The sequence below is a fragment of the Coenobita brevimanus genome, chromosome 18, assembly GCF_032717465.1.
Source record: "Coenobita brevimanus isolate Jiangsu-jjx chromosome 18, ASM3271746v2, whole genome shotgun sequence".
Lineage (NCBI taxonomy): Eukaryota > Metazoa > Arthropoda > Malacostraca > Decapoda > Coenobitidae > Coenobita > Coenobita brevimanus.
The window spans coordinates 4,727,018-4,799,106 of NC_136971.1; positions in this window are offsets into that span (position 1 = coordinate 4,727,018).

Genomic DNA, 72,089 nt, shown 5'->3' on the forward strand with positions numbered 1-72,089 from the left:
GAATGGTAGGGTCGAGGGGATAAGTTGTGGTAGTAGGATTCGGTGGTGCAGAAATGTGGAGGCAGTGCGAGATACAAGAAGGTGTGGTTGTGTGTTGCATGTGGTGTAATACAGTGTTGTAATGTGTTGAGCTGAGGTGTGATAGTGCAGTAAAGTATGGTAATATGACAGGGTGCGGTGATGTGGTTAAATTGTGGTTGTCTGTATGTTGTGCGTTGTGGCTGAGTATGCAAGTGTGACAGGGTGTGATAGGATATGGTATTGTGTAGCAAAATCGCAGCCTTTGGTACTTTAAGGTTTATGGTAGGGTATGATAGGGTGGAGGTGTGTGGCAATGTAGCAAGGTGTGGTACTATACCAAACGTGGTAGTGAAGTAAGGTGTGGAGGTATAATGGTGTGTGGTAGGGGGTGGTAGTACAGTGGTGTGTGGTAGGGTATTGTGGTGTGGTAGTGTGTGGTAGGGTGTGGTATTGTATGTTACTGTGGCTGTAAACGCGGCGAAGCAGTAAGGGGAACAAGTGAGGATGCGTGGTGCGTGTGTGTGTGCGTTTGTGTCTAGGCAAGGTGGGATGGGGTGTGGTGAGGGGGGAGGCGGTGAGGGGAGCGGTATGGGAGCCAGGTGGGGCGGGGCGTGGCAAGAGGGAGTAGTTCAGACTGAGGTGTGGTGGCGCTGTGTGGTGGAAGGGGGGCGTGGCAAAGTGAAGTGGTTGGTGGGGGCGTGGTGGTTAATTCTGGTGTGGTAAGCAGTGCGGTAAGATGTGGTAGGGTGTGGTGAGGTTCAGTGAGGTGGCAGGGACGAAAAGGTAAGAGAGAAATTGAGTGTGTTCAAGCTGGAGGAAGAGGGACTGGTGAAAGGGGCGTGGTAGTATTGACATGTAGTAGGGGGCGTGTCGATACGGGGGGGGGAGCAGGTACAGGGGAGAGTGGTGACGGGGGATAGGGGAGAGAGGAGGGAGAGAAGGGGAGGTGGAGGGGCAGATGGGGTAGTATGGGGTGTGGTGGGGTGCAGGGAGTGGTGGACAGCAGAAACAAGGGATGTGATGGTAGACAGGTAGAGGGTAGGTGGAGAGATGAAAAGCGAAAGGGGAGGGGAAAGAGGAGGGGAAAGAGGAGGGGAAAGGGAGGTAGTGTGAAGTGTGGTGGGGTGCTAGGAGTGGAGTGGCGGAGAAGAGAAACAAGGGATCTGATGGTAAAGGGAGAAACTGCATGGTACGAGGACATGGCATGGTATGAGGAAATCCAAAGGGAGGTGGGTGGGGGTAGAAGGAGGGGGAGGGAAGGTCGTGTGGGTAATGGTGGAGTGGATAGGAGTGGAGCAGGGCAGAAAAAAAAGATGTGGTATGGGGGAGTGCGGGGCTATGAGAGGCAGAAGGAAGGGAAAGGGAAGGGGTAGGGTGAAGGATAAAGGAGCTTGTGATAGGGAGAAAGGGTAGGGGAGATACTGTGAGGTATGGTGGAATGGAAGGGTATGGTGGGACGCAGAGGCGGAGGTTTTGGCAGCAAATATGGAAAATATAGGGAGAGACAGCGGAGGAGGAAGGGGATGGAGGTAGGAGAGGTAGTGTGAGGTGTGGTGGGGGTGGCTGGATGTGGTGGGATACATAAACAGGAATTTGGTGGATGCAAGGGTGGAGAGGCAGAGGCACGGTAGTGCGTCGTAACTGGAGCGAAATGGTTAGATGCATGATAATGAGACGAAAGGGTGACAGAAAAGCACAGCAGTGAGGGGTGTGAGAAGAGGACAATGGATGTGACAGGGGAGAATGAGGATGTGAAAGGAGTATGTGGCAGGAAGCAGGGGATCCGACAGAGAGAAAGGGCGTGGCAGGGAACAAGAGTTTGGCAGGGGGCTGGGAACAGGAAAAGTGGAGGGCAGGAAGTATGAAGACGTGGCAGAGAGGGTGATGTCGTGAGAAGAGGGTGACTGACATGAAAGGTGGTGTCATAGGGAGCGGAGGGTGGGAGGTGTAGTGGGGGTTATAATTATGAAACGGAGGGGATGTGGCAGGGAGCAGAGGAGGGGAGGAGAGATGAGGTTTGACAAGGAGGAAGGTATAGGGAGGTGTGACAAGGAGGCTTAGGGAGGCTTGACAGGGAGATTTCAGGAGGTTTATCAGGGAGATTTTGGGTGGTTTGACAGGGAGAATTATGTAGATTTGGCAGGGAGGTAGAAGGGAGGTCATGGGAGTAGGGGGAGGTGTTGCAGGGAGCAGGGTAATGGGGTAAGGGATAGAGAAGGGGGGAGGTCTGTGCGTGTGCCTGGATCGTGTGCCAGTGCGTGTTTTTGTAAGAGCATTTTTGTGGTCGTGTGCACGTATGAGTGTGTGTACGTGCTCGTCTGCCTCTACCTCTACTTACACGCTCCAGTCTGCTTTGTGTGGCTGTGTATGTGATTGTGTTCTTGTTTAACCCCTTCAGTACGATGGGATCTTCATTTTATTACGACTACTCTAAGAGGATTTTACTGAGCTTAATCCTTTCAATCTGGTACCGACTTTTCTGAACTTTTCTTGATATTTCTAGACGACTGATTTCACCTTGGAAATAGCAAGAACGTTACATACAGCATTAATTTACCCCCGTCGTACCAGAGACTCTCCTAGACTGAATAAAATCGTCTGAATGTAACGGGACTAAACTGAGACAACAGATTTATGGGGTTACAAAAGAATCCTCGTGAGTTTAAGTAACTCCCTAACACCCTTCCCTGGAGTTTATATAGTATTCTCCTGTAGGTTGTTAACATCATAGGGACGCACACTACACGTTTTTCCCAAGTCAAATGAAATCGTCTGGAGGGAGGATGAATGAAATGAATACAATGGGTAAATATATATATAAGTAATCGTACTGAAAGAGGTAATATTGACAGTGTATATTAATAACAGAGATGATGATATTAACGTGTCATATGTAGAAATATATTCTGTATGGGAAAAGAGCCCGAGAGTTGCCTAAGCCCAAGAGAATACGTACCTAAATGTCCGTCATGGAGAATAATCGTTAGGTATAATACGGGTGGCTCTGCGTGTGTACCTTTTTGGCTTGTGTATATTACCCCGTGTGTGTGTGTGTGTGTGTGTGTGTGTGTGTGTGTGTGTGTGTGTGTGTGTGTGTGTGTGTGTGTGTGTGTGTGTGTGTGTGTGTGTGTGTGATGCGCACGTCTTTGTCACCAATCTATCACTCCTCTTTACCCTATTGGCTCAAACGACTTTCATTCTTTCTGAAAAACTGCGTAGTGTCAGCAGTGTCAGCATGAGTAATATACCACTGTGCATGCGTAGCTAGAAGGGAGGGCGTTAATACCTTTACTACGCTGACAACATTCCTTTATTACTCCTTGTACCCTCAGGCAACAGTACTGTCTCAAAAATGGAGGTTATTAAACAAAATGGGTCAGATGTAGCTAAAATCTGCCTTTTCACTGCCACAAGTTTCTCATGAGCTGCGTATATTTTTCCAGAGATAGAAAATATAAAAATCAGTCACTGACCATCGAACTGGGAGATTAATCATGATAGTTTTTTACCCTTCGCCTGCCGTGATTTCCTTCAGCTGCACAAAATCGTCTCACACTAGCCTGGATAAAATATAAGTAGTTCATCGCATACAGTGAAAGGGCTAATACAGGCAGACTTTAACTTTCTGGACGCGGCGAGTTCCCTACAGCTGAATCAAATCGTCTGGCCTCTGTTAGAATAAAAAGCAAGGGTCTTATATCTCGTAAAAAATGCTCATCGAGACAGTTTTACCCTCTGCTGCCGACTTCCCTGGACTACATAATGCCGTCTAACGTCACTCAGTATAAAATGCCACGGTCGTATTTCGCAGTCCATGATTTCGCAGTCCGATTTCTCACAGCTGAAAGAAAAATAAAACAAAGGGGGGGAAGGGGGAGGCTCACAAGGACGAACAGGTTACAGAATGTGCGTTCGGAGCAGCGTGAGGAGAAATCGTTCCACACTAGTCTAAACGGAGTACAAAACTGCTTCAATAACAGTGATGAGATTAATGTAATGTTGTAACCTGCCTGCCATGACATCTCCCAGCTAGATAAATGGCCCTGTGTTAGTGTGAACAAAGTAACAAAGTGTGTCTGAAGTAGATAATATGTTATTTTCATCCAATATAGATAACATACTTTCTTTTTTTACCACAGTAGATTACATATACCTTTATGCTCACTGGATAACATATTTTCTCGTCCACGATAGATAACATTTACTTTTCCGTCCAAAGTAGATGACATACATATTTTTTTTTTCCAAATTTCTGGCCTCCACTGAACTCTTTCAGCTGCACAAAATGGCCCAGTGTTACCCTGAATTAGAAAAAAAAAAAATCTAGGTCCATGGTAACGGCCTAATTTAGCGGCACGTGCCAACCCAATGTCAAAAATGTCTGTATTGTAGCATTTTATAGAGGCTAAATGGAAGCACTGAGCCCTGCATGGTGTGTGTGTGTGTGTGTGTGTGTGTGTGTGTGTGTGTGTGTGTGTGTGTGTGTGTGTGTGTGTGTGTGTGTGTGTGTGTGTGTGTGTGGAGAGAGAGAGAGAGAGAGAGAGAGAGAGAGAGAGAGAGAGAGAGAGAGAGAGAGAGAAATGAACAAAGTGAGAGGGGAGAGGGGAGAAGTGGAGTGAGTGAGGACAGAGAGGGTGATGCGAAGGAAGCCTGGGAGTTAAAAGGAAAGAGGAAATGGAGGCTGCGAGGGACTGAGGGGAGAGAAAGAGGGAAGAGAGGAAAAGGAGGAGAAACTAGAGTGAGAGGGGAAAGAGATAAATGAGAAAGACAGAAGAGAAATGAAAGGTGGGATCAGTCAGAGAAGGAAGGATAAGGATCAAGATGAAGGGGAAGTGAAAGACAGGAAATTGGGTAGAAGAGGACATAGAAAAGGAATGGATTGATAATGACAAGATAAAATATAAAAGAGGAATTAAAAAAGAAGAGCAGAGAGAAATGAAGAGAGGAATATGATAAGAGGGAGAGATGGAATGGAGACAATGGGAATGTAAAACTACAATGAGAAGGGAAAGAATGAAGAAGGGAAAAGATGAAACTGAGAGACAAAGAGGAAATGAATGGAATAATGTAATAAGGAACATATACGAGAGAGAGAGAGAGAGAGAGAGAGAGAGAGAGAGAGAGAGAGAGAGAGAGAGAATATACAAGAGAACAAAACATACTTGAAGACGAAAGCAAAAAATAAATGGGAAAAGAGAAAAAGAAAACGCAAATCGGAAAAAAATATGGCCAAAAAAGATTTAAGAAAGAAATAACTGGGCCAAAAACTACGTGAAAAAATAACAGAAGAAAAACGAAAAGTTAAAGGCTGAAGAGAAGGCATAAAAGCATAATAATAAAAGCCGAATAAGGTCTCTCAGAATTACCAGAAAATCACAAACACCGAACACTGGCGTGGAAAATAAAAGACCAGTGTAAAATGGAAGATGAGAATTAAGGGAGCGGAAGAAGTGGAGCAGTAAGAGGATTTGCAGGGATGGGGTGAAAAAGGGATTGTTCTTCACGGGCAAAAATGAAGATGTGTGCGCGCGCGCGCGCACACGCACACACACACACACACACACACACACACACACACACACACACACACACACAGACTCTCTCCCACCCCCTCTCTCTCTCTCCCTCCACCATAGCATGATCCTGTAATAGGAGCCTTCACAGCTACCTAATTTCCCTCCGATTAGCACCTCAACCAGTTCCCCCCTACCCCCTTTTCTCTCTCTCTCTCTCTTTTACGAGCGTGGGGAGGTGCAGCAGGTAGCGTGTTTAGCACCTGCCATGGGGCGCCTAATTAAACCCTTCAGAGCTACGCCTTCTTTACCCTCCTTCATTGTTGACCATTACTTTATTTTTTTAAAGTCTACTCCACCAACTCAAGGCTAGCTTTTTAAATTTATTCTTGTTATGTTCGAGTAATCTTTTCTGCCTGATTTTTTTTTTTTTTTATAACCTGGGGATGTTAGATATGGCATTCTTTATCTCTTTTGTTTTCACAGAGCCATCCTAAGTTTAATGAAATTCTTTGGTGCATTACGGAGACTAATAATTGTCTCTCAATTTCGAAAAGTCACTCGTAAGCTGAAATAACCTGTCTGGATAGAGAAATCAATCTTGAAATTAAGCTTTATATGCTTTTTTATTTTCTAGCCTCAAAGAAAAATCGTCTGGTTGAGGCGATAATGAAATATACATGATGTTCTCGGGTAAATGCAGCTAACCCTCTCATGGCAGGACCACTCTACTGCTCTATTCCAGCTAACACCAGACGATTTTATTCAGCTGGGATTGAGTCACACCAGCCTGAGTGCTAAATCCCCCGTATTAGGTTCCTGAGTTTGCGGTTTTTGTCTTGAGTTCTCCGTGGTTTTTATGTGTTGAGAAAGACCGTCAATTTTCCTCTGGTTTATTGGGCCAAATTTTACCTCTCGTCATGGAGGTACACCTGCGGATGGTTATTTACTATGCACAACACAAATTTCATCACCCCTCTACTCTACGTGCCTTCCAAACTAGCCCAGTCGTCCGTCGTGCTTGCCACACACACACACACACACACACACACACACACACACACACACACACACACACACACAGGAACATGCAACCTCACATACATGCACTCAGCCAATTATACACATATTTGCGAGTTCTTTATTCATTTATTCACTGACGAATGGAACATCTACTTTACACACACACACACGCATACAAACATACGAGCACACGCACACACAAACATACAAGCAAACGCACACACACAAACATACACATAAAAACACAAGGGCACACCCACCCACACTGCCAAGTCGTTCATTCCTTCCCTCACTGATATACTGCGTGTTTATTTATTCATACACAAACACATTCTCGCACGCACAAACATACAAACACAGACTCTCATTTCCTCTTCTCTCCGACATCCAACGCATTTCTTCACTTGTTTCTTGCTTTGTTCAGACGATTTCATTCAGAGTAGGCAAACTTCTCGTACCAAGAGAGTTTGATACAGCATTCCTTATCCTGATCCCTACAAGAGGTTTTGGCAAAGCTGATTAAAATCGTCAAGAAGTAGCAGGAATGAGCTAAACTATGACGGTAATGCAGTGAGGGGGTTTGTCCTAGAAATGGTGTAAATAAATGGTAGTTTAGTGATGTGGCTGAGGAGGGCCTTTTGGTTGGGTCATGCAAATTATGGCGGGTTACATGCGCTGAACCCAGAGTTACCCGGCTGCCTTATTATGGCGTACTTTTTGCAGGTGCCGCCCGATATTTCCCACTCGCTCCCTCACCCTCAGGCCAGGTAGATGTGGCTAGAAAATTGCCTTAAAGAGGAACGTGCGAGAAGGAGACGTAACCGGAGTCTTCAGTGGCTGGGGGCACAGGCAGGCTCGGTACGTGGGAATTACGAGTTAAAAATTACGCCAATTCTCCGTCGTTCGATGAGGTATGAGACTCACGTGCTGGCCCTCATCATCACCTGGAAATCAATCGAAGTAAATCGACCCCTTCACAACCGTCCGCCTCCACTTCGCGGGCTCATACGGGGGGCTAAAGGGGGTTGGGAGGGTCTGCTTCGGGAGCCCGGGACGCCGGGAGTAACGGCCTGCCTCCCACAATCCATCTGGCCTAATAGCGGAACACGGGTATTATCGTACAGGGGCTACAAAACCAGCTGCTGCCGAGTTGACTCCCACCCCGCAGCACTCGGCAAGCTATACCCATCTTCAGTTTGGCCTCTCTGCCGTCACGTAACCAAAGAAAACGTCTACTCGCGGTCTTAGAGGGCTAACTTATGCAATCCTAATCCGGCCCGCCCCGCCGCTCAGCACCACGCATTTGTCGCAGTGATTTAGTGACCTCTTAGGCTTGACATGAGAGAGAATGTCCCGACAATGAATGGTGAGGAGTGAATGTGTCAAGGCGCGTCCATTCTTCCCATGTTCTCTCCAGCTACAAAGGCCCTCAGACATGCGTTCCTGCTTTATGGCAGTCTATCAATTATTCAAAGCAAGCTGGACCCCGCTATATACTAGCCTCGTATACCTTAGATTAATCCCCCATGCTGTATATTCCTCTTGTGTCTAGTGAGGCATGGGGAGGGGAGGGGGAGGGCCCGCTTCTCCGTCCTCCTCCTGCCTGAATTAAGAATGACGGGGAAGATTTATGTGAGGCAAACACGCGGCCCTTCACATTATTTCTTATTAAATATGAGACTGCCGCTTAATTTTTCATGACTTATTAATTTAGGGACGGGAGAATTTACTGCGGCTATTCAGGCAACTGCGACAACACCATGATTGGCTCTGACACTGACTAAAAACCACACACACATCTAAGAAAGTTATACACCATTAAAGAGATTGTTTCTGACTCATTCTCTTCCCCTGGCCTCCCCTTACTTGAATGGACGTGTCTGAAGGTAGGAATTCAGGCAGGTACTACACTACTCTCGGCCGTGACACTGATTAATATTACACACCTCTATGGCATTGACACACCTTAATAAATATTGTTTTTAACTGGCCTCACTGTGAAAGGTCTTCCCTAAACGGAATAAGAACGTGTGAAGATCTTAAGTATAAAAAAAAAAAAAATGCTATCGTACTGAATGGTTAAACACTATTTTTGTCTTTCTCATCCAAACCATTTTACTCTAATAAATGGAGTCGATGGGGTTTAGAAAGAGGGAAAGGAAAGTGAAAAAAGCAGCAGACTCATCGACCACAAACTGTACACCACTCCATGCAAACAAATAAACACAAACACATGAATAACAGTAAACATACCTGCAAATTCATAAGTGACCTTCTGGGTAAATTACACACCTAAGAGGCCATATTTACAACTAATAAATCTTTCTCTACGTGACATCTTCCTCTGTTCTTTCAATCCCCAGAAAAGGTCACTGAATTCTGAGGAGACTTTTGAGAGTGGAGGGGTTAAAAGCACTCCCCAATAACCCTCTCGGTACGATTATCTCTTCAGTGTAATCTTGCTATGTTTGGACGGTTTAACTGAGCCTACAAAAGGATTATTCTCCGTTATTTCCTGTGGCTAAGAGGCCTTTTTTCTACTTTCTTTCTTTTTATTTAACTTAATCGTGAAACTTCCATAGTTTTTCTTTTTCTTCTAAGACCAAACTACAACAGGATGACCTTTTTTTTTATTTATTGCTTTACCTCCAGCCAATTTTATTCAACTTGGAGAAGACGTGTTATACCGGCGAGGTTAAATATGTTATCCTTAAATTCTTTCAACATTATGATTTTTCCCTCCATATAGTATAGCACTTTACATTTTAGGCAAGACTTCTCGACCTGAGGAACATCAACATGAAGACGCAAAGACGCATTCTGACGCAACAACCACTCCAGTCACTAGGTTTAGAGAGAGAGAGAGAGAGAGAGGGGCATATTAATTATCTTATCTGCATGCTAAATTGCCGTCGTTACTTGCCTATGAATTATTAGCCTCTCAGAATATCAATAGCGATTTAGCTGCGTCAGACAAAATTGCGTTATGAATAGCTAAGCAAGGCCATTAAAGTTTGTCTTCCTCTCGTACACTGAACTTCAGAAACAAAATAAAACAAATATAAAAACTAGTACTATCAACAAACACACTTGGCTATTAAAAACGCACACTGAATTATGAAGAAAACTATAATGGAATACCATAAAAAATATATATATGGCTCTTACGAAATACCCTGGAATATTAACACCCACACACCCACACCCACAGTCAGTTAAACAAGAAAAATTACAAGTGTATCACGAAAATATACACAGTTAAGAAAAACACATTGGACTCTCATATACACACACTAAAGAATTATAAAACATCACACTAAATCATCACAAAACACACACACTGGGGAATCAAGAAAAACACACTGGACAGTCATACAAACACAGGAGCTAATAAAAATCGAGGTATATCTATGACTTAAAACATAAAACACATGCTTACTTGAAATACAATGAACTGTCAAACAAATAATAATAATAATAATATTAATAATAATAATAATAATGAGATAAAAACCGTCAAACAAATATATCAAGAATAACAAATCGCAATAAAATGATGAAAAACATATCACACTGAACTACCACGAAAGACAAATTAAAACAATCACAAATAAATCAACACTAAACTAAAAAAGAAAAGAAAAGCTTGAACACCGAAAGAAATATTACTCTGGTCAATGACAAAAACACAGCACTATCAGAATAAAAACATATCATGGACCACCAAGAAAAAAATATTACTTTCAAAAAATTTTTTACAGCACACTACTAAAGATATGCACAACAAACAATCCACCAAACTATCAAACACACACACACACACACACACACACACACACACACACACACACACACACACACACACACACACAATCTGTCGTAAAAATTCCCACTATATAAACCTTACCACAAAATCACACCACAAGGAAACTATCAAGGTAAGAGAACAGTCAATGAAACAGAACAGGAAAATATACTAAATTAAAAAACAAATAATAGTAGAAGAATTACAGTTACAAACAAACAAACAACATCCGGGAGGGCGTCACACCACCCTCAAAAACATTAAAAAAAAAAAAAAAATTGAAATATATATAGCTACAGGAAGCTGAAAAAATAGGAAAAAAAAATTAAAACAACAGTAAGTACATAACACTGATACAACATCCATCAACATTCCTCTCCAAAAAGAAGTAAGAGATCCTTCAAATAATGCATAAAACAAAAGAAAATCGAGCAACAATCAATAACAACAGGTAAGAAGAAATCCCAGAAGAAAACATCAACAAAACGAAAAGCATTAAAACAAAACAACAAGCAGTATCAAAGAACAACAAGAGGCAAGAAGAACTGAAAGAAAGCACTCAAAAACACTCAACGTCCATCAACAGACGCAAACAACAACAGACGAAGGCAAGAAGAAGAGGTCACACTGCCACCCCCACACACAAGAAGCAACAAGAACATGAACAACAACATCAACAACAAGACAGAGACGCGAGGTATAACTTGGATATATACGTCAGGTTCGTACAAGGCGTTTCTCTCCAATGTCCCCCTCACCCTTCCTCCCTACCTCCTTCCCTCCCTGTTTCTCCCTCTCTCTTCTCCTCACCCTTCCATCCCTTCGTCTCCTCCGACTCCCCCTTCTTCCCTCCCTGTCTCTACCTCCCCCTGTCCCACATCCTTCCCCTCTCCTCTCCTTCTTCCCCCTTCCTCCCTCTTTCCCTCCATCTCTCCCTCCCTCTGGCCCTCCTCCTTCCCTCCTTCCGTCCCTGTCTCTCTTTCCTTCTGCCCCACCCCCTTCCCCTCTCCTTCTCTCCCTCTCCCCCTCCCCCTTCCCCTCTCCTCTCCTTCTCCCCTTTCCTCCTACCTTTCGTCCCTGTCCCTACCTCCCTCTGCCCCGGTCATTCCCCTCTCATCTCCCTCTCCCATTTTCTCCCTCCTTCTCTCCCTGCCTCTCCCTCCCTCTTCCCACATGTCTTTCTCTTTCCCCCCTCCTTCTCCTTCTCACCCTTTCTCTCTCTACGCCCCCTCCCATTCTCCTCCCTACTTAGCCTGTTTCTCGCTCTTCCCCTTCCCACCCCTTCTCTCCATCCCTCTCTTTACATTTTCCCTCCCTCACTCTACCCTTCCCCCATCTCTCCTTGCCTCCCTTTCCACCTCTTTTTCTTGCTCCCTCTGTCCCTCTCCCTCCTTTCATGTGCTTCTCACTCCCCCCACCCCCTCCCTCTTTCCCCACCCCAGCTCCTCTTCTCAAACTCTTACACCTTCCTTCACTCCCTCTCCTGTCATTCTCCCTTCTTTCCTTCTCCATCCATCCTTTCCTCTGTCTACCTATTTCACGTCATACCTTTGCCTGCCTCCTTTCTTTCTCCTATATTCTTCTCTTCCTTCCTCTCCTCCTAAGTTGTCTCAACTTTTCTCCCCCCATCCAATCCGACTCTCCATCTCTCTTTACATACCTCTTATTTATCCTTCTCTCTTCAGCACTCTGTCATCTGATCCCCACCCCCGTCTCTCTCTCTCTCTCCCTCTCTCACTTTTATTACCCATTGTCATGCAAGTATTTCCATCCCTTTCCCTTCATACTTTCTCATTTTCTCTCTCTTCCTTTTCCACCTCTTATTCTCTCCTCCCGTCCCTCTTCTCCCTTTCCTCTCTCCTACCTTCCTTCTCCATTCCACTGTCATTCTTCCCTTAGTTCCTCTACCTCCTTACCTCCCTCCCTCCCTACATACCTCCCTCCCTCCCTCTCTCCTTACTTACGATACCTACCTTCCTCTCTTCCTGCCTACCTACCTCCCTACCTACCTTACTTACCTCCCTCCCTTCTTGCCGACCCACCTCCCTACCTACCTTACCTACCTACCTCCCTTCCTGCCTACCTACCTCCATACCTACCTACCTGCAGCCCCTCCCATCTAAACCACCACCTGACGCACCTCACCACCAACAGTCCGGTTAGTCGACTCACTTTCATCCACCTTCCATCATCCACTCCCGCTCAGCCCCACTCCCCAGTCTCTTCGAGGACCTGAAAATGAGTAAAGAGGACCTATTTTCGAGATACATCAAAGGGCCTGAAGATGCGTCAAGAGGCCTGGCAATGCGTAGAGGAGCCAGAAAAGCGTAGATACGTTGCGTTTAAGCGGAGAGAGGAGTCACATTAGGCAGCCCAGGCGTAAGGAGTAATTGAGAGTGACCCCAGGGAGGAGAGCTGGAGAGCTTCGTTTGCCTTACACATTACGCACTGACGCCTCCTACTCCTTCGTCCCCATCATCATCATCCTCTCCATCCTCGTCCTCGTCTTCGTTGTCGTCGTCCTCCTCCTTTTTCTCATTCTTCGTTGTCGTCGTCGTCCCAGACTACTTCTTCCTCAGACGTCTGTGGCACTACTGCATGACCATTCGCATTACGATCTGTCGCCTCTCTCTCTTCCTCTTCCTCCTGCTGTTCTTCATCTTCCAACATTACCATACCCACCCATCAACTGACAGAACAGTAATTTTCTCTGTTCTCCAACCATTGTCACATCATTCATTCCCATACTATTTTTCTTCCTGATTCATCTATTACCATCACAGCTCCACAATTGTACAGAAAAATATCTTAAATCTGCGTAACCATTATCACGGTATTTCACTTACCTACATACCATTCTCGCTTTCCTCTTCATCCACTATCACATAATTTCATTTGTCTAGAAACTATTTCTCTTTTCATTCTTCCGTTTTAATGATTCCAATTACTTACCTTGTAGTTTCTATTTCATCATCAACCTGTGTCACGTCATTTGACTTTATCAACATAAAATGTTCTCCCCTTTTTTCTTCCCTCCTATGTAACCTTTTCGCTGCAACGAAAACACTTTGTTATTCTAATCAAGATATCAGCCAGACGATTTAGTTCCACCGAGAGAAATCGAAACAATCAAAAGGTTAACCTCATTAATTAAAGAGCTTTCCCTTTCAATTACGATCGTTAGCTGTCGGCAGTAGAGAATATAATATAAACAAACATCACCGTCCTGAGGAGAGTATTTTTTTACCATTCCCTATAACCACTCTGATTCATCCTGTTTAACTTATAATTTATTCTGCTTTACAACTTTATTTTTTTCACCCATTCCAAAGCCACTTTTATCATGACGGTTGTACTGAGTGAAATACAAACAAACATCACCTTCCTTACAAGATTATCTCTGCTTTTCACTATAATCACATTGATTCATCCTCCTCTTACTTATAATTAACCTGCTTTACTTAAAACTGCTTTATTTCTTCCATCCCTTCTAAAGCACCTTTTATCATGACGGTTCAGTATTAAAGACTGATTTACAAGTATACACCACCGTCACGAGGAGATTATTTCCGCGTTTCGCTGTAACAATTCTGATTAATTTTGTTTCACTTAAAACTTATTCTTCGTTTACTTATAACTGCTTTAATTCTACCATCCCTTCTCATGCCCCATTTATCACCACAGTCACCACTCCAGTAACCACTCATTATCATAAATTAGCCACGACACTGCCTTGGCTCTCTCTTAACCCGAACAAAATCGCCTGAGGAGGGCAGGGATAACATTGTGAAAGACGTCCTGGTACCTGAAGGAAATACTGGAGATTCTTTTTAACTATGAATTTCTTCCGTGTTGGTTAAATTCGCCAGTCCGTTGCAAGAATGAGATTTATAAATACATTTGAATACTGTAAGATTTTTTTTTACTGCTTTCTTGGCCACCTCACAACAATGAAAGTTTAATGGGCTAAATAAAAATGGCCTGGAGGTAATAAGGATATAATGCAAAGAGATATCCTGGTAATGGTAAGGATTGTGAAGACTTAATTTCAGTGTTATATCTCTCCTGGGCTGACTAAAATCGTCTGATGGTAGTAGTAGTAGTAGTTGCTGTTGTCCTAGGTTCATTTGAATTGTGAACTCCGTGGACTGTAGGCTGAACCTACCACCATCCTCCTTTGGAGGGATAGGGAGAGTGGTGAGGGACGTTTAGGCCATTTCTTTATACTTACTTTGTCTCTACCTTGTCTTCCTCTTCCCAAAATCCACTTATTACTTACAGTTATTCTACTTTCTCCTCCTTTCCCAAATAGTATTCATTTTTACTTCATTTCAGTACAAATCTTCCTCCCTTTCCAAAACAAATCATTTACATTTCCTTACCTTTTCACACTACCTTTTCCATCCCCTTACTAAGTTCCATTTATCACCGTAGTCTCCACGTACATAATTACTCACTGCCATAAATTGAGTGGCCAAAAATATGCATTCCACTCGTGAGGGTTCAGAGGATGACAAACTGCATCGAATCGTTGTTAATTGAGGCACCAGGTGATTAACTCAAGCCACTTATTCTTATCGTATTAGCAGCTCCGTAATTTATGGCACTCCGGTACAATCCTGCTCTGAATGCCTAATTACAGAGGGTGTATTATTCCATTTGTGGCTTCAGTACTGTCTAACTTATTTATCTCAGCTGAACTATATACCGCTCCTTCCACTACATTTTTACAGGGGAAGTACTGTTTTTATTAAATCATTATTGCCCATCTCTTTGTCTGTAACCATCTCTATTACCACTTTACTGACGGCTATAAATCCACTTAGGTCTTCAACATGAACTATCTTTTCATCTCGTAACAAAAAATATCCGCATTTCCAGTTTACGAAAAGCATATTACCCTAAACACCTAAAGATATCTCTTTCGTTTCTTATCTTTTTTTATCTACAGCCAAACTGCAGACGGTGTGAAGTTCCAACTGGGTCTATATAAAATCCTGAGCTTCATCTCTGACCAAAGCCCTCTCTGTCACGACTAGTAAACAAACTGACAACTTATTCCATTTATTAACAATTCCTAAGCTTGGTCATCTATGTACTCAACCTCTTGCTGGATTACAAAGGCCTATCAGAGTTTCATCATTATCTAATCTCTTTTTCTCAGATTATCTCTATCTACTGCCAGATGCTTAATCTCAAATTAAATCAAGATCGCCACGACATAAATGCCTCCAAGCCTCTTTTCGTAAATCATCACCCCCTTCCACTATTCCAAGCCGCCTTACTTTCAAAACCACAGCTTTGTCCTTCCACCTCATTTCCTTACAACCCTGTCAAACTTTCAATGCCTACAGGTTTGCGTTCCACATATCCATACCACTTCAGCAAATTCCTTCAGCTTACATATATCCATTCCACTTTAAATTCCCTACCATCACATACTGCTCCATTCTGTCGAGATTTGCCGTTGCTTCAGACATTACTCAGTACTGTTTTGTGTTAAATTACGCACGTATTCTACATTTTTTTTGTTTTTGTTTTTTTTAACAGCCTCAACCGATTCCCGTTTCAGCCGGTTGTAGTCGCGACCGTTTTCCGTCTCAACCGCCTTCTTTCATAACCGTTTTTAGACTCAACCGTTTTCCGTCGCAACCGTTTTCAGTCTCAACCGTTGTTAGTCACAATCGTTTTCAGTCCCAACAGTATTCAGCCTCAACCATTTTCAGCTCGTGGTATTTTCGGCCCCTAGTGTTATCATTGGGGTACCAGATCATCCGCACTTTCCCGCGTCACTTTGGTTCCGCAGATGCTATTGATTGTATTCTCTCTCTCTCTCTCTCTCTCTCTCTCTCTCTCTCTCTCTCTCTCCAGAAAGAGGAATACACAACTTAACCTTTAACTGCTGCATATCTAATCATGCACCAGAAACAAACCCTACAACAGGAAAGTAAACAACCCAAATAACAGTAAATAAACAAAAATGAGGAACAAACAAATCCTCCAACAATATCAGACAAAGGCAAACAAATGACGCCCTCTAAGAAAATAAACAAAAAACAGCAGTAAAAAAATCTCCCATTAAAAAAAAAAAAAAAAAAAAAAAAAAAACGATAGCCCTATGTCCTTCCTTTATGACAGCCTACAGCAAGGATAGCTATAAAAGAGAGAGAGAGAGAGAGAGAGAGAGAGAGAGAGAGAGAGAGAGAGAGAGAGAGAGAGAGAGAGAGAGCTATTATATGTTCACTGACTAACTATCCTGGTTCATGGCGAGGTGATGAATGGGTTAATGGGTAGGGAAATGGAAGATAAGTAAGGGGTAGAGAATGGAGATTGGTAATTGGATGGGATAAGGGAATGGAAAGGAAATGGATGGGTAAATGGGCTGATGCGTGGCCATTAGGGAGGGAAATGAGGAGACAGGAAATGGGTAGGGATTTGGAGATAAACTGGTAATGGGAAAAGAAATGGAGATAAAAATGTGGATGAGGTGAGGAGATACAAGTAGGTAATTGGGAGGTATGTAAACGAGGTGATAGGTAAGGGGAAGAAAATATGTCGAAAGAAATTACGGAATGGGGAATGGATAAGATGAGAAAGAATGAGTAATGGGTATGGGGAGATGACCAGTATGGGACGGCAGTGAAATGACTAGGTAAGGGATGTGAAGGAGAGGAGCGGATGAAACGAAAATTAATGGGTAATGGAATACACAATGCTAAGAGGAGCAACAGTGTGGAGCATAAAAAGTGGCTGAGAAAGCACCCTTGTAAGTGATGGGCTGGAGAACTGGGAAACTGAAAAAGGGTGGGTTACTGGTAATGGGACAGAGAAATGGGTAGGTAATGGGAAGGATGAGTAAGTAAGAGGCACGTGGGGAAAGATGGGAGAGAAAGCTAAGGAATGACGCGGTCGAAAATGGGGAGAAGGGGAACGCTTAAGAAATGGGGAGGCAGTAAATGGGAGAATGAAGGGGGGTGGGATGAAAGGAACGAGAGAGAATGGGAAGGTGGAAACAGGTAAATGGGAGATGGTGACGAATGGGAGGAAAGGAAATGGACGAGGAATGAGTGAATGGGATACTGCAGTAAAGGATTATAAAGAAAAAAAAAAACAGTATTGTGGAAATGGGTTAATGGAACGAGAAATGGGATGCTGAGTGAGTAAATGCGACAAAGAATAAGGTAATGAGAAAGGGAGAGTGGTAGACGGAAGTGGTGGTATGCGAGAAAAGGAAAAATGAGGGAAATAAGACACCCTAATGGAGTGAATGTGGACGGAGAGAAAAATGTGTAAGAATAAAAAAATAAATAAATAAATAAATGGGCTAATGGGTCGATCAATGGACGGCGGTGGTGAATAAAGGAATATGGTCAGTAAATAAATGAATAAAGTGGTAGTGACGATAAATGAGGGATGAGGCAAAGAAAGAAAATGTGGTAAAAGAATAAATGGGCTGAGATGTGAAAGGGGGGTTAATGGCCGAGGAATGGTGAAGGTGGCAAATGGGTAAATGGGAGGTGGTGGCTGGGTGGAGGATAATTATAGGTGAGGGAGAGACCAGGTAGGACTAAACAGAGATGATGGTACGGTGTGTGTGTGTGTGTGTGTGTGTGTGTGTGTGTGTGTGTGTGTGTGTGTGTGTGTGTGTGTGTGTGTGTGTGTGTGTGTGTGTGTGTGTGTGTGTGTGTGTGTGTGTGTGTGTGTGTGTGTGTGTGTGACCTACTGCAACGATGTATGGGAGGAAGGAATACAGAAGACAAGACTTACAAATGACCGTCCTTCTGTGGGCTTGGGCGGCTCCCTTTCCATCAACCAAATCATATCTACCTGTGTTACCTTAATAATCTCAGGGGTGTGTGCAATTAAGCCGATATTAAGAAGATGAAAACAGCAAACAAAAGCAACGTATAGGTAAAATGTAAATTAATCCTTTAAGAAGAGGTGTAAAAAAAAAAAAAGAGAGAGAAAAAAAAAACGCTTCGATGCCAGAGAGCAGTAAGAGGCATAATGGAAATGTAAAGCCTCACATAACACAAGCTAATGTAAAAACACTTATGACGGAAAATGTATACACGAGCATAAGATAAAACGCCGCCTATGACTGAAGATGCTAAGTCTGACAGATTCACCACTGATTTCATGAAAACTATTACAGCACTGATGAAATCCTATGCCTAATTAAAGAACTGCTCACCTTACTTACAGAACCGCCTTTTTAATTTTTTTTTACCAAGATAAGGTTTCGGGATACGCATAATTATTATTACATACAAGCAAACATTTAAACTGAATAGCTTACCATTACTGAAGCTGAGAGTCCGTAGATCAACAACAAACAGTCCTCACCTGAAAGCCAGACAAGATATTAGTACGTAGAGTAACAACATACGTCTCATTAACTACCTAACAATAGTGGAAGAAAGACGCCCTTTGTCCATCCCTTTGTGTCCGAGGAAACCCACAATAGCCTTTCTTCACTCCAAGTACTGAGGCTACATTATTAAAGTCAATTATCTCTAATTATTGACGTCTGGGGAAATTAAAGGATATTTTAGAGATACAGGAGGACGTGTGAACGGGGATAGATAAGGTCTGTGACTCCTTGGCACTTCTGTGGCTCCCAATCAATGAAGCAGGAGTCCAACCTATTTGATTCTTACTGAGTAACAAGAGCAGCCTGGCCTAGGGCCCCAATGTTCTTGACGAGACCAAGAAGACTGAGACAGACAGACACACAGATATAGACAGATAGACAGGTCGATAGACAGATAGATAGACGAGGATATCAAGATGTAATTAAATTTTTAAACTGTTTCCAGATATGGCAAAGGAACTGTTGACCGCGATTGTACAAAATATCTACTTACTGTTCTCATAAAAACCTGTCGAAGTATAACATGCTAATTTTTTAAAATTATTATTCTATTGTAGTTTCTTTCTGTATAACTAAGCTATCAATTCTCTGGCATAATCTTCTCACTTTCTCCCTATTTTTTACTTTTTTTCCATCCTCGCTTTCTTAATCTTCTGTTACCTACCTTTGAAATTCTTACATATTTTCTCCTTTTTTCCCTCCTCTCCTATATCTCACATTTTTCGTCAGTCCGCTCTTCCAACTCCCAATTCTCACACGAATGCAACTACTTTCACCTTCCTGTTCTCTCTCTGTCACAAACATTGAAAAAGCATTCATTTTCCTCTCCCCATCGATGCCTTTCATTTCCATCTCCTCCCTTCTTACCCTTCTCCCAGTCTAAATATCTGACCTTTTTCCTCCCGATTTTCACTGCAACCCTACTCCTCTCCGCCCTGCATGAATAACCTGCCTTCTGCATTCCTTTCCTCAATCCTCTTTCCCGGTTAAACTCACTCGTTTTCCTCAGTTTAACTTCTGCTTTGACTTCTTTCCATTAACTGCCACTTTCGGCAATATTACCTACGTACTCCCTCATCTACTCAATTTTTTTGCCTTTTACTACATTTATTCCGCTACTGTGATTCTCTCTCTCTCTCTCTCTCTCATCCCGTTTTTTCCTCCCTGTTTCTCGTAACCTCTATGACCCTTACTCTCAGCTCCCACATCTCCCCCCTCCTCCTCCTCCTCCAATCTCCCTCTTACTTCTCCACCTCCCACACACACGCCACGCCCTCTTATCTTCCTCATTTTTAACCTCCCCTCAATGTTCTACTCCTCCACACTCAACTCCTTCTCCTTTCTCTCACGCTCTCTCTCTCTCTCTCTGCTTCGCCCCTCCCCTTTCTCTCCTATTTATTTCTCCTATTCCCTCCACTCCTTCCTCCACTGGCCTCCCCTTCCTTCTCCCTCTCCTAGCCTTCCTCCTCACCCCTCTTTCTTCTATCTCCCCCTCCCTCTAATCTTCCTCCACCTTCTCCCATCCTCTCTCTTCCCAAGAACTAACATCGCCTGGGGTAAGGAAGTGGGGGTAAGAGGATGGGAGAGAGAGAGAGGGGAGAGGGAGGAGGGGGAGAGGAGAAAGAGATGATGAAGGGGGGTAAGGGAAATGATGGGAGGGGGGGAGATGCTACTACCACTCTACTACGGCGTATACGAATGAGGCAAAAGTGTTCCGAAAATATAACACCCGTTCTCCATCTTGCCCTCGTCTAAGCTAGTTGAAAAAAAAAAAAAGAAAAAAAAAAGACAGAGAACGTCGATTAATTCTGACAAGTTCACGCGTCTTTATCATCCTATTTATTAACCTCGCAGCTCCCGATAGGACAGTAAGGGCTTGATTTTATTTTAGTGTTTATAGGATCAACAACCAGTAGCCTCTCGTAAATGTCTCCGCGGGATGAAGTTATTGCCCAGATCAAGTTATTATGCCCAGATCGAGTAATGACCCACACTTACCCCAGAAGAGAAAACATGCGACGCAGTTTATAATTTACCTGATGGGCAGTTTATTTGGTTATGACCCAGTGTTCCCATGAAAAGAAATCTTGTGACGTGTGGTGCGGGTGTTCGATGCGCAGTTAATAACTTGACGGGCAGTTAATAAATCTCTTACTTGGATGCGCAGTTTATAGATCTCTTCACTTTGAAGGGCTGCTTATAATTTTCTTCGCTTGGGTGCACAATGTGAGAATTTCGTCACCTCTTCACTAAAAAAAAATTTCCTACCGCCAGACGATTTTGTTAATTTTCTTCAATGTGGTGCTCTTACATTTTATTCTTGCTACTTTCAAGCAATGTTACTCAACTTATGATCGAGCCGCTTTCTATGTATGTATCTACTGGATATACTACCGTATATCCATGTATCCATGTTAATGAAATATAACATCGACTACTCATCCGATCTGGACCAAAACTCGTACATACATTTTGTGATCTAGGATGAAGTGACTCGATTTTGGTGCACATCAAGCAAAGGTCAAGGTCATGGGTCAAGGCTCAGGTGCTGCGTTACTGTGCTCTCTGAAAATTCTATTTATTATTCTGGTTAATAATTCATTCAGATTTAGAATGACGTTCTTGGGCTGACTAATTAATGACAACTATAGCAATGCCTATCACTGTTAAAGGAATATACCAAATCAGTCACGCATCCTGAACGTTACAGTTTATTTTCAAGACCCCTGGAACATATACCAGTGTACGCGAAGTAATCATTCTCACCGTCACCGTGCCAACCCAGTTTCCCTCATTCCCTTGCGATGGGGATGTCGAAAGCAAAACACTATTTAGTCAATATCAAAACAGCATTTAGATTCTTTAATACCACTGCTGGAAACGACTGGGCGTGAATGAAGTTATTAAACATGAAATTACAGTATTATTACGACGCACTGATTTAAATTTCCGATATACGAGTGAAAACATACAACTTCCTGGACTACCATAACTGTGCTTGAACAGTGTCATCCACCTACTGCTGATATAAGGGTGAAAAATAATTCAGGAACCTTAAAGAATGCAATTTGTCAATCTTAAACCCTTGCTAACCCCCTAAAGTACACTAAGCCCTACTTCCTCCTCCACAGACAAATAAAACAGTCGTATGGATGGTCCCTTGAAAAAATGTGATTCCTCTAGACTGCCTAACTTGAATTATCCAAATGTAGCTGAGACAGGAATATATGGAAACAACACATTTCCTCCCATAAATAGAACTCCTCTTTACAAATGAATCTTATTTATCCCTTACCCCATTCACTAAGAAGTCTTTAACATTCATTTCTGTTCCTTTTATACGATGCAATTCCGCTATGAAGACACCATTCAAAACAGAGGAATTAGATTCAGCTTTCAATAATTTCTTAATATCCACACACCAGAACATTTTTTTTTTTTTATGCAAGGAAGAAAGAATCAAAAGCCAGGAACCCGCAAATTTTTCCCTCCAAGAAAAAACAAAAGCAAGACAACAAAAAAGGTGGTTTGGAGGTTGAATCAATAACTCTGAATGGTGGTGTAATGCATGAAAATGATTATCCCATTGTACTGAGGTAGTTATATATATATATATATATATATATATATATATATAAATCATTCAAACTCCATTTTCGACATTTAACTTAGGTGTGATTTCTGGGCTCTGACGCGAGAACTTCCTATTAACCCTTTTATTCCCAGAAGGTAACTCTTTGATGTGGAAGCATCTGTTGGAACAACTCATTCGGTCAGTCACATCATAAAGTTTTTAGGATTTAATGTCACTCACTCCCACAGACATTACCAACGCCTCAGTTCACGGTTCTGCATCTATCTTGTATTTTCACATTCGTTTAGTTTATTTTTGCTACCATAAAACAAGTTGCATTCAATTTAGTAGGGACTAACAGGGGTAAAGGTGATACTTACAACTATCTAATCTCACCACCTTGGAAAATTTAGCTTTAAAAAAAATCCCCTGGGAACGTAGGAAGAGATAACAGAGAAAGCTCAAACAAGGAAGTGGGTTAAACTCTAGTACTGAAGACCCAAATCGTATCCGAAATAGAAAATAACACAGGGATTCCACACCTGACCTTTTACGTTTGGCGTGATTTTGGGGGCGAGGGGCGACCATGATTTAAGATCACAAAGAAGGAAAGGTCGCGTGGGAAAAGGTCAAGAAAAGTTTGAAAGCCTGCGTGGGAAAAGGTCAAGAAAAGTTTGAATGCCTGAAGTCTGATGGCTCGTGGAGGTCTGAGACATCTGTGAGATATTAATGAAGAGTGAATATAGGGTAGAAATATACTAAACCATATCCTTGTCTCATATTTCGCAACCCTATTTTTCAACGATTTATTCTGAGACATCTGCACGATATCTGTTAAAGGAGAAGGTTAAAATATATGGATCAGTAACGTTTTTGGCTCAGCAGAGGTCGTAACGCGTCTGCTTCAGGGAATTATTTTACGTACCACAACTTTCTATCCTCCTGTATGCCACTGGTGCAAAGTATACTGATAAAAAAAAAAAAAAAAAATTGACACACAAGGGTATAATCAGGTGTACTGTGGACAATAAATCGCTAAGACACAGGTTTTAGGAAGTCCCCGATGCCCGCGAAAATACGGTCCAGAGGCGCTACAATAACTGGAAATGAGCTAAGTGCTACGAGGAAATGAACCAGCTGCTAGGAGGATGTGGCACGAGAGTTATAACAGCAGATTATCACCAGAATATGATGCTAATCACAGAGAGGTGCTACATAAAGAATGTAGAGCCATATTACCGTCTTTTTTTCTGCCACTGAGTTACATGAAATAGCCACAAAAGGACGAAAATCTAGCCCAAGTTAAAGCTAATTAACTATACCAACATTCATCTTTGTAACTATTCTTACCAATATTCACCTTTATAATTATCATATATCTCCCTACCAAACCTAGCCATCATTATCTATTCACCTCTCCATCCATCGATCTGTCTATCTGTCAGACGCTTAAACCCAGGGACGAACGAGGCGGCCGCTGCGATACTGCCTACAGATTCCTTTTTCACTACACCTATCCACTCCATCCTAAGCCCAGCCGCCACCTCTCGCATACTCCTATAGGTGTGTCTCAGTGGGGAAAAAAAGTTATGCCATAGAAAGGAGTTTTACGCCTTCAGTAAGATTATTATTATTATTATTATTATTATTATTAGCATCTCTGAGGAGGAACAACTCGAATCCTAATGCTCGTTAACACCATACGATTTTAATCAGCTGGGAGGATGGGGTCGAACTGAAGAGGTCTGGCGTAGCCTTCATTAGCTCCTTCTCTATTGGAGGTTTTCCTCAGCGCTGCATACAGATGTCTGACGGAAGCAAGGATAGACGAAAAGACATCATCGTACTGAAGGGATTTAAGGCTAGGCTATGAGTGTGGCAGGAGTTATCCCTTTGTGTACGGTGATGTATTTTCTTGCTGCCTCCACACGATTATATTGTGCTTTGGAGGAACCTCCCAGAAGGAAAGGGAAAATGAAGGCTGCTTGTAATCTCTTCACTATGAGACGTTCCACCTAGACTAATGAAGCAGTCAAACGGTATCTTGAAGACGGTAAAAAGTCCTTGTATTTAACGCGTTAACGAAGTGAGAATTGCCTTCACTGAAAGCCTAATAATCAGAGAAAGTTGCTATACCTTTCTTTCCTTGTTTTTTCTCAGCCGTGGACTTCTATCTCGGTTGCCTCCAAGGATGGGGCCATTAGGGATATTTCTGGTCCACTCGCTTGTCAGTGAAAAGTTTTGTTCTATGCTGCTAAGCTGTACAGATATTGCATAGATAATAATAACGTATCATGTACCCAAATAAATCTATCTATCTATCTATATACCTAGGCTGCTTCCCCCAAGGAAAGGGAGGTAGCCGAGACAGGACGACACACTCTCCATTTACTCATCCATTCAAACACATTCATTCGCATCTTAGCCCCAAAGGGGAGAACGGACAGATCCTCACCGCATCACACCGCACAAGGGTCAACTGCGCAATGCAAGCAGTGACATCCACAGCAGGGCCCGACAGCAGAACTGGTTTACCCCTGCCACATCATAACAGACCCATCCCCTTACCCGCACCTGACCTGACTAGCTGATCAGACCAAATGCGGGAGAATATCCCCTCAGGGCTGCGTCATCACTTATTCATTCACAATTTCTCTCCATTTATTTCTGTCACGCACAGCCACTCTTCCTTGCTCAACAGACATCCCTCTCGCATCCAGCGCTCTCTTCACACTGTCCATCCATCCTATTCGTGGTCTTCCTCTCAGTCTTACACCTCTCACATCAGATCTAGTTATCTTTTTCACCAATCGCTCATTATCCATTCTCTCCATATGCCCAAACCATTGCAACACCCTCTGCTCAACTCTACCAGCCATCTCCCGAACAACTCCAGTTCTCCTTCGCACTTCATCATTTCGCACTCGATCCATACGCGTCACTCCACACATACTCCTCAGACATCTCATCTCCATTACATTCAAACTTTTCCTCTCTGCTACACCCATATTCCATGTTTCAGCCCCATATAACGCAGTCGGTACCACAACACCCTCATACAGCCTTCTCTTTACATCCATTCTAAGCGAACGACATTTAAACACTTTTTCATTCCTCCCAGCACCTTTCCTACTTCATTTATTCTAAACTTCACTTCTGCATCTATTCTTCCATCCACAGCAACATGTGACCCTAGATATTTAAAACAATCTACCTCCTCAAGCAACTCACCATTCAAAACTATATTCATCCCCCTACCATCTATCAACCTCGTACACTTCATCACTTTACTCTTATTCTCATTTACTTTCAATTTCCTCCTTTCACACACCCTTCCAAACTCCTCTACCAACTGTCTCAATTTCTCCTCTGAATCGGTCACCAATGCAGTATCATCTGCAAACAGCAGTTGCTTCAGATTCCACTCTCCTCCATCAACATTTACCAGACTCAGACCACCTAAAACTCTTGCATTCACCTCCCTTACAACACCATCCATGTAAATATTAAACAACCAAGGCGACATCACACATCCCTGTCGCAGCCCCACTCTCACGGGAAACCAATCACTCACAGCATTTCCCACTCTTACACACGCTCTACTATTTACATAAAAACTTTTCACCCCTTTTAGTAACCTACCATCAAGTCCATACAATCTTAAAACAGTCCACAAAGCCTCCCTATCAATTCTATCATACGCTTTCTCTAAATCCATAAATGCCCAAAACACATCCTTGCCTTTCGCTAAATACTTTTCACACACTTGTCTCACAGCAAACACCTGATCAACGCATCCCCTCCCTCTCCTAAAGCCACACTGCTCATCACTAATCACTCCCTCTGTACCCTCTCTAACTCTCATAATTAACACTCTACCATACATTTTACCTACAACACTCAACAGACTTATACCCCTAAAGCTAGTACATTCATACTTATCACCCTTGCCTTTATACAACGGGACCACACAAGCACTTGCCCAGTCAATTGGCACCATACCTTTCTCAAAGCACACATTCAATAATCTTACTAACCAGTCAACAATAGTCACTCCACCACCCTTCAGGCATTCCACAGCACACCCATCCATACCTGCAGCTTTCCCTGTTTTCATCTCCTTTACTGCCTTCTCCACTTCCTCCTTCGTGATCAAAGAATCATTCAACTCTCCCAACACATTTATTCCTTGCACCCTTCTATCTGCCACAATCTCAGCCACGTTTTCCTCCTCTACATTTAACAATCTTTCAAAATACTCTGCCCATCTCTTCCTTACTGCATCCATCTCAATTAACATCCTTCCATCCTCTGCTTTTACTCGTTCTTCCTTCCCAGACTCTCCCTTTCGCGCCCTTTTCACCTCCTTCCAAAACATTTTCTTATTCTGTTGAAAATTCTCTGTCAGCCGCCTACCCCACCTCTCATCTGCTGCCACTTTAGCATCACGCACAGCCCTTCTCGCTCTATTCCTCTTTTCCTTATACCTTTCATATGACATCTCATCCTTCCTCTGCAGCCACACTTCATATGGGTAAGGAATATGTTCTAGCGAAAGCACTAAGTTGATGGGAATAAACACCTATGAGCTGAGGCCCTGGTGGCTCGCGAAAAGGGAGCTCCACCCCTCCCTATCACCAGCTTCCCATCCACCTGGGGCTACCACCCTGTTTGCCTGGTGTTTACGCTCCCCTGTCTGAGATGAGAGTCTGGATAAAGACGAGGATATGAGAGGTGGAGCGGATCCTATCGAAGACTTAAATTATTAATAAACTAAAGTACGGTTTCTTTCCCTGGGTACTATGACGATAATTCCTCCTAATTCCATGCTGTGTGGCAGGTAGTTATAAACAGTTAGTGAAGTGGTCTGTTGTCTGAAGCCGCGTGTGCTCCATCCCAAGCTGGGTCTGGGAACAGTTCGATTTTTTTTTTTTCATTAACACAGATTCTCATAAACTTCCACAATATCCACCGAGATTTCATAAAAACATCCTGCTAATCCCATGACACCACTCCAAAATGAACCAAACATAACACGTATTCAATATGAACTGGGGATTACAATGCCGACGTAGCGATGTGTGAAAGTGCGTGGCACGCAGAAGAGTTCTGGACCTTAGGTAAAGGACTATTAGGAGTATGCCCACAGTCAGGTCATTCACACACACACACACACACACACACACACACATCTATATCTATCTATTTATCTATCTATCTATCTATCTATCTATCTATCTATCTATATCTATCTATTTATCTATCTATCTATCTATCTATCTATCTATCTATCTATATATATATATATATATATATTCCAATTTTGCTCTTCTTATCGGATGAATTTTATCCACCTTGGTGTAAAGTGTTCAAACACGAGGGATTAGATTTAGACCGTAAATAACTCCTTCACACTAAACCGTATCTTCTGAGCTAAAAAAAAAAAAAAAGTGTAGTGGTAGTACGGATACACTACAAGATACTGAACGTAACCGGATTCAGGGACCTGACACATCATCACCCAAGCTCCTTCATTACTACTGCCAGAGGATAACCAAGTGTGTGTGATTTAGAGTTCACTGAACTTTCACTGAGAATGCGGATCCAGGGAGCCAGATCACGTTAATGGTTGTATTCGCACCAAGTATAACCTATGCAAATCCTGAAGCACTTTCGCAAACACCTGTCAGTATCCCGTCTATTTATCATATATGGAAAGCTGGCCGGGTAGGTAAGCTGAAGATTAAAATTATTTCCCCTACATATAGTTTCTCTGCATCTGTACACACACTAACGCATTAGACTCATAAAAAGATCTGTTTGCAAAGCTTAGTTTACGTAATCAATATTAAACTCACTTTACTCTAGTTACTGCCAAACAATTTCAAACAGCTGAGAGAGGCCGCTGTCCACTAAGGGGCTAATGAAACGACAAAGCAGAAATGTTAAAAAGCAATAAAAGAATACAGTGAACAGGACACCTTTAACTCCTCCATGGTCGGACTAACACCAGCATTCTACGTATTCACGCTAACACGAAACGATTATATCCAGCTGATATAACGATTACATCCAGCTGATATAAAGTCATGTATTATTCAGCTAAGAGTCATTCCATTATATTCAGCTGAGAGTCAAGCAGTCTGGAAACGTTAATGCTGTCACCATTAACTCTCTCAAGATCAGGACAGTTCTAGTTTCCATTAAAACTAACGGTGGACAATTTTACGAGCGTCAATCTTAGCAGCCTTCATCTAATTACCGGTACCTCGATTATACTCCCCCATTTCTCTCCTAAGCAGGTGGGAGGTACCGCGCCTGTGCTTTGTCTCCGCTCTATCTATACTCTGTTCACTTTAATTGGACGTAAAATTGGTGAGCTGTAGCAAGACATTAACACTACAATATGATGGAAAGAATACCGAGTCGTTGTATTATCTACTGGTCTTGGTCATGAAAAGGTACTACGGAAAGAATACTGAGTCGTTGTATAACCCGGTATCTTATTCTACCACTGAGCTAGAGGAAATATGCTGCTAAAGGACGAAAATCTCCGTCACGTTAAAATAAATGAACTACACATGATTGCCAGTCGGTGTTGAGAGCTGGTTTGGCTCAATGGCGGTGGCACGCTGAAGGCCCGCTCATTGGCCCTCACAGCCTCAAATGCCACCCTCTTTTGGCAGGTTTATGGCTTTTAATTATAATTTATGTGGGCCGCAACCATTGCGTATTAGCTTTATTAGTACTTTAGATAAAGAAGCAAGCAGCGTTATGGCTCCACCACTCCCTGAAATATTATCCAGGCAGGAGAAAAATTGTACCATCCCTTTCCACCTTAAAAAAAAAAAAAAATACTTTCAGAGTACTTATCACTGATTCGGCTATGACATACCTAATAATCAATAAATTAGTCTGCAACATGACGCAGGATCTTATAAGGGGTAGCCTTAAATTACGAACCCCTAGTCTTTTCTGTTCTTACTCAGCAATGACCCTTCTGCCATAAATCATCATCCCTCCCTCCCAGACTCTCCCACCGTCTATCCCATCTCGTTTATTGCTCTATCTCACTTTCTTTCAATCCCCTTCTTTTCAAATCAATCTCACTCTCCCTTCGCTCTGTGTGGCACAACGAAATACAGTTTTATCCACGCAGAATAAAACTTTTCTTTACCCAGACACCTTAAATTTGTCAGCCTCTTTTCTTGAATTACACTATAATAAATGAGGAAGCCTTGAGTAACCAGTTCTGCTATATGACAGTTTATATGTGCAGAATATTTACCCTTACTAATATACACACTCAGTTATTTCTGCATTGTTTACTAGGCAAGTGTCCAGTACTGCTTCATAATGCATTCTTTACAGACAGAAAAGTTGAATCCATCGTCTTACATATACGGTGGAATCTAATTCGATATATCCCTCCTCCCCCTCCCCCCAAAAAACAAAAACACATCTAACAGTGTGAAAGCTCGTTGTAACATCTGAAAAGTTACACACACTGCATTCGCGTTGCATAAATCTTCATACTATAACATAAGAACAGGCCTAACATAAACCATCACTTAGGGGAGTGCACGAATAAGGCTCAAAGGGCCTAGGTTTGCTACTCCTTTGCCTGAGGATTACGAAGTGCCTGTTAGATACCGTCGTCAGGTAATACGGACAGTGACAAGGGAAAGGTGTAGTGTACCCGCCCTCCTTTTTTTTTTTTTTTCCTTTTTAGCTAAAGCCCCCCCTTTTTCTTTAGCTAGAGCCCCTGCCCCCCCCCCCCTCCGCAACAAAAAGTCTGTCCATGCCACTGACATCACTATCCCAGGAGAACTATAAGGACGGATTATCTTTTCGGAAATGGTCTGTTAGCTGGACACGATATCAATAAAACCTTTAATACCAATTCTCTCTTCATGGCGGAAGTAAAACCGATCAGGAGACAAAGGCCGCCATCCTCATTACCGCCATGTCCAGCGCTACCGTGCTTAATGACGCTAATTAATTTGTCTTTACTGCGGCTTGACTACCTGGGCTGCGATTATATTCCTACAGCACCCCCCAGACTCCCTCCCTCCCTCCATCTCTCTCTCTCTCTCTCTCTCCACACACTATCCTCTTACCTTGGTTCTTATCATATTTTCCCTCCATAATTTATCAAATTACCTATCATACCTTCACAAATGCTTTCTTTCTCTCTCTTTCTACACACACACACACACACCCACACACACACACACAACCCTGTCTCCATTTCTTTAGCTAGGGAGCCTCAAAAACGCGCAAAAATCAAGCAAAAAGAAAAGCCAAACACTGCCTAGAATGAGGTAGTGAAGAGCCTCATAAAGCCAAGGGAATACGCCAAGCAAATGCCGAGAATGAGGCTTCGGGCGTTCTATTAGGGAGCTATGAAGGCGGGCTATGATTCATTCTATTAGCATGTAGATGAGGCCTTAGTAATATTTCGGTTATTAAATGATCATCCCAGCGCAGTTCCATGAATACTAATTATAATACCGGGTGGAATTATTGCCAGCCCGTGTTCACCCATTCAGTGTCATGAGGATGATTTTTAGATGCTATTATTTATGCTATGATGATCTTGCTTTTACTTACGCTTACTATGATGGTGCAAGTTTATTTTACGACGAAGGTACAGCTTTATTTTACGCTTCCCTACCATAACGCCTATTTTATATCCTCTTATTTATGCTATAATGATCTCGCCTTTATTTATGTTTCCTATGATGGCGCTGTTTATTTTATGTTTCCCTACGATAGCGCCAATGCTATTTCTATTTCAGTCTTTATAAAATTACTTAAAATTTTACTGCTGCTATGAAAGCTATTGTTACGATAGCATTTTTTCTCTCTTTTATTCATGCTACAGTGATATACCGAAAGTCGCTACGATCTCTCCTTTTCCTTTTATTTTCAATACAATTACGTAGTTGTTTAATTTTACGCTTGTTATGCTGACGTGTTTTTTATTTTGGGGGGGGGAGAGAGAGAGAGAGAGAGAGAGAGAGAGAATAAGTGAAAGAGGAAGTTTTGGGGGGGGGGAGAGAGAGAGAGAAAGAGAATAAGTGAAAGAGGAAGATAAGATTTTATTAAAGATGACGATATGAGAGGTAATGAGATAAATTTGTGAGGGAGTATGAGATGATGGCCATGGGAGAGGAAGAATGAAGGGAGGTCAGGGAAGGAGAAGAAGAGAGGAGGGAAGAAAGAAATGACACGGCTGAGGCGACGGTAGTGAAGGGAAGGAAGAGTAAAAGAGGCTTGGAAGAAGTGACAGGAGAAAATAGGGAAATATAATCCGACAGGAACGTGATGAGAGATGAACATGACAGGAACGGAATGAAGGAAAGAAAAGGAAGACACGAGAGTTCCTTCCTAAACCCAATGTAATCATCTCGTGATAACTGGACTAAAGCAGAATAAATATCAGTAAAGTGAAGGGGCTGTTGGGGTTTGTTTAATTCGTTCAATCAGTGAGAGAAAAAAGAAGCTACAACAGAATAGCAGGACAAGGAGACGAGGGAAGAAGAGGAGAAAGACGGAGGTGGTCAACTGAATCCACTGAAGAAACGATGGAGAAAAGAAAACTAACAGGAAGATGGAAAGAGACTACGTAACAATAAAGAAAAAAGAAAAAATAGTCGCAAGGAGATGAAGGAGAGAGAAGTGGAGACAGCTGGCGTTGGAGAAATGAACGATGATGGGAAGGGGGGAAGAAGGTGAATCAGAAAATTACACCAAAGAGAAGAGAGGGAGAGATGGCAGCAGAAAAAGCATGCACAGACAACAGTAATGGGATGATGGAGAAAAGGAAAATGCGTGGAAGAAGCAGCTTAAGATAAAACAGAAAAACAGGTCAAGAAGAGAGGTGTGGTGAGAGACTGCTGTGACAAAATGAATTCACAAACAACACAGAAAACGACAGAGATGAAAAATGCGGGAAAGGAAGGGAAGAAGACAAAGCCAAAAAAATAGGTCAAGCCGAGAAGTGGAGCGAGATGGGTGTGGTAAATTGAATCCAACACCTCGTTAACCAATGAAGGTGGAAGAGAACAGAGCCACACGGCACTCTTCCACCGGTCAGAGCCCTAACCTGCCTCACTCTCACTTTCTTGGACTCTCGTGACATTCTCCTCTCTCTCTCTCTCTCTCACACACACACACACACACACACACACACACACACACACACACACACACATTCACATTCTCATCCTGGAAGGGAAAAATGCCACCTGCCATTCTTCCCAATAGTCACTGCCCTAATCTCACTCTCACACACTTGGGTCTCCTGACATTCTTCTTTCACCTCACTCAGTTTCTCACACATTTCATTAACACATGGCATCTTCCCTACGACCATAACCCTAACCTGCCTCACTCTTACACATTTGGAGCCTCCTGGCATACTTCTCTTATCACTCACTCACTCACTCACTCACTCACCGGCAAATCCTCGACACCCCTGACTTACCACAATATATCAACCTTTCTTGGCTCATTTGTCTCATCACAATTTGCCTCAGCTCAATGTGAAGGAGCTCACTCGGCCTTAGTTCACCCTACCTTAGCAGACTGCCTTAGCTCACCCTGCCTTAACTCACCCTACTTTAGCTCGCCCTGCCTTAAATCACCCTGCCTTATCTCACCCTGCCTTAGCTCATTCTGCCTTAATTCACTCTACCCTAGCTCACACTGCCTTAACTCTCTCTTCTTTACGTCGCCTCTGCAATGCTAACCCTTCCTTTCTCTGGAATTAAAGATACCACAGTTATATCCTATCCTATAATAAAATGTTTAAAAGGATCTTGCCTGCCCCTTCATTATCATCTGTGCCTTAAGTAGCATCATTTAGGCAGTTTGACTTAGCCTGTATTTTCGTCGTCGTCATCATCGTCATCATCATCATCATCATCATCACCATTTTCGTAACTCTATTCACCGACAGGTATATATAATGAATATTTTTACAGACACCATATCCACATGCCAAAATTTACCCGACACAATACATAATAGTTAAAACACACACACACACACACACACACACACACACACACACACACAACTTTTGATAATGTAAGCGGGGCATATATCCTTTATCGCGTACGACCAATATTTACGACTGAGAACGCGGGGAAACACACACACACACACACACACACACACACACACACACACACACACACACACACACACACACACACACACACACACACACACACACACACACATAAATATCCGTAAAAAAACGCCCTTTATAAGTTTATCTACTTCATAAGTCAGCGGCCGGCTATAAATTTACATAAAAAATAAATAAATTCCAACCACGTGAAGAAGAATGTTCCGCTGGTCCGGGCTTTATATTTTGCACGTTCCTATGACCATGAGACTGACGAAGGAGTGTATTCTCGTGGGCTTGGAAGCTTCCTTATTTTGCTGATACCGATAAAATCATAATTACTGTATCTATCTATTCATATATTTATTTAACTATCGATCAGTCTATCTGTATCTAACTTTCTATCAATCTTTATCTATCTATCTATCTATCTGTTTATCTATTCTATCTAACAATGCATTTAAAATATAATCTTATGACAAAGCGATACACTCTTACTGACACTGAACTGAAACCCTAGGTGTAACAGTTTTAACAATTATCTCTGTGTGTTGTATGATGTTTGGTCAGCCTCGTTTATATCCCTAGTGAATAATTTATCTCTGTTTCGGTGTGCAGTTCCCTCTTCCCCGTCGTCTGAATTACTCTCCTCTACATGCAGGTGTGAGACATTATATCATGTTCCAGTCCACTCCGCAAGGTGATTTCCAGTGTGCTATTGCGACGTATCAATCAGAGTTATCATTTTCAGTCAGGATTATCAGTATCAATCAGAGTGATCAGTATCTACCTCGCAACACTTATTGATTTCCTACTCCACATGCCACAATCAGGCAAACACGAGCTGACTGAGCCGTCCCCCAAACATACAAGGTACTGCCTCGCTATTTTCTTGTGGATAACTATTTACGAACCACCCGGTATTATATAAGCCATGGGTGTATCTCTTCTACCATCCTTTCCTTCCCCCCTTCCTCGTAAATCCTCCTCCGAACTCTCCACGTTCCCATTTCATCTTGTCTTCCTTGTGTCGCTTTGCTCACAACTTTTTTTCACATTTGTCTTTTCTCGACATTCTCTTTTTGGACCCTTCACTAAGATGGAGAACTCTCCCAGGCTGAATAAATTAGTTTACCGGTGGCAACAATACGCTATACTAGTCTTCCAACAACAAGAATACATGAGAAATTATGTAGACATACGAGTATCACAGGACTATGTAGCCTCCTATACAGTGGTGTGATATATTGTTTCCTGTATTTCTGACGTGTGTATGCTCCCAACCTATATTATTATGAATACAACAAAATATATTAAAAACCAAAACTTTCATAAAGAATGAAAAACATTCCCACACACATTTTGGAATCAGGGGTTGTTAACCTAGGCTGCTCGCATCCCTGGAAGTGAGAATTGTTATTTCTGAGGATGGAAAATATGCCGCTGGGGTTAATTACAAAGTTAGCAACATAACAATTTTTATACACTAAGTTGGTCTCCATGGTCGGCTGGACTTTTGAATTCTGAAACACTAATGTGTCGCTGTGGCATTTTTTCTGTACATGTGGCTTTCCTGGTGCTGGAGAGGGACGCCTTCATGCGGTGGCACCGATACAGCTGGATGGCTCCCCTGCCCGGTTATACAAACGTCCCTCAGCCCCTTTCCTACATCCAAAAGGAGGATGGTGGACTGCAGGAGGGGAGCATCAGCCTGCAGTCCGCCAAGTTTACTTTCAGATGGGACTAGGGTTGCAACTACTACTATCACTACAACTGCTACTACTACAGTTACTACTATTACTACCAAGGAGGAAGGAGGAGGGTAGGAGGAGGAGGAGGAGAAGGTGAAGGAGGAGGGAGCTGGGAGTGAAGGGGAATGGGAAGTGGGACGGAAAGGATGGGGTAGGGGGGTCCTTAAAGTCACCCAACCTCTTTTTAGCCAAGCACACAGAAGCGGCAAATGAGCCAAGAGGTAAGCGGAGTGTAATCACGCATAAAGTCCCCTGTTCCTCAGTACGCGACGCTCTCTCATTAGGCCGAATTACTTAGCGTTTAATGGCCCTACTTTATGACAGAAGGCAAGATTGATACGACAGAAGCATGCCATGGGGGAGGGGGGATAATTTTTTCAGCACTAGCGTCTTTTATTGTTTATTCGCGCTACCTCTCCGCTAACTTATTCAGCTAAGGAGATACTTTTTCGAATCAAAGGCCGTAGATACAGCCTTCACTTACTTCCTCACTACCAAGAGGATTTTCGTAGCTTAATAATACTGCCTATCAGTATCAAGCATCAACTAAAATAAGCTCGTAGTTAAGGATAAAAGGCGGATTTGATCTGACACCGACATGGGGTAGGGTCGTTGTGTGTGTGTGTGTGGGGGGGGTGGAGAGGAGGAGGATTTTTTCAGCCTCTGCCGCATACGCAAAGTTAATGAGGATGGCTCGTGTCTGTGTTGCTGATGTGTCCGCCTCTGTTGCCTGGGCTGTCCTCGACTCCCACAACTGTCCACCCCCAACACTCGCACGTGCTGTGTTCTGTCATATTTATTACTTTATTCCTACTGCTGTCTCCTCCCATAATTCCAGCCGTTATATAGCTTGTTCATGCACTATTTTCTTTTTCTATCTTTTCGTTTTATATTATTATTGGTACTAACTGATGATCTTAGGAGGAAGCCCCATTTCCTGCTCTAAGGGGATCAGAAAATCTCTCTCTCAATCCCTCCACTGCGATGAAAACTTTTGCATTACAACCCTCCCCATCACCAGACGGGTAAATCAGCTAAGAAGGAACTCCCACAAAATCAAGGAGTCTGTTAGCCACCCTTAACGTTCTCACTAGTATGTCAACTGATTATACTCTTGCTACCGGCACACGATTTCATTTAGCCAACCAGACACATGCTGTTGCTTAACCCCGGCTTGTCTCTAGCCGAGCGGACCCGTAGATCACATACTGCTTCAGTGGGGCCGTCCTACAGGTACAGTACAGCACTACATAACCGTGTGGAGACTCGGTGCCTCCATGCGGTAGACGGCACCTCACCAGAGTGGACCAGGATCCCTCTCACGGCAAGGTGCAGGGGAATATGATATGGTTTGGCTTCTGGGTGTACGCCCCAACTGTTTCATGCAAGCTGCATAGCACTACAACTTGGAAGCTCCACGTTATCCTCCCAACCATCATTAAAGGGGTTAAAAGTCCAATTTAATCTCTTTGTTACGGTGGTGACTTGTAATATAATACAGTTATCACCAATCAATTTTACTGAGCGAAGGAGAAACCCCCTCTTCCTTTTCACCTCGCAGTGATATGGTTAATATCCGTGGGTTAGTTACCGTTACTTACACCACACAAACTGTGAGGGTGGAGATGGTGTGGCAGGGGAACGCCAAGAGTCAGTCGTACGGAGGGGGGTGGGGGTCATTTTTCCCTGCGCCGCGTATATGCAAAGTTAATGAGAGTGACGCGTGCCTGTGTTGTTGATGTTGCAGTTCTCTCTCTCTCTCTCTCTCTCTCTCTCTCTCTCTCTACCTACCTAACGACCTATGTATGTATTCTTTTTATGTATCTACCTCTCAACCTACCTATTTACGTACCTATCGACCAATCCACCTATCTATCTATCTATCTTTACGGTATTTAAAGTACCAGAAATACCATCCCCGTGAAGAAACTCAGTCTGTTCTTGCTGCCATTAGGACAAATTTGCCGTAGGTAATGAAGTACCGTAAATATCCTCACGTGCTTTATTGCTTCATCTCTTTATTTTGCCTTTTTTTTTTTTTTTTGACCCAAACTACGATTCCATACTTTATTATTTACTTTTGCCACCGCCTGACTCTTTTATTTAGTTAGGGAGAAGCTCAGTAAAGGGAGGGAGTTGATGCCAAGAGACTAGGGGTTATTTTTGCCTGCTCCGCCATACGCAAAGTTAATGAGAGCAATACGTGCTTGGCCTGGTGATGCTGCGATTCTCCCTGTTGTTGTTGTTAGTGGTGGTGGTGGTGGTGATGTGGTTCTCGCTGTTGTTATTATTATTATTATTATTATTATTATTATTTATCATTATTATTATTATTATTATTATTATTATTATTATTACTATTATTTTCTCGCTGATGCTGTTGCTGTTGTTGTATATGATGATGATGATGATGATGATAATGAAGCAGCTTTCGGCATTGTTTTTGTTGCCGATATTTGGAAGTCATGACAGCCGACCCCCTCAGGCTGGCGAGTGCTTTATGATTCTGTTAAGTCTTAATTTTGCCTTGGCGTTAAACCCTTTGGTGTGTGTGTGTGTGTGTGTGTGTGTGTGTGTGTGTGTGTGTGTGTGTGTGTGTGTGTGTGTGTGTGTGTGTGTGTGTGTGTGTGTGTGTGTGTGCTCTAACACATGTGTATGCATGTATGTAAGTGTCTGTGTGTGCGCGCGCGCGAAACCATGTGTGTATGCATGTATGTATTTATGTGTGTGCAAAGATTCACAATACTTGAGTGTACGACCACGTAGATGGGTAGATTCTGTACACGTTTTTAAGCCAGTATGTACGTTTATGTGTGTAAGCATGACTGTACGTATGCGGTGTGCATGTACGTGTCTGTGATCTTTCGTGCGTAGTGTGTGTGTAAAGGCTGTTTGGCTAAGAAACCATCCGTGCATCGTTAGTGTAATATTCTCTAATCTGGGTTCACTAAAGGACGACCAATGTTTTGATAAAGTGAGGAGGGCAAATTTATATTCAGTATGTCAGATAATGATGAAGCTTAAGAGGTGTTTATCATGAAAAATTTGCAAACAGAGAGAGAGAGAGAGAGAGAGAGAGAGAGAGAGAGAGAGAGAGAGAATTTGTCTGTCCCTCCTCTGTGGAAACCAAGGGAGATGAATATGGAACTCATTCAACACTTCTGACAGGTGTAACTTCCTACAACAAATTTAAGCGTTTTAAACGTGTACATCGCATAGGCTAAAGTGGCTCTACTGGCCAAGATTATAATTAATCAGAAATGCTCGTCAACATGGCGGAGAGATGGAAGCTAATTACCACTGAATTCTTTACTTCCATATCCATATTATTCGGTACTGCGGGTCGGATGGGTAGACGGATTGGTGGGTGGGTACAGTGAAAATAGGTCCACGGTAGGAATAGGTCCATGGTGAATATAACCCTGGGGAAATGGGACCAAGGATAAAATGGGAATCCGAGGATCTTCCGCATAAGGTGTGGCCATCCAGGGTCCCAGGTAATGCACGATCATAAGGTATTTTTTTTTTTTTCCCAGGCAACGCCGGGTATTCCTTCTATGATAAAAGTGAAGATTAACTCTATTATGGTAATGTCAGCTCTGGCTAGTTTTTGTAATCACTCTCATACCTCCTCGTCTTCAATAATCAAAGTAATGACATTATTGCGATTATTTCAGTGAATTGGATTGCTGGAATCACATACGAGAGTTGTGTCAATCATAAGAGAGTTAAAGTACGCTTCAGAGAAGAGCACCAGGGTAAATGAAGCCTGGGGGGAAAAAATCGACATTACGTAAAAGCTGATTTTATACTGTGCCAACAAATCTGATACTTCCTGATATATATTTAATTACAGCTACACAATAACCATCTACCTATCTATCTATAGCCAGGCGCCTTAATCCCAGAGGGGGTGGCTACAAGCAAATAACCTCCATGTCGCCCTATTCCCTGCTATTACGCTGCCCTTCCCCCAACTTAAACTCCCCTCTCTCATATACCTCTCCAAACGAATAATTTCACACTGAATTGCGGTTGGATATCCACATGTAATTCTTCCCTAGCAAATCCATTTCTGCTTTTATTTCATCTCTAACACTCATATTAATGTCATTTTTTTCTCCTGCACTTGGTTTTCATTTTCCCTCTCAAAAAAAAAAAAAAAAAAAAAAAAAAAAATGGAGAGAATCTGATTATCCCTCGGAGGCCGTGGAGTTCAGAAATTAATTATTTTGTGCAATTTTTAAGCAGAGCACCCTTTGAAGAAGCATGATTTTAGCGATTATTATTATTATTATTATTTTCTACTACTATTACTACTACTACTATTACTGCTACTACCAATCTACTATACTATTGCTACTACTACTACTACTACTACTACTACTGGTGCTGCTGCTGCTGCTACTACTACTACTATTATTATTATTATTAATTATTATTATTATCATTATTACTTATTATTATTATTAATTATTATTATCATTATTATTATTATTATTATTATTATTAATATCATTATTATTATTAATCATTTCAGCTGTTTATGTGCCAGAGAAAGAGATACATAAATGCAGCTGACTTTTTTTTTTAGATAAACAGTACATACTATTCTGCTTTCCAGTGATCCGTATCTCTTTAGTACCCACTGATTCGTACACTCCTGCCACGCGACATACCAGTATCTGTTATATTCTGGCGAACTCCACACGCTTTTCACCTACTCACCGGAAGCCTCTTATAAGGAAAAATATTGAAGGTTTTATATTGAAGGCGGTGGCTCAATCGGTAGAGAGGTGGCCTGTAGTCTTACCGGACCCAGGTTCAAATCTCGGCTGGGGCAGGAAAACAGTTTAAGGATCTGAATTTCTTAAAAATCCGATTTTACTAATCTACCAGAAGACCCGCCGACATGTCGTAAAGTTACCCCCGCTAATACCAATACACCAGTCCTGTATGAGACAGCCCTAGCATGTATACAATATAAACGGTGGGTGTTAGCGCCGAAGTGGTGACATGTAGAGGTGTATGGTATGTAGGGGGACTACTGGGCCTTGAGAGCAGGCTGTGAAACCTACTGTATGCCCAGAGTCGGACACACACACACACACACACACACACATATATATATATATATATATATATATATATATATATATATATATATATATATATATATATATATATATATATATATATATATATATATACCGGCTCTAGTTCGGAAAAAAAACATATCGACATGAGTAAAATCGTCTGGGGATATAGTACAATATGTCACAGAACTAAAGAATTTTGGGATCATCTCTGCCGCATCCAAAGGGTTGGTCAAAATCAGTGTATGTCTCTAACTTTGTTGCTCACTCACTCACCGAGTCCCCCTACCTTTGTGATGGATGAAATATGGAAAACTGTAACAACAGAGATTTATGATCATCGCATTTATGGCGATGGAGGGGCTAACTAGTGGAGGGTAATGGTAAAGTGCCTGTTGTGGGACGTGTCTGGGGTGTGTCTGAGGCTCGTGTGATGTGCAAGTGGGGTGAGTCCAAACACAGAGGACACCTTTTGTGATGTGCTGGGGTGTTGGGTACTGTTGGGTGGGTGCAGCTATCAAAGTTTCCATTTTTCTGCTACAATTTTGCATGTACTGAAAAGATACAGAACAAGGCTGACTTCACTAACACCTTAAATTTCCTCGACTTAATAGAAAAGTTTGGCGGCGACAAAAACAAACCTCATCAAGACGTCAACGTACTGAAGCGGTTATTACTAGAGGAGAGAAAATAATATATTTTTCTTAGTGTTAACAGGCAAAAAAAAGGGGGGGGGAGAAAATGATACGTACTGTTACTTATCATGAATCACTCTCCATCTAATTAAAAAAAAAAAAAGTTCCAACAAAAACATAACCACAGGAAATCAAGAGAGAGTGAGAGAGCGAGAAAAAAAAAAAAAAAGACTAGCTTCATCTTCCTGACAACTGAGGCAGGGGAAGGAAAAAGAAAAAACTGAGAGGAGAGGAAAAAGATTGAGAAAACTTCTTGGCAGCGCTGCTAGGTGCAGTGATGGGTTGGATTAAGCAAGAAGGATAAAGGAGACCAGTTTAATCATCACGGTATTATCTCCGGTGTGTGTGTGTGTGTGTGTGTGTGTGTGTGTGTGTGTGTGTGTGTGTGTGTGTGTGTGTGTGTGTGTGTGTGTGAGAGAGAGAGAGAGAGAGAGAGAGAGAGAGAGAGGCTAATAAACAGGCTCTGTGATAAGGCTGGGTGCTCCTATATGATGTAATTTTCTCTATAACACTGAAAACTAGAAAAGCATAACATTCCATAAAACTATTTGTGTATAAAGAGCAACTGTTTGTGAGTATACATTGGCATTAAGGCTCTGTGGGTGTGAGTGTATGGCTGCGCACAGAATAGTCCTCGCCTGACACAATGAAGTCTTACGGTGGCTGACAAACATTGGTGCAAATCAACCAGGCGTCTCTATCTCGAGCATCAAAGGTCAACTGGTGAGATGTCTGCGTAACTAGGTATTGAGTTCTATGCAATGTGGCTGCCCCGGAGGGTGTGTTTGTACGTGAGAGGGAGGGACTGCACTGTGTGTGTGTGTGTGTGTGTGTGTGTGTGTGTGTGTGTGTGTGTGTGTGTGTGTGTGTGTGTGTGTGTGTGTGTGTGCGCGCATAAGAAGGGGAGGGGGAACTATGGTCTGTGAGGGGAGGGGGAACTGTTGTCTGTGAGGGGGGGGGGGAGGAAGGGTGCAGGGTGGAAGGGAAGCCTTAGGAGGGGATAGGAGAGGCGTAGGGAGGGAGAAAAGAGAGGAGGGGAGGAAAGGAAAGGGAGGAAGTGAGTGAAGGGAGAGAAGGGAAGGGAAAGGATGGAGAGGGAAGACAGGAGAGAGAACTAAAGCAGGGAGAGGAAGGAAAGAGAGAGGAGGGAGGGGAGGAAAAGACGTAGGGTGGGGAGAAAAAAAAAGGGATGAAAATGAGGTAATGAAGAAGGACGGGAAGGGAAAGGAGGGAGGGAAAGGAAGGATAATACGAAGAAGCAGGAAGAGGAGGGAAAGAAGCAGCGAGGGAAGGGAAATGGGAAGAGAGGGGAGGGAAGGAAGAGTGAAGGAAGGTGTGTGTCCAAAGGTGTGTCCCCAGGCTACCCCAGGAGCCATGGTTCAGCTCACATCACACTCACAGGCAAGGCAGGAGGTGATGACCCGGCCCATCACTAAGTCACCCCCGGCGCTTCTCTCCACCCCTCCTATTTTCTCTCTCCTACCCCTTACCTCCCCCTTCCCCTCGCCCTACTACCCCCTATCAATGATCCCAGCCACTCCTCCTCCTCCCCTTCCATGCCCCACCTCCCTTCCCCTTCTCACTTCTACCCCTTACCTCTCTTCCACCGCCCTCTCCTCTTTTCCCTCCCAATCCCTTCCTCTCCTCTCTCCCCCAGCTGCTACCTAGAGCGCCTCGGGGTTTGTCTAAGTCTTTGGGAGTTCCAGGATCTTCTTCTTGTTTTCCGTTTGATATGACGCTCTTATACTGATCTAATATTTCCACCTCTCCCCTATGAACTGGGATATGTTATGATTTGGTAACATTTTTCATTAACCCCTTCAGCCAGAAAACATCATTCATATTCTGTTGTCTCTATCTCCAGACGAATTTCCCTAACTCAGGAAATATTTCTCAAATTAAGAGTTAATAAAGGCCATATATCCGCTCAGTTTTAATTCTCTCTCCTAATTAAATGAAACAAATCTGAAGGAAACATGAAAATGAAAAATGCATCATCTGAATAAAGATGTGGATCAAATACGATCCGCTCATTTACATGAGAAGATTTTTTTTTTCTTTTCATTAAGCTTACCATTACAGGCGATTTTCTTCAGGTTAGCAAAGTCCACTCTTGCTCAAAGGGTTTAGAAACAGTCCATACGAACATTTAGTATGATGTCATCTTCTCATGATCACCTATCTTTTACATTTCACAGTACACTAAACTTCACCTTCTTAGTCAAAGGAATCATCATCATCGTCATCATCGTTGTCATCTCAACCCTTATAGGATTAAGGCGTCTGGCAATAGATAGATGGACAGAAAAATACTGTTATGAAAACGGGCGCATAATCCTTTGTGTGTTTCCCTCTCCTCTCCTGTTTTCCACTCACAGAAAGCAACCTTCGCCCTCCCAGTTTTACGCACTTCCACATACTGACGTCTTATTTTGTTTTATTTTTGCTAATCAGATCTTGTCCTCCGTTTTCAGGAGACTTCGAATTTTGGAGGAAATGTGAGGAGAGGTATAGCTTTCATTAACTTTTCACGCTACACGGTCTCCAAACACCTGAACTAATCAAGAGGTATATGAACCCAACGTCATCGAGTTCAACGGGTTGCAGTTCAGTCACAAAATCCTTCATATGTTTTCCAGTAATCCTGTTGTCTGTCTGTCTATCTATCTGTATATATATCTATTGGCTGACTACTTAATCTCGTTAAGGGTGGCCACAAATAAACCGTCGCCATGTCACTTTGTCCATTCCTCTCCACTCAGTATCTAAACTTCGCCCTCTCACTTTCAGGAATAAGGCTATAAAATCCCAGGTCATCCCGATCTCCCCTCCACGCTAAACCAGGCGAGCATTCCACCTGATAATGGAACTGGAGGACGTAATGAGCTGGCCAGGAATGGAACGTCCTCCAAACTACATCGACCTGTGATGGACACCGCTGCCTGCATGGTGAAGTTGTTTGATGTCGTCCTTCCCCGCCTCCCATCTCTCTTTTTCTGTCCGTCTGCCTGTCTGTCTGTCTTTTCCACCGATGCACATGAGCAGACTTAGTGTTTGGTCAGGGACTGAGAGAGGACTGGGGGTTGTGTCGCGTGAAAAAATGGGTCATACTTGCAATTTAGTGCTACAGCTGTCCAGCCTGACGAAATGTTCGTGTCGTGCGTCTGAACAGTTGAAAGATATACATCCAGATTTAATTCCTGGGGAGGGGTGGCAAATTTTGGCGTTACTTAATGACTATTGTTGTTTTCTCAATTCATTTAATAGTCTACGGCTCCTCGATTCAGCTTATCAACCCCTTCAGTACGAACAAGATTTTATTTTCAGTTCTCACTAACACCGATCGACTTTTGCTTACCTTCTGAAAATCAATATACAGAGCTTATTTTAATCTGATTTTAAAGATCCTTACCCCATTTCACCTCACATAGTGGCCAAGTGTAGTCAAAACGAAAAGTTTATTTGATTAGTAACCCAGGAGACTCATTCCTACCTCATGAGGGGCATCGATATTATAAACCACAATTTAGTAATCAGTGACCCAGTTCTGTCAGATGAAAAGCTATATCTCACCTCTCCATTTCGATAATATCTTGAGGTGAACAGAATTGCTTTGGGATTACAAGACTTTAATGTAAGACGTCCCACGGGTCCATGACTTAACCTTTGCATCCGATGGTATATCTTAGTTCATTCTTGCTAAATTCTGGCCATTTTAATCAGCACAGGGCACTTTTTAACTCGAGGGCGTGCAATACAGGTGTTATGTCCTCTTCACTACTAGAGGTCGTGAAATCGTCTGGCGACAGAAAGAATCAAGCTGAAAATTATGTCGTTGGATTGATGGATTTAATGACGAAAATGACGAAACTAACCAGTGACCAATATCCGGAAGGAGGGTGGGAGGTCGTCCAGCAATCGCTCAGAGGGGGCGGCTGCGGAACTGTGAGTGTGTTAATGATGGCACAATGACACAAGCTCCACCATTGTCCCTTCCCCTCGATGCTATTGTTTCCGTGACGCCGTAATAACAGGCTCCCGGACAATAGCCACAAAGTAGTGCTAAAACAATGGGACGTGTAATCTAACTTTTGCAGCTCGCATGAGTATGGAGAGAGAGGCTGGGTGGGTGGTAGGTGGCTGATGGGTAGGTGGGTGTTGTCTGTTATGATTACGGGGAACTGACGCTGAGACCGTAATGAGCGCTGTCAGGACGGTAATGGACGTATGTGTTGATGTTTGTGGTGCTGATGCTGTGGGTAAGCTGACGAGAGGAACAGAACTGGATATGGACGGTAATGGACGTGAGTGTTGATGTTTGAGGTGGTGATGCTGTGGGTAAGCTGACGAGAGGAATAGAACTGGTTATGGATAGTAATGGACGTATGTGTTGATATTTGTTGTGGTGATGCTGTGGGTAAACTGACCAGAGGATAAGGACTGGATATGATGGCGTACTAATGATTGAGAATGACAAACTCTGGAAAATCTAGTGAAATGATGTGGAATTAACACAACCGCCGAAATAAAGCTTGAGGCTAAAACAGATCCTGTAAGAGAATTTAGTGACAAAGGAGCAATATCCTCACTCCAGGAGGGTGGGTGCAGTCTAGTGCCTTCCTCTATTATTATTACACAGGGATATGCGCTGAGGTTGTAATCAGAGCTGTCAGGACGCTACTGGATGTGTGTGTTGATGTTTATGGTGCTGATGCTCTGAATATACTGGCAGCTGTGGGTGTAATGGATGACAGAGTGGCAGGTAATTATGTGACTGATGGTCTCTCCAAACGCTAATGAGATATTGCTACAGTCGAACTCCGATATGATTTTCTTGATACTGACAGAACAAATTCTTCGAGATATTGAAAAGACGATATGTGATAATGGTACAGAGAATACAAGATGCGATGGAGAAGCAGGTTATTTTGTGACCAACACTTTTTTTTGTGGAAAATTTACTGGTTATGTGGATGTTGTACAACGGTTGTGATAAAACTTGATAACGAGAGCAAAACAGATTCTGAGACTGGGTCGGTACTGATGTGAAGGAGTAACATGTAATTATGTGCTGGATTAACTCAATGGAAATTTCAGTGACAGGATGTGTATGTTGCACTATGCTTGTGATAAAACCTGGTATTAAGGATAAACATATTCTGAGACTAGTTTTAAGCGAGAAAAAAAAAGTACCAATATACAGATGGCAGGAAAAGTACAGAAGTTATGATCCAGTTGGTTATTATGGGTTTGATGAAGCTTATAAAATTATGGAGCTATCTCACGGCAGTTGTAATATACGGTGATGAAAAATAAACTGCCTTGTGAGTAGGTTAACGACAGAAAAAGATGCAAAGTAATAAAGACTGAGAAAGTACCGCTGTGATGGAGCAACAGCGAATTATGTTTTTGCTTGACGTGGAAGCTTTGATGGTATTATATGGATGGAAGCTGTGATGTGCTTTGAATACAGCTTTTTTCTCCCGTAATAAACTGACAGCTGGAATAGTATTTGTGATATAGTAGCAGAGAATTATGGATACAAGAAGAGAGCCAGTAGCAGAAAGGAAGAGGGTGAGGAGGGAAAGGAAAACAGGGACGAAAAAGAATGGAGGAGCAAAAGACATGAGATGACGAGCGAGACGAAATGGAGGGGATGGGAGGAAGAGAAATGCATGAAGAGAGACAAGAGGAAAGAGGAAGAGAACTAAGGGAGAGCTTTGGTGGGATTAATGTGATGGCTGTATGATGCTTTGAAACTACTAAAGGCTGGAAGAGCGTAATGAGGCACTTAAAAACTTCTCTTGATTGAAGTGGCCTCTTACCTACACTCCACTGGGATAACGTCGAAACGAGTCTGAGGCTGCAACAACAACAACTTTAGTCTAAGCTAGTAAAATTGACAATAATAATAATAATAAAAAATAGTTATTATTATTATTATTATTATTATCATTATTACTACTACTACTATACTACTACTACTACTACCACTACTACTATTAGTATGATTATTATTATTATAAAAATAAAAGTACAATAGTGTAGTAGTAGTATTAGTAGTACTATTAGTAGTAGTAGTAGTAGTTGCTGTTGTTGTTGGTTAGTTGTTGTAGTGGTTGTAATAGCAGTAGTTGTAATAGTAACAGTAATACTAATAACAACAATGACCTCGGATTGAAGGGGTTAAGACCTATACTTTCCGAAAACTTTACTCCTTCAGCCCGAGAACGTATATATCACTTTATTTTCGCTACCACTAAACGATTTGACTCGTTATATACACCTTGTAGTGAAAAAATTAATGGGCACTATTCTGTCTTTACACCATATTGTAAAGACCCTCCTGGGCTTGAGAGAGAGAGAGAGAGAGAGAGAGAGAGAGAGAGAGAGAGAGAGAGTCACTGGAATGAAGTGGATTAATATCATTTCTGTATTGTTTTTTTTTTCCATCCCCTTGGTGATGCAACGGACGCCTTCATGTGGTGGCACCGACATGACCGGGAAGTACCTCAACCCCTTCCCTCTCCCCCAAAAGGAGGGCCAGCTTTACGAGGAGGGCAACTCCAGCCTGCAGTCCACCACGTCCGCAATCAGACGAGCCTAAAATTGCAACTACTACTATGCTATGTTCACTTTGCCTTAACCTAAAATTGCCACCCTCAATCTTAAATACTGAGAACGACAGATTAACACTAGAAAATGGTGTTAGTCACGAAAAAGCGCACAGCCACAGTAATGTCTTTTCCTGTCACTGAGCTACGTGAAATAAACTGCAAGGGGATGAAAATTTAGGCCAAGTAGGAGTGTGCGAACTATACTATTCTCACGTATTTAGATATCGGCCAGCCATCAGCCCCTCCCGCTGTGAATAATAGTGTGGGATGCGGCAGTACCTCACACACAATACACCATTATTGACCTCCGCGTGACCTGCGTACCTGTGGAATGTGTTAATTGACCAAGCTTCCGTCACATACCCCTCCACCCACCTCTTTCCTCTCTCTCTCTCTCTCTCATATTCCCCTCATCAACCACCCTGTAACTCAATTCTCTTCTTTCCTACTGTTGTCTTCATCCATGTATTTCTCATCATCCTATCCCCTCCACTTCGTCTCATCTTTCATCTTTTCCCTCACTTTTAATCATACTCTTCTCATTCAGTTCTTTTCGTCCCTATGTTTTTTTTTTCCCCTCCCCTTTACTACCTTTTACTGTCTCTTCCTCTACATCTTTCTCCCTCTCATCTCTCATCTCCTCCACTCATACCCATTTTCTTTTCCCTTTAATTTTTCTCTGTATTCTTGCTTTCCCTCTCCCTCCACCATCCTGCTCCACACTGCCTTTGTCTTTTCCGTATCTTTCGGCGCCCTTGCAAACTCCTCCTCCACTTTGCTTCCCCCCCCCCCCGCTGCCTTCCCTTCTACTTTTTATCATGTCTGCATTCTTTCCCATCGTTCTCAACCCTCTTCCTCCTTGCTGTCTCCCTCCACCTCCAAATGATGCTCTCCGGCTCTCCCCTTTCCTGCCACAGCTCTCTCTCTCTCTCTCTCTCTTTCTCAGTTCCATGGTCTATTGCTCTATCATGTTTTTTTTTTTCCTCTCTCTAAATCCTTTCATCTTTCTACCAACGAATTTCAAATACGGATCTCACTCCATATTTCCACTGATAATCCGTTCTTTTTTTTTGCAATAATAATCCATCAACCGGTCACAAATAATCCCCAAGCCCTCCCTCTATCAATAATTCCTTCCAGCACCGAATGACAGAAAAAAAAATATACAGATTGTGTTCTAGTAAGCTTTGGAGATTTCCTATCACTTTTTTTATCGATTTAGTTGGCGTTGTGTTCCCGTGGCAATTGGAGGCTCCCTACTGCCTCCTCCTCCTCATCATCATCAATGCAACTCCATCCACTCAATATTCATGCCTTCAAAATACCCCAATATTCTCCGAATGATCATCATGCTAAAAATTTCCACTATTTCTGATGCATAACTGGGGTTGTTGGGATTCAGAATGAAATATCAAAGTCTAAAAAATGACCAGCAAAAAAGGGCAGCACCTCAATTCAGTAATCATTCAAGGCTCCGAAATAACGCAATGTTCATCCACTGACTTCATCATCATCATCATCGTCAGCTCCTTTATATTATCAATCAAGACTCCGAAACAACCTGTACTCACTGTAACACACACACACACACACACACACACACACACACACACACACACACACACACAATCATCATTCATCACCAATAACAACACTTCCATTCACTATCATGAAAAAATCTGCAACATCCTATAACCTTCACCTACCTCCATTTCCACAAACCCATTCCTCACTCACCGATCCACCTCACCCATCATCTATCCCGCCCTTCGTTTGTGTCTCTTATTTCCCTGTCTCATCGCTCTCCCCTCCCTCCTGCATACCATCCCATTCGGTACAGCTGCACCTGCCTTTCCCATGTGTGGGTGGTCTCAAACATGTATGCATCGAGTTGTACACTTTATTCTTTTCAGCATTAAATCATCTCTTTAAATAGTTATACAGAACATCCATATATAGACGAACATACCTACATCCATCCATCCATACTTAAAAATACATACTCATTTACGTGCGTAAATACATAAAAACTTCTCCCCATTCCACCAAGCTCCAACCCAAACCAAACCATATCCTCTGTCTGTCTGTCTGTCTGTCTGTGTCTGTCTGTCTCTCTCTCTCTCTCTCTCTCTCTCTCTCTCTCTCTCACACACACACACTATTTTCTTTCTGTTTTTCGCTCTTTGCAAAATCACCTATTCCCTCCCTCTTTCTGTCATTTTCTCGCCTCCAAATGCATTCTCTCTCTCTCTCTCTCTCTCTCTCTCTCTCTCTCGTTTATCTCCTTCCACGCCTCACTTTCCCTTTGTCTTCCCTTCTCATTATCTCAATTTTTTCGTACCTCTCTATTTTTTCTCTTCCTCTCACTAATACCTGTGTGTGTGTGTGTGTGTGTGTGTGTGTGTGTGTGTGTGTGTGTGTGTGTGTGTGTGTGTGTCACTCCTGTCTGTCTGTGTTTGTGTCGCAGTTCATGCTTATATTTTGTTATCTGTCTGCACTGTCTTACATTGTCTGTCTGTCTGCCTGTCCGTCTCTCTCTCTCTCTCTCTCTCTCTCTCTCTCTCTCTCATTACCCCGCTCACACCTTGCCTGCCTATCATGAGAGTGGGGTTTGGACACACTAGAATTTTACCTGAACGATAGTGTCATTTCCCAGCGCCGCAAATAGAGAGGGGAGGTAATGATGGGGGTAGAGGGGGAGGGGTGGAGGGGAGCAAAAGAGGGGAGAGGAGAGGGGTGGAGGGGAAAGAGAGAAGGGAGAGGAAGAGTGGGCGAGAGAGAGGTGCAAAGAGAGAGAAGATTCGATAGGCCGAGGGAACATAAGGAGAGAGGAAAGACGAGGTTGCCAGGAGAGGAAGAGAGGGAAGAGGAGGGGGGGGAAGACGAAAAGGGAGAGATGACGAGAAAGAAAAAGAGGAGACAGGACGAGGGAAGAGAGGAGAAGAGGAAAGGAAGGACAGGAGGAAAGAGGGGATGGTAAGTGGAGGTTATAAGAAAGCAGAGAAAAGGAGAAGAGGAAAGGGAGAGGAGGGAATGGAGTTAAGCGGCAAATGGTGAACAAAGAGGGGAGGAAAGCGCAGGGAGGCAAGAAATGAAGAAAATAAGGAGTGGAGGAGTGAAACTTGGAAAAGCAGGAGTGGTGGAGGAGGAAAGGAAATTGGAACGAAAGGACGAGAGAAGGAGAGAAAGTAGGACGAGAGGAGGAGAGAAAATAGAATGTGAGGAGTGTTGGAACGGAATAATGGTGACGAAGTACATGACAACCCCTGAGAACTTCAACCCTTAACATCCTCCCTTTATGTCCTTAAGAACTTCCCTCCTTTGAGCCCCTATCAACTTCCTCCCTTTGAGCCTCTAAGAACTTCCCTCCTTTGAGTTCCTAAGAACTTCCTCCCTTTGAGCCCCTACGAACTTCCCTCCTTACTTCTTCCCTTTGAACCTCTAAGAACTTCCTCCCTTTGAGCCCCTAAGAACTTCCTACGTTTGAACCTACGTTCATATCCATATATATATATATATATATATATATATATATAACACTCCTTCCTAACAAATTTATCTCTGCATATGACGCGTTAATATTCTCTTGTACTTTATTTCTTTCATGTTTTCGTCGGAGGTAAAATGTATAAATTAAAAAAAAAAAAAGAGAATACTTGGATGTGATATTCATGATAAAATTGCAAAGGGAATGATACTAGAAAGCATCCTATGCTAGACCTTGCTCCATATTCTCGTCGGTTATCGAAGCTCCCTAACACCTCGTCCTAAGCGATTTATTTTGTTTATTACGCCTTCCAGTCCCCTTCTCTGTTACTTAAATCATTCTAATATCACCATACTCAGCATAAATAACGTACAAAACGATATTAGCCGACCATAACTAAAAATAAATCGGTAAGGAAGAAATGTGACGAATTGAGCCCTAGACCTCACGTCCCCCTCTCTCTTTGAAAAATCCAGAGTACGGACCTTAAGGGTGTTCAGGTACTTAGAGGGGGTTGTGAACAATGAAGGGTACATGCAGGAAGTACTCAATGAAAGGGTGCGGCGAGAAGAGAGGGATGCAGTAGCTTTGAAGTGACGATGATGATGATGATAAGAATGACGATGATGATGATGATACATGGGTTCTGATGATGATAATACATGGGCTCTGAAGTGATGATGATGATGATGATGATGATATTACGTGGGTTCTGATGATGGTAATGCATGAGCTCTGAAGCGATGATGACGTTGAGCAGGAGGGTGATGATGGAACAACAAAAGTAGCACGTAGGCTATGATGGATGAAACGCGGGTGAAAAAATGATAACCCGATGGTGGTGAAGGGGTGGAAAAAAGAAGAGAGAGAGAAAATATACCCTGGCATAAAAATTAGAGTGTATGCCTGACGGTGGTTATTATTTGCGAGGATGAGGGGGAGACGTGAGTGAGCGAGGGCAGTTTTTCATTTCCCCTCGTCTCTCTCAATCACTCTGTCCGACTGAATTTTTTTTTCCATTCTCTCATGACCCTCTATCATTAAATCATTCAGGTTCTTTCTCTCTCTCTCTCTCTCTCTCTCTCTCTCTCTCTCTCCAGCTACATCACAAGCCTGCTCTCACACACAAAAACTCACTCAATCCAAGGCAAAAATTGACTTGCTCTCTGTGCCGTGCTCTTGGAAGGCTGGCAAAGGATTGTGTTTGTGGAAATGTTGTCGCCTGGGGGCCGCCTTGTTCACCTGGCGTCGGATTTATGGATTTTTGGAAACGTGGATTTTTTAAAAAGTGGATTCGTGGAATTTCTTGCAAGTGGATTTTTCGAGGGATCTGCGGATTTTTTAAGGCGAAATCGTAGGCTAGTATGTGCGAGGATTTCTGAAGGTTGACTTTTATGCACCTGGATTTTCGAGCATATTCACTGATGTCAAATGAAGGTAGGATTTCCCATGAGGATTCACGGATTTCTGTGAGGGTGGATTTTCGTGTGTGGATTTATGGATATCTAAGGAGGGTGAGTTTCCTGGGTAGATATAATGTATGATAATTATTCAAGTGGATAATTCGAGACGGATTTATTAATTTCTACGCCGGAGGATCAACGCATTATTTAACACATTGGTTTTCGTAATTTGTGTTTTGTTCTCATTTCATTTTGCCGACTGTTCTTAAAGTTAATGTTTTATATATTCAGTCTGTCTCGCATTTATTTCACTAAGTTGATACATTATTCCCATTCCGGTCATGCTACTACCAGACGAATCTATTTAGTTTTTCAAATGGTGTTCTATTCTTTAAGTGAAGCTTTTACCTTTACTTTTCTTTTTTAGATATGTGAAATGGGTTATTATTCTTATTCTCCTCAGTGTTATAAGAGGTGGGAGTTGGTCTATTTTTGTGTTACTTGGGAAGTGTTGGGCTAGTAAGACAACACACACACACACACACACACACACACACACACACACACTCTCTCTCTCTCTCTCTCTCTCTTAACGAGCCAACTTTTTACCGCGATGCTCAAAACAAGTAAGGATAAATACGAGGACTGAAGCTGAATTTCACCCCTTGACCGTGAGCCACCAACTTCATATTTTATCCCAGTTAATGTCGAAAGCTTTCATTTCCTTCAAAGAAAACTACCGGAACAGATGATACAGTTAACCTTTATAATGCGGTAAACTTTTTAATATATTCCTGCTTTCTCCAGACGGTTTATATAACTTAGGCGGTGTCTATGGATGTGAAGGGATTAATGTTATTTCTTGCACCCCCATTTTTTTTTTTTTTTTTTGGGGGGGGAGGTGAACCCAGTGGTCTGCAGGCTGAAAATGCGCACACACACACACACACACACACACACACACACACACACACACACTCTCTCTCTCTCTCTCTCTCTCAGTAGAACACCATTAATGTCTTCAGCCATCACCGACCCAAACTTTAATTTTGGCAACTGCGAGAGAGAGAGAGAGAGAGAGAGAGAGAGAGAACGACACCCGTATGCTGGACTTATTCTAATCTCCTACATAAAAACGACTTGGTTAATTAGAGCACAGTTTTTACGAGGCTGTTTTAGGGGAATTCTTGTCAAACTTGATCCTTCTTGGGACAGAGTGGGTGGGTGGGTGTGGTCCGGGGTGCTGGTGTGAACGAGGGAAGGGACGACTCTCTCTCTCTCTCTCTCTCTCTCTCTCTCTCTCTCTCTCTCTATCTATCTATCTATCTATCTCATACAAATATATTCTTCCTTCCTTCAGATGATCATATTTAAGTTTCTTTAGACTTTCCGTAGTGAAGGGGTGACTCTTCCTCCCCCCCTAAACTCCCTACCACTCTCCTTTTTTATCACCGTCACATTCGTTTGCCCTCTCCACCTCTCCTATCTCCACCACTTTCTCCCACGCTCCACCCCAGGACCATATCTCCCTCATTCTTCTTCCCCCTGACACTTTCCCTCTCCCTCTCTAATTGGTTTCTCTATTACCCATCTTACCGTATTCATTTCCTTAACAATTCTTCCAATATCTCAGCCATCTGCCCCCCTTTCTCCTCGTAATGCTATATAAGTTTTCGTCGCTTATATTTCTTCTTTCGGTGTTCATATATTTACGAAACATCGCTGTCGTCTTACGCTTCCCATATCCTCTTCTTTCTTACCGCTTAAAGCTCTGGTTCCTCATCTTAGTATAAAAAAAATCCATCGTTTCCTTTTAAGATTACCCTCCCCATCTGCCCTTGCTTACACATATACCTTGTTTGTTTTCTTCTATCCTTCACTCACGTAATGAATCTTCTATTCTCAATGCAAAAAGAGGTTTCAAAGCATAAAACCTACAAAGTTAGTCCCTCTAAGCGACAATGAACCAAACGACAGCTGGATACCCTGCCTTTGAAAGACAGGTCATGGGCATGGGGAACGTAATAATGAATACTTTTAGAGAGTTTACCAACTGTACGCAGAAGACAGTAAAAGCCCTTGTATCAAAGAAAAACCGAAAATAACCTGCGTGAACTGATCAATGCAACATGCCCGCCACAGGTTCTAAAAATATAAGGTTTCAATGCAACAGAATACATATATATATATATATATATATATATATATATATATATATATATATATACAGTATATTGTGATAAGAACTGAAAGTGGGGGGAAGTCTGAGAGAGGAGTGTTTACTCTCCACCATCCTCACTTCCCCTGTATTCCACTTCCCTAGCCTACCCAATTCCACAGCCCCATCTATCAGCCGGCACCAGCCGGCACCATACTCCACCCATGAACCTCCACACACACACACACACACACACACACACACACACACACACACACACACACACACACACACACAAAATCCTTCCTACTCCTTCACCGCACTCCATTTCATGACCCCATCCTCCCAGCTCACCACAATTCACCCACAAAAGTCCCTCCACCTACTGCTCCACCTCCCCAGCCCCATCCATCACAGCAATTATCCACCGGGTCTGCCATTCGTCTTAATAATGATACTGGTCCCCCCAAAGTCCCACAGGGCGGACCGGCACTTATATCATCCCACAATCTTCCACAATGCCATGGTAACTCAGATCTTCCATATTTACAACCATTCTGGAGAAGTATTTCGCTTTTCTCTTCTACGTTTGCTATCGTCATACAGTCTATATGGCCATGTAAGGGGAAATAATTTGCAGTGAAAGGGTTAATGGAGGCTATGTCTAACCACTCCAGCTTGAAGTCTCTCGTACACTGAATCAATTTGTGTAGATGAAAAAAACACGATGTAAGGTACGCAGTGTATATAACTTCACTTTCGTTTTCATTCACACAGAAAACGGAAACTTCATGGCCAAACTCTGAGTGAATATTTACACACTCTTAAGCTTCAACCGTGTATAAAGACTGCTTGCTTGTTTATACCTTTACCTGCAACCACAACACTACACAGCATGTTTAATAGAGCGACTTATAAAAGAAAACAAAAACATAAATACTACAAAAAAGCGACTTCAGATACAGAATTTATTTGTAAAAGAATGCCTCCTTAAATATTTATCTTCGCTCACTAAACACTTCACGACTAAACTAGAATGTATATTAATGATAAAATTAATATGAAACAACGATTCCTCATCATGGTTAGCTGCTGTGGAGACCTGTTTATCCTGTAAATTGGTTATCCCTTTCTGCTCAAGGATGTTATTTACATTTTACTGCTGCCATTGGACGAGTTTATTCACAAAGGAGAGTAGAGGACCTGAGTAGTGACAGGGTTAATGACGGCTGTATTAAATCCCATCATTTCGAAAACCTTCTCCTCGTCGCATAAAATCGTCTGGGGGAAGAACGAACAGCATAAACAAAAATGTCCTCGTGGTGACTGAGATTAACGTATTCTCGTATTCTTTTTTCCCCACAGAGAAATGCAAAAATTCTTTCCACTTCAAAAGTACAGTTTACTCAACGTCTTACACCCATACACTGAAGGGGTTCGCTTCTTCCATCCGATGACGCTGTGTATTCTTTATTTCATTCATGCTACCTCCAGATAATTTTATTCAGCTTTTGAGTGACTTTTCTGACTAGCGAGGTTATATATAACCTTTCATTGGGCCCTTCAATGCAAAGGTCCCTTCCCCAAGTGAACAGAATCTTCTAAACATAGCAAGTGGAGGGAAAATGAATACGTCATCTCATTGAAGGGGGTTTAGATGTATACAACGGCGCCAAAATTTGAAAGTACTATAAATTCCGTGATCAAGGTAGCAAAAATACAGGAACGGAATCCGCCCCCTTATTCAATAGCTTAAGATCCTCTATAAATATGGCGCCTTGATTCAAAACCACTCTGATTCCGTGACCGTGACGTGCCCGCCGTACTTATCGTGCACTGAACCCACAATTATCAAGGGCTTTAGGTACAGGTGATGAATTCTCTCTGGCTGGCAAGAGGGACGTGATCTCAGCGCCATCGTCGATTTTTGATGGATGACTGAGAAGACAGTTATGGTTTGCCTAGACGTTAATAGTTACTGTGGAAAATGAACAAAATCGTGGTTAGCAGGGTATTAGGGACGGGTGACGATTTATGACAAGCTAGCAAAGAGATACGTGATCTCAGCATCCGACTCGATTTTTTTACGGACCAAGAAAGGAAGGTAGTTGTGGCTGCTTGTGTGCGAGAATAGCTGGAGTGGTGGGGGATGGAAACAAAATCGTGGTTATCAGAAAATCGTGGGTATTAGGTCTTCAGGATGGGTGATGAATTCCGTGGCTCGCAAGCACGATGTAATTTCAGTACTCATGACAATTTCTGATGCATCGTGAAAGGAGGGTTATTGTGGTTTGCTTGGTTAGGATTAACTAGGGGTAAAAACAAAATTGTTATGAATAGGGTGTTTTGGCATGGGTGGTGAAGAATTCTCTCTGGCTCGAAAGAACGACGTGACCCCCATGTCATGACGCGATACACACACACACACACACACACACACACACACACACACACACACACTTCCCATTCAACCCAAGCCCCCTCCCCCTCCCCCCCCCAAAAAAAAAGAAGAAAAAAAAAAGAAACACTCCACCCATACCCTAAAACCCATAAACGCGAACCCCATGCAAGACACAAGGAAGGAAGGAAGCAAAACTCCGCACAAAACAAGGGGGTAAAACAGCCCGTCTTCCTAGGTTTTTCCGGCCGGCTCGGGACGTTCCGCACCGGCCCTGCTCCCCTGTAAACACTCCTGCTCCTCACGCTTAAATTGTCACTCCTGCATTTTCCACCTTTCCCCCAGATTTTCAAGGATTTTCACGCGTCTCCCCTCAATTTCTTCGCCCTCTTTTCCCGTCCTCCGTTCTTTATCGTCGCCTTGTTTCCCGGTCTGACTGTCTGTCCGTGTGTTGTCTTTTGATTTGGCCCGGTCTCGGCTCTCCTCGCTCTTTTCCTTCAATTTCTTACAACGCTTCCCCGTTATATTGTGTGTGTGTGTGTGTGTGTGTGTGTGTGTGTGTGTGTGTGTGTGTGTGTGTGTGTGTGTGTGTGTGTGTGTGTGTGTGTGTGTGTGTGTGTGTGTGTGTGTGTGTGTGTGTGTGTGTGTGTGTGTGTTTTGTCTTGATCTGGCCCGGACTCACCGCTTGTCGTCTTTTCTTCCACCAGTTTCTTCCTTGATTACCACATGCACAAATCGCATACATAATATTACAATCCAAAGCTTCGATGACACTGAAGCTGAGCGATGTTTCTCCAATGTTTCAAAGTGGCTTACATTTTTTTCTTTAAGACGCTTCATATTTCTCGTTATATTTTTCATTTTCTTACTTGTTCATATTATCATAAGTCAAGGTACACGCTTATTCTCTTCTCTCCTTTCTTGTTACTTTCTAATTCTGATCAATATAATGCTTTCTGCCACATAAAGTTGATTTTTTTCTTACTATCAGTTATGGAATTTTGTTTCAATATCTCTTCCTATGGTTAATTTTTTCTTTAACATCGAATCCCTTCCTCTTTATGCTAACATATATATTGTATATCTATCTCTATCCAATTATCCATCTCTACCTATCTTTCTATCTATCTATCTATCTTTTTCTGTTCAGTCTACGCAAACATATATATTGTATATCTATCTATATCCAATTATCCATCTCTACCTATCTGTCTATCTATCGATCTTTATCTGTTCAGTCTACCGTTCTAGTGACAAATCTAAATAATGCAGGACCAACTTGGCAAAGGTTAGATGGCTTTCTTCGTTTCTTCTCTCTGCAGGGTGGGCGAGAGGGAGACAGCACAACCTCGGCCCAAAGATAAGACCACCCCCTTAGCGTTGACGTAAAAGATGGGGTGGATTGTTAGGAAAGACTGTGGAAAGGGGGTGGAGAGGTGGTGAATGGATGGAGAGGTGGTGAGTGGCTGGAGAAGTGATGAGGGAGATTGTGAGAGGTGAAAAGCGGTATTAAGATGGAGAAGAGGATGCGACATGGGATGCGTGAGAAGGGGAGGAAGAAGAGGAGAGGTGGAGAACCGAAAGAGAGGGTGGAAAAGAAAACAAGACGTGGAGAAAGAAAAGTGGAGGTGGAGACGGAAAGGGAGGAGGAGGGGGGAACGGAAGATGTGGAGAAGGAAAGATGAAGGTCAAGAAAGAAAAGTGGAGGCGAAGAAGAAAAGGAGAGATGGCGAGGGAATCGGAAGATGTGGAGATGGCAAGGTGAAGGTGGAGAAAAAACGCGGAGAAGGAACGGCACAGAAGAAGGAACGGAATGAGTGGAAGAGGAGAAGACGTTGAGAGGCTGAACGACTAAGGAAGACTGGGAAGGTAAACTAAAGGAATGGGGACCAACTGAAGGAGGCAGGAATGAAGGAGGCAGGCAGGCAGAAAGGCAAATACACACAGCTACTGCCAAGAAAGAAGGCCGTGAGACAGAGGGGGACGAGGAGCTGATCGGAAAAAGTAAAAAGAGTGGGAAGTACGGACAGGAGAAAAGATAATAGGCAACACCCCCGCTACTACCAATACACCAGTCCTGTATGAGACAGCCCTAGCATGTATTCAATATGGAAGGTGGGTGTTAGCGCCGAAGTTGTGACATGTGGAGGTGTAGGAGGACTACTGGGCCTCGGAATGGGTCACTGCCCCCGAGAAATAGGCCCTGCAGCCTTTGCCCAGAGTCGGACAAAAAAAAAAAAAAACTGATATAAAGAGAAAAAATAAATACAAAAGGTTAATCTCCCCAGTACACAGACGTCTTATAGCTGTTTAATCTAGCCATCTCCAGATGATTTTGCTGCCCTTCCCTTACAGCTAAGAAGTCAAGGAAGGCAATATTCCATCCCTGCAGTTCGGCTTGTATCCCTAAAGCCTAGTTTTTCTCGTTGGGAAAAGGCAAGAATTAAATAAAAAATTACGTCCTAGGGTTAAAAATCAAAATCGTGTCCTTGCGTTGAAAGGGTTAACAAAGGATCATGAAAAGAGACACAGATGATAAAGAGGAAAACAGAATAGCTAAAGGAAAATGGAGACACAGAAGCTAAAAACGGAAAATGAAGGCGACAGAGGCTGGAAAAAAAAAAAAAAAAAAAAAAAAAAAAAAAAAGGGGGCTAAGAAAGGACCCAGGAAGAGGCATAGACGATTAACAGCAAACACATAAGGGTTACGGGGGATCATGACAGCAAAAGAGAAGGGTTAACTGACGATTACGAGGAAACCACAGAACACAAACGGAACGCAGACCAAGACTGGACAAACGGACAAACCTGGCAGCGGGACGGTCACTGTGTTTACTTCTGGGTGCGCTCGGGGGAAAAAGTTAGAGAAAAGTTACGTCGCGTTTAAACTAAAGATGAGATCGAGGGAAAAAATATAGTTTTACTTGGACTAGTAGGGAAATGAGAAAGGGCCTACGGCAGGGAAAAATGGGAGGCTACAAGTTACCCAGGTTGCTTTGGAAAAAAAAAAAAAAAGTTCTGGAAGGTACATGTATATTTGTAATTAAAGAAAAAGATACCATATGAAATACAGCTTAAGAAGTATATAAAACTACAGAGAAAATCAAGCAATAATATTGTTGTGGATCAGTCCCTGCACATATAATCCTATATACGATTATAACCAAAAAAATGTGAAATATTTAGAATTACCGATCCTTGACAAGAAAAATTAAACAGGAAAAAATGTTAACGAGTAGTAGCACAGATGCAACAAGTTAAAAAGGTCGAACAGTATTTACCTAACGACTGTTTTGAAAAAGGCAGTGGCTAGTATATTTTATAAATTTTTAATGCATCATAGGCGAAAAAAAGAACATGATATTAAAATACAATAGAATGACAGTAAAAACAAGAGATGAAAACATAACAACACATTTCCAAACTCGGATGCAACCAACCATTTTTTTTCCCTCTTCGTAGGCAGGGTAATCTAATGCATCCGAGGGTAATTAACCGAAATGAAATACAATTCATTAGTGAGAATTGAAATCAGCCGAATTAAACTACAGCTGGGTCAACAGCCTACCAGCCGCTGATGCAATGAAAATCAGCATCAGGAAAACGAGGACGTCCCGATTTTGCTAGGCTTATTTAGAATCTGTAATTTCTGCGTTTGGAAACTGAGGTGAAGCGAGGTACCCGGTAGTTAAATCTGACTGAGCTGGGGATGGGGTTGAGGTTGGGGTTGAGTTTGGGGTTGGGTTAGGAGTTGGCTTGGGTTGGGTTAGGAGTTGGCTTGGGCTGGTTTAGGAGATGGCTTGGGTTGGGTCTGGTGTTACGGTATGGTATGTTTTCGCTTAGTTTCCTATCCCCTTCTTCTTATCCTCATTCCTATCCATTTTCTTCCTTTTTCGCTACTACTCACCTTTTATATTCTTTCTCTGTTCTTCTTCATTCCCACATCTTTTCTCCTCACTCCTAACCCTCCTCTTACTTATTCTTCTGATCGTCACCATTTCTTCCCGCACCGCACATCCAACGAAGCAACAGTTATCCCCAATTCTGCCTAAAAATTATTAACGAGAAGCGAAACAGAACGAAAACCTTATCTTTGGACGCTCCCATTTTTTCTCCGCGCTATATCCAACAAATCTTGGGACGACACTTCTTTCCCTTTCTGTGCCTCTCTCCACATCATCACATATTCATCCTCCACTTCACATTCTCTCAATCTTTTTCCCGAATCGTTGATCTTCTAAACTACCTTCAGCGTCTTTCTAAAGGGCCCCACTGACTTTAATAACAAATACTATAAACTAAAACCATACTAATTTAGAAATTTACACAAGTTTTTTTTTTCTATGCAAGGAAGAAGGAACCCATGGACAGGAGACCGCAAATTGTCCCCTCCAAGAAAAAACAAGATAACAGAGAGCCAGTTTCAAGATCCGTCTGTACCTTTGAGATTTTGATTGTTTTTATTGTAATGTCTTCTTACATAAACCCACACTTACCTTATTCACTATGTTAACCAGGATCAAAGAATCAGCACAGCAATATGAGGGCATGGCAGCAGTGGACACTCACCTGTAAAGAAAATAGGTACAATGAAACAATTTAAATACTTACCCCACGATCACCCGTAAGAAAACAATGTATATAGTAATGAAAAATGGAATACTTTACTACTCTCCTTCACTTGGCTATTTTATTCCTCCTTCTGCTGGACAACAGTATTTCAATCAGCTAAGGGAAACCTGGAGATTGCAAGGAACACAGTACGCATAATTCACAACACAGGTCTATGGATTTTTGTACAATGATAAATGGAATGGTACAGGGTACTCTGATAATCCCTCTAATTTACATTTGTACATGGTGTGATATCATACGGTTTGCCAAAGGCTTGATCTTGGAAAAAGTGGATGTACTGAATCATTTTGCTGGGATTATAACACTTTCCTGCTTGGACTGTTTCTGGTTTCTGTTCACTGTTTGTGCCCACCCCATTCGCAACATACAGGCTATGATGTAACTGTTGATGATGATGATGATGATGATGACGATAGTGATGCTCGTGATGGTGGTGATGTTGCTGCTAATAATGATGCTGACAGTGCTGATGTGGAGGATGGGAATGACGACGAAGACGATAACGATAATGAAGATAATAACGATGATGATGATAATGATGATGATGATGATGTTGATTACGAATAATAACGATGACGCTGACAACTAATATCCCGCGCATCATTAGCGAAGTCACGGTGGCCTTGCTGTAACGAACCTCATTCCGCCTCACCTTAGCCCTGAAGCACTCATTTCTTAACACTCAAAGCTACTCGTTATCCTGCACTTCTCCCACATTACTTCAACACTTACTTAATTCACTTCCAGGACCCATATTCACAAACTTTCTTCGTTCACCCTGAGGACGTCGTTATTTCATATTTGCAGTTCCCAGGTAATTTTCCTGAGAGATTTTTGTTTTCTTTACGGAGATGTTAGATACTGAATTCATTAACGCCTTTTACACAAGTATTTTTTTTTTTTCTGGGTGTGATAAAATCGTCTAGAGATAACACAAAGATAACAGAAGGAAACTGCAACGTGATCGCAGTGAAGGGCCGATAAGATGCGTGAAACATCGTGTGTTTTTATTTTTCTCTCTCACCTCATTAAGACACCAAACACTTCGCCTCCTGAACAGAGTGAATAATAACGTGAAAAATTCGAGGACATAAAATGATTCATGATAATGTTTCACTGGCAAGATCCTTGATGAATATTCTTACCAGGTCATTCTTTTCTCCGCGGTAATTTCTTTTCCCGTTGCTCATTGCTCTAATTAATTTCTCTTTACAGCTTCTCAACATTTTTCTTCAATTTTCTCCCCACGTCTTTCTCCACCTTCTATCACCCTTGATATGTATTTTCTTTTATTCGCTGGAGAGACGCCTTCATGTGGTGGTACCGATATGATCTGGCGGCGGTACTATTTGGTTATACAAACGTCCCTCAATCCTCTCCCTATTCCCCGAAAGAGGGATGGCGGACTAGAGAAGGGCAACTTCGGCCTGGAATCCACTGGGTTCACGTTCTGAAGAGCTCGGGGTTCTAACTACCACTACCGCTTCTACTAATATTATTTCGCTATTCTGTTCATCCCTTACTAGGTAACTACTCCCTCACCCCATCTCTCTCTCTCTCTCTCTCTCTCTCTCTCTCTCTCTCGCTGCTACCTGGCGTGCGTCCCAGCCCATCAGTGTGACCTCAGGACCCCGCAAGACCTGCCTTCTTTGTTCCTCTCACACCTTCCACCCCACAGACTCACACCGCTTCGTTCACCCCGGGTCTTCCTTACGTTCCCTCCCTTTTATCATTTCATTCCTGCACCCTTCCCAATCCCCGGCCATTTTATTCCGTGTACGAGACACCTGGAATAAGAGTGCATGGATATAGTCTTCATCGACCCCTTTATTACCAAAATGTTTTCCTTATCTGAATGAAAACTTATAATAGCAAGAACGAACGAAATAACTTTTACTGAACGAGGGGGTTAATCCTACCAACAGCCTCAATCATCGTTCCTTTAACCCCTTCGTTCACACCAGAATTATCTCCGGGGCCCTTACACCTATCAAAATCCTAAACTTCTCTTCCCAGCTTTCCTAAATCCACCTAAAGTCTAACACTACACATTTCTTTAGCACCGTGGTTGTTGTCTTTCCTTTCATCCTTCCCGGTTCTCAGGCATCTTATAACTTACAACTCCCTAGCCTCTCTAAACCCAGCTATCTCAAGATCTCAAATTCCCCTTCGCTCCCACACTCACATTTAGTCGGATAATATTAAATCAACTACAGGTACCATATATCTTCCATTATCAGCATCCCTTCCTTAACAAATACCGTCCTTCCTTTCACTCTTGTGTTCCTCAAAATAAAAATATATTCTCTCTCCCCTCATTTCAATAATAAAATGACGTACTACTCCATCCTTTACGTAAGAACTGGTGCTGCAGGGAACAAAAAATGATGGAAAGGTCCTGTACACACTCTCACTTATCCTTCTTAGGTATTAAAATCTTTGGTACCAAAAGGAAAATGGTTATAAGTGTGTAATGCAACGTGACGGACCGATAACTGGATGCAAAATCACATTAAGCAGACACCGTGATTAATATTCTTGCTTAGGACGATTTTATGAAACTGATGAGAGTCGATTTCGAGCTGGAAGGAGAGTTAGACATGGCCTTCATCAACCCTTTTAAATACTAAGGTGCTCACTTAAGTTAAATAAATATCATCTGGCAAAAGCGGGAGTAAAATAATATAATCTCGTAGTGACAAAGAATAAATGTAACTAAAAAACGACAACTACGGACGAAGAACGTAAAATCATCCAGGAATTATGAACCGAGACGAAACCCACTGGAACCTGGATAAATACGCTCTCATGTAGCTATAACCTTGCATTCCACGAGGAGTTTCTTTACTTTCCAGTTAGATTTGCAAATGACATGGGGAAAAGAATAGGAGGCGGAGTGCTGAACAGATTGAACAGGACGAGAGATGATATGACGGAGAAATAATGAGAGAGAGAGAGAGAGAGAGAGAGAGAGAGAGAGAGAGAGAGAGAGAGAGAGAGAGAGAGAGAGAGAGAGAATTATATCTGTGAAAGATTACGTTGAAACAGTTAGTAATGGTTCATTTCAGTAACTCACTGTGTGACAAGTCGGAATGCTGAGCAGACATCCACTCCAGGCCCAGTGTCGGGAAAAAAAAATGTAGGCACAGCATACAACAGACACTTAAACTAACAACTTCTAAGGCATACTGTATATTAAAATCCATTACATTATTAAAACAATAATTAATTTCACAAATACTACAACTACCTGTACGATCAAGCAACAGAAAATTATGATACACAGAACTATAAAAATAATCACCACTGCCTCAACTACAGCCACGCCTAAGTGTGGCCAAAACAGCAGCACGGAAGCCCGGTAACACCATGAACACGACGGCAAAAACGAAGGGCAGGGATATGGCCTCGGGGGCTGGGAAGACGAGGGAAGCTGCGGAAGAGGAGGTAAAGACGAGGAGGAGGTAGAAGGCATGGGGAGAAGGTGGAGGAAGACGAGAAGGAGGAAGGGGAAGACAAGAAGGGGACAGAGGAAGACGAAGAGATGATAAAGGAAGACGAGAAGGAGGTAAAGGAAGACAAGGACTGAGAGTAGAGGAAGAAGATGAGATGGTAAAGGAAGACGAGAAAGTGGTTGAGGAAGACGACGAGTTGGTAGAAGACGACGAGGAGATCAATGAAGACGAGGAGATAGATGAAGACAAAGAGGAGATAGATGAAGACAAAGAGGAGACAGAGGAAGATGAAGAGGAGGTAGAAGGAATTGGGAGGAGGTGGATATATAAGAAAATGATGAGACGGAGGGAGAGGAAGAGGAGGAAAGAGAATAAAAGGAAAAGGTAAGAAAGACGGGATGGGTGACGTCGAGAGCTAAGAGGAGTTCAGGCGTGGGAGGAGAAGGAAATGGAGGAGGAGGAAACGGAGAAGGAGGAAGACAATGCTGAGGAGGAGAATGGAAAGGAGTAGCAGTAGGAGATGGTGGAGGAGGAGATAGAGGGAGGGAAAGATAGAGACGTATAAAAGAAAGACGAGGGGAAGACGAAGGGAAGAAATACAGAGGAAAAAAGAGGAGGACAGGAGGAAAAGAAGATAGGGAAATGGAGGAGGTGATGGATACAGAGTCAAAAATTGAGAGAGTATGACCTTGGGTGCAAGGAGGAAAAAGTGTGTGAGGTGAGATGATGAAGGAGTGTGAAGTGAGATGGAGGAGAGAGTAGTGAGAAGAAGGATGGAGGGAGGGGGGAGAGATGAAAATGGAGGGCGATGAGAGGGGGAAGAGGAGAAGGAAGAAGGGGAAGAGAAGGAAGATGGAAGAAGGGGAAGACGGGAAAGCAGAAGGAAAACTGAGGTAGGGGGAAAAAAAAAAAGAGGAGGAGCAAGGCTAGATGGAAATGGAAGATGAAGAGCAAAAAGAGGAGTAGGAAAGAGGCAGGAGGAGGAAGCTGAAGGAGGTAGAGGCAAAAACTGAAGGGAGGATAAATGACCTCGAGTGTCATGAAGAGGGGGATGAGGATGAGGATGGGGAGAGGAAGGAGGGAAATTGGAAGTGCTGAAGGAGACAGAAGCAAAAACTAAGGGGATGGATATTACCTGGGGTGCCGGGGAGGAGGAGGAGGAGGAGGAGGAGGGGGGAGGAGGAGGAGGAGGAGGAGGAGAAAGAAATAATATACGGTAAAAAACAAGGCAGAAGGAAGGTGAAAAAAGAGGAAGGAGGAGGATAAGGGGAAGTGGAAGAGGTGAAGGCGATAAAAGGAACATAAAGAGAATGAGTATGTCCGTGAGCGTTGAGTAGTGGGAATGGAGGAGAGGGAAATGAGGTGAGGTGAAAGGTGGAGGAAAGACGATGAGAAGAAGGAAAGAAGAAACTGGATGTGAAAAATAAGCAGATGGGAAAAAACAGATAAGGTGTAGAACAAGTGGATGAAGTAAGAGGAACGAAAAATGGAAGAGAAAGATAAGGAGACAGAAATGAGGCAAGAGAGAGAAGATATCAGTCACCGCAAAAGAGTGGGGATAGGGCAGGGATGATTACGGTGGCGACGATAACGATGACAACAAAACAGATAATGATTTTAATGATGATAACGATGACGATGATGATAATGAAGACAGCGATAGCGAAAACAGGAAACAAAAATAATGATGACACTGATGCAGACGAAGATGACTGCGATGGTAGTGACGAGGCCAACAATGACGGTGTGGTTCACTTGGTCTTTGGCTAAGGGAGTTACGCAGAGCGTCTTCCTCAGCGATTTGTCCTCATACCGTACCTTGATACCCTCTTGTGCGTTACCGATGCCAATTTTGTTGATGGTAAAAGAGTTATAAATAGATACAAGAGGGTACTAACTCGCTCGTGGCTGTCTTCTCTAGAATTTTTTTTTCTAACTAGGGGCAGACGATTTTATTCTTCTGGGGGTGAGTAAAGAAAGCTAGGGAGTGTTAATACTGCCACCATTAACCCTTTCATGGTCGGGGCAACTCTAGTACTCTAATCCAGGTAACTCCAGACGCTTTCACTCAGCTCGGAGTGAGCCAGAGGAGCCTGTGGGGAAAAAAAAAAAAAAAAAAAAAAGCATAACCAAAAATGGAAAATTAGTGGCTCGTTTCTGACCTCCCCATACTCTCTCTCTCTCTCCACAAGCTGCTGAAGGAACGGCTGGAGCGAGAAGGAGCGAGAAGGAACGAGAAGGCAGGAGGATGGATAAACGTGAGAGGTGGGTGTACGTTCAATAACACGCCCACTTTGTCTTAATACGTTCTCTTACGTTCTATAATACGGCCCTTACTTTCCATAATCCGTTCCTCTAGGTTTAGGCTATCATACGCCCTCTTACGCTTTGGTACGCAATCTTACACTCTATTATACACTGTCACGTTCTATACAACACTCTCTCACGTTTTAAAATACGGCCTTCGTTCTATGATACGTTCTATAATACACCCTCTTCCCTTCTATATATTACGTTCACTTATGTTCTTCGTCACTCCGTCTTCTGTAATCGTCCTCTCATTTGTAATACGCCCTTCTCTGTAATACGCCTAGTTAATGAAATACGTTGTCTTTACGTTCTACAATTCGATTTTAGTTAACGTCCTATAATACATCCATAAAGCTTCTTACGTTCTATAATCGCCCTCTAACGTTCTCTGATACACCCCCTCTCGTTTTATAATATATCTCTTACGTTCTCATTTACTTTATTACGTTCTGTAAGAGCCTATTAACCCCTCCTCTTCCACTATCTTATTGCTCTCAACTTTATTACTCCCACTTAGAGAGAGAGAGAGAGAGAGAGAGAGAGAGAGAGAGAGAGAGTGTGTGTGTGTGTGTGTGTGTGTGTGTGTGTGTGTGTGTGTGTGTGTGTGTGTGTGTGTGTGTGTGTGTGTGTGTGTGTGTGTGTGTGTTTCCATCATCATTCCTTTTTCCCTTGTTTTGTTCCACTGCCTAGTTTTAATAAAATACCAATTGTGAACACATCCTCCATTCACTATCTTTTCTATCTTCACTCACCATCTTCATCTCCTTACCTATTTTTTTTCCCCTTCCTTTTTTTCCTCATTCCCTTTTATTCCAGCCTTATCTGTGACCGCATCTGCAGTCGTCATCTTTCTCATTTTTCTTTTATCTCCAATTCCTTTTTCTGTCCTGCATTTTGTTTTATTTCATCTTTATCTGTAATTGCAACTTCAGTCAGGATTCTTCTTCTCGCTGCCGTCTTTCTTTCATCTTTCTTGTGCTTCTTATCCTGCGGTTCCTTCCTTCTGTTATGTTCATCGTTAAATTATTATGCAAGCCGCTCTCCTTTCTCATCCATGTCTTCTCCCTCTCTGTATCTGCTGCGCTGTCTATGTCTGTTGTCTGTCTTTGCAAGTGTCTGAGTCTATATGTCTGTGTCTCTGTTTGTGTTTATGCTTGTGTATGTCTTGGCCTGTCTGCTTGTGTTTGTATTTGTTTGTGTGTGTCTTCATTTGACTCTGCTTCTGCCAGCCTCTTTCTGCGTCTTCCTTTGCCTGCCTCCACTTGCCCGTCTGCTTGATTCTGTCTCTCTGTCTGATTCTGCTTGCCTATCTTTGTCTGCCTCCGTCTATCTCTGCCTCCAAATGTCTGTCTGTCTCTGTCTGTCTGTCTGTCTACCGTCTCTCAATACCCATAATGCCTCATCTTTTACCTTTATTTTCCTTCTCCATTTCCTGCTACTTCCCTCCTCCTCCTTGTCTCATCTCGTCTCTCATCTCATCTCCTCGGCTCCCTCTTCTCGTCCCTTTCTATCATTGTCCCCTCTCTCATTCCTTGATTACATCGCTCCTTTATTTCTCTACGTCCAATTCTATCTTAATTTATTCTTTCCCTCCTCCTTTCCCTTCTCTCTCTCTCTCTCTCTCTCTCTCTCTCTCTCTCTCACACACACACACACACACACACCTGCTTCCACTCCCCCATCACCGACCCCCCAATCCCTCCTTTCCCTCCCGCCCACACCTGCACACACCCGCCACCTGCTCCATCACCTGACCAGGAGCGTGGGAAGACAGGCTTAACCCCCAGACTATTTACTATACTGTCCTCCGTATTGCCAGACGATTTTATTCAACTTACAACAGGACAACAGTAATGAGGAGAGTTAATGAATCGTGAATATTATCCAACTTATTTAACTAAGGAAAGGACTACAGTAATGAGGTAAATGAGGGGTATAAATTAATCAACTCCTCTAGTTCTGAGTGTATCTGCAACGCTGAAAAACCTCTTCTGGCAGTATTAGTAGACAGAGAAAAAAACACAAGAAAGAAATGGTTATCCTCTTCAATTTGTCGAATTATTTTTAATTCTATTCCTAAAATATTTATGCAGTCTTATTTCCTTATGACAGTCTTTTTGATCTGGAAAGCTTAGGTATAACATTTGTCAACCATTTCTGTGTTATGATAATCTATTAATGTGTGTGTGTGTGTGTGTGTGTGTGTGTGTGTGTGTGTGTGTGTATGTGTGTGTGTGTGTGTGTTTTATTGCATGGACATGCGGAAAACGTATTTTCATGACAATTCACTTGAACTGCTGCGAATGTTATTCTCAAATGTGGTAGACACAGCAAACTGATAAAGCTGACGTATCCTACCCGTCTACCAGTCCATCTATCCAGCCTTCTCTTCCTCCATCTACCTATCTACCAGTCTATCCATCCATCCATCTATCAACCAACTGTATCTATTTCTCTATCTATATTCATCGCGCTCACGCTTCTCAGGTATCATGTGTCCGCACACAGGCACACATACACACACACTATTGTTACCGGCTCATAAAGTTCACGCAACCCGTCTGCTTGACCCCACACTCACCTTTTCCGCTCATCCCACACTCTTAACTCCCTCCTCAGCTGACCCCTCAACTGACCTCCCCCTTTCCCCTCCCCTCTCTCTCTTCAGCTAACCCCCTCATCCCCCTTCCCCTTCCTTCCCGTACCCCCTCAACTGACCCCGTCTCAGACTCTTCCTTCCCTCCCATACCCCTATACAACCTCTTCCCTGACCTCCCCATTTCCCTTCTCCCCATATAATGCAACCTAACCACTTTTTTACTCCCTCCCGTCCTCTGTCCCCTTCCCCTCTTGCTAAACCCTTCTCTTCCATCCCCCACCCTCCTTCCTCTACCCCCCTGCACGTGACCTCTTCTCTGACCCCCTCCTTCCCTATCCTCCTCCCCCCCCCAACTCCTCTGACCTTCTCTGCTCGCATTTCGTAAACAGGTTCTGAGTTTCTTTCCTCTCCTCCCCCTCACATTACCTCACCCACCTACATCTTCCTTCCTCCCTTTCCTCTTTCCTCACTCCTACTCACATTTCACCCAGACTCATCTCCCTCCTCCTTACCTCTCCCCATCCTTCAATTACTTCCTTCCTCCCTCCTTCCCTCCTCTGTCCTTCCCTACCCACAGTTTTGATTTTTATTTCTAACAACTCTCTCTCTCTCTCTCTCTCTCTCTCTCTCTCTCTCTCTCTCTCTCTCTCTCTCTCTCTCTCTCTCTCTCTCTCTCGTTTCTCTCATCCCACCTGCATCCACCACTCCGAATGCACAGATCTCATAACACGGAATCCCTTGCTTGCTTCCTCATCACACTAATGTATTTTGATATCGTGATGGACTCCCTATCTGTCTAATGCATACACACTGGCTGCATGGCGGCTAGAACTCGGACGCACCCTAAAAGCTTCCCCCGCACCGAAACCAAATTCATTCCCTAACCTTAATCATGACTGAGTGTGATTTTTTTTTTTATGCAAAGGATGAGGGAACCAAAGGCCAGAACCCCACAAAACTGTCCCATCGAAGAAAAAATAACTATGGTGATGAAAAGGGTTTATGCGAGGGACTTTGAAGGTGGGAGGAGGAGTTGTGGTGATGGTGCTTGGAATCAAGTGGTTAGAAGTCGTCTGCTGTCGGAAAGATGAAAGATCAATCCTAGAATGGTGCATCGAACAACTTCACTTGAATTTCGTTAAAAACATTCTTTACTGAGCTTCCACAAGACCCATCGACAACAGAACAACACCCCTGCTGATACTCCACTCCTGAATACGGCAGCCTTTGCATGTGTTTAACGTGGACGGTGGGTATTAGCGCTCGTGTGGTTATACTTGCATGTGAACGTGTGTCTCTTTCACTCGTTGCCCTGTTCTCACTCTCGCTAGATATCAGAGAGCTAGTGTATTCTTACACCTCATCTGGTTTCTCTTTCAGGTTATTTTATCACCTCCTACCGTCTCTCTCATTTCTTGCTCTGTCCTCATTCTCGCGAGCTATAAAAAAGCTAATGTATTCTTTCACATCTTCTTGTCCCTCTTCCAAATTATTCTCCCACCTTTTCTCGACTCCCTCCTCTCATGCTTCCTCATTCTCCTCAGTAATGTGTAAAAAGGCCAGTTCTTGTGAGAAGAGTGAAGTTAAGTGCTCTGAGACACTCTTATTACCAGTAACATTAAGGCGTGTAGGCGTCAACGTACCTTCACGTATTGCTTTCATCATCAAATTTTGGCTGCATTCAAGTCATTCAGCACGATGCATGTCTTGTCTGCGTTTGCTTTTCATACGATTCTATGCAGCTTTTACGGGAGAACTTTTGCGCGAAGGGGTGAATGAAAACTATGACTCACCCCTCCAAAACCAGGAAGCCACACCTTGGCTTGGTATAATCGCCAGACGGTAGCAAGAATAAAACAAGACGTCACTGTGGTGGGCGAGTTAAGTGATGAGAAACAGATATGAAGAAACAAACTTTATGAACATATTACAGGTAAAAAGGGGCACACAAAACCTTGACTAAAATACACAGAGCCTGCAGTTACATATAAACACATAAAAACATACCCGGTACATACAATTTCCCACTTCACAC